The sequence below is a fragment of the Tachypleus tridentatus genome, chromosome 6, assembly GCF_004210375.1.
Source record: "Tachypleus tridentatus isolate NWPU-2018 chromosome 6, ASM421037v1, whole genome shotgun sequence".
Taxonomy (NCBI): Eukaryota; Metazoa; Arthropoda; class Merostomata; order Xiphosura; family Limulidae; genus Tachypleus; species Tachypleus tridentatus.
Genome location: NC_134830.1, coordinates 74,429,919 through 74,490,487, shown reverse-complemented (window position 1 = coordinate 74,490,487; position 60,569 = coordinate 74,429,919). Strand labels below are relative to the sequence as shown.

Below are 60,569 nucleotides of genomic sequence, written 5' to 3'. Positions count from 1 at the left end.
CATAAAGTTTTCGTCTACGTATATATGACTTCCATAGCTGTAGAAAAGAAAAAAAAATGCATTACAAAATTTTAACCACTAAATTGAGGAACACAGTTAAAAAAAAATCTAATTAATTAGGACACCTGATTCACCTGAAATTTTACATCACTGGATTTATTAAGATGTAATTCAGTAAATGTATGTGCATTTTAAAATATAAATCTCTGTGTGTGTTTCTGTTATTATTTTCATAGCAAATCCACACTGAGCTATCTGCTGCGTCCACCACGCGGAATCGAACCCCATATTTTAGTATCGTTAGTCATTATAGTTATCACTATACCATCGAGGTACTTAAAATAAGAAGATAGAGTTTTAATTTTGATTCTCAGAAGCACAACTACGGAGAATATACATGTGTATATATAGAGGGGTTGCAAAAAAAAAGTGATCCTCTTAAAATTATTGTTAATTTGTTATATTTTTTATTCGATAGCATAAAAATAAGTAAAACTATATGTTTTAGAAGCAATCGACGAGATCTGTTCTTATATGAACTCAAATCATAATTTTAACTCTGGTTTTCGTAAATACCTGCATTTTTAATGATTTTTAGTTACTTACTCTTATAAAAATTGTTGTTCACCTGCTATAGTTTCATAGATCATCTTATTTCACTCAGCCAACAAAATGATCAAACAAGTTTCTCTGCGATAATAGAACGTAAAAAATGAAACTCAAAATAACGCAAACCAGTTTCACAAGTTAATATTTAGTCTGCATCCTCTTGGATTTCTGTACTGCTTCATATTGACGTGGCATACTTTTAGTGAATTTGTACAGATATTCCTGAGTCACTGACTGCTTTGACTACAAAAAAATCATCTTCCGTATTTGGCTTGCGAGCTTTCGTTAATTGGTTTAACTCAGCCCATGAAATTTTAACCGGACTGATATCAGATGACTGATCTAGTCTTCCATAACATCAATTCTTTTATATATAAAATATCTTTTAACGACTCCCCAACTTGCAGATAAGCTTGTGGAATAATTTTGTAGGTTAATAGAAATAATAATATGAAAGATTTGTATATAAATATATATTAATTAACATTTATTTCGTTGATTCACGGGAATGACAGACAGCATGCGTGTCATTTGTCAAACAGATGATCAGTAAAAGTATCTGTCCTCGAAGTGCCATTGAATGACACTTTCATTTGGTGTCGATTTCACGTAGTAAACATTTAAATATCTGCCAAACCCGAACACTTCTTCCTGATGCGTATATTTAATTAAAGTTAACTCGATGTTTGAGATCTACCTGAATTACTCTGCTAAATTTCATCAGATTCGCTTCAGCCAGTTACTTTCAACAATTTGTGAAGTCAAGACACCAAGCAAAGAAGTGTACAGCTCTGATTTATGTATGAATTTTCGTGAATATTAACCCCAATTTAGGTTCACCACTGATTAAACTGAATGTACAGTGTTATTTCTATGTTTATTCTTATCTATTATGCAATATGAAACAGCAAGATAAAATTTAAAACTTAAAAAGCTAGTTTTAAGTGCGTTAACAGGCAATATGGCAAACATATACTTAACAGTACGAATAAATATGGATTTTTGGTACTTGTGTAATTTCGAAATAAAATATTTACAACACAACGTTTTACTGTATACAATTAAATTATACCTATTGGAATAAGTTTCTTACATTTGTTTTCACTTAAAAGGTTTAGCTTTTACGTTATGATTAGAGATTGTTTGGATCTGCGTATGTAACTTTAATACATTTATTTAATTTTAAATCAGAGAAATGTAAGAATATTATCCTAATAAAATTGTTCAATATGTATTAGTGTTTAAATACTGTTCTTCATTTTCGTACCCCGGTGGAAAATGTCGTTATTTACAGCCACAAGTAATCGGAGTTTAACATTACTGGGATTATGTGTCATTTGTTTTGAAGAACTGGAATGGCCAGATAGTTTGGGCGCTCGACTTGTAAACTTAGGTTAGGGTTTCAAATCCCCTTTCACCTGTAGGGTCGTTATTATGTGAAGGTCAGTCCTACTAATCGTTGGTAAAAGAGCAGCCCAAGAACTGGTGATGACCAGCTGCCTTTCTTTCAGTTTTACCCGCTTAACTTAAGAACAGCTAACGTAAGTAACCTTTGTGTGTCTTAGCGAGAAATTCCAAACAAACATTTGTTTCGAATGCGCGAAAATATTTGACTTACTTATCATTTTCATGGGGCCTGGCATGGCCTAGCGCGTTAAGACGTGCACTTCGTAATCTGAGGGTCGCGGGTTCGCGCCCGAGTCGCGCCAAACATGCTCGCCCTCCCAGCCGTGGGGGCGTTATAATGTGACGGTCAATCCCACTATTCGTTGGTAAAAGAGTAGCCCAAGAGTTGGCGGTGGGTGGTGATGACTAGCTGCCTTCCCTCTAGTCTTACACTGCTAAATTAGGGACGGCTAGCACAGATAGCCCTCGAGTAGCTTTATGCGAAATTCCAAAACAAACAAACAAATCATTTTCATAGGTGTACGAGTGAAAATAAGTTATTACTTACATAAGTTAATTTACTTTATGAGATACTGTTGTCATTAAAATTTTACAAATAACACATTTAAAATACCAAACATACGACTCAATATGTTGAGGATGGCAAAGTCCTAAGGCTGTTTGTTTACTTTTTTGGTGACTGAATTTTTACTTCAAGCTACCTACCTTGTTTCCGAAATGTCTTTGAAGACCCCTATTACATTTTATTAAATTAACAACTTTTAATAGTCTTGTTTCTGTAGTTTTTGTATCCATCATAGACATACAATCTGTATAACAGCAATACTGTCTTATTTAAAAGAGTTCAGTTTAAAAATATACGTAGTTGGTGACTCAGGAAAGAGTGACAACCTGTGGACTGGCTCATTGCAAATTGGATGACTGTTGATCTTGATATCATTGCCATAGTGTTATCGTTGATTGTGGTACTGCATATATGATCGTTGTTGCATAGTAGTAAACATACCACATATTATGTCTTTGCTTCTAAAATGTTCATAGCTACTATATTTATACCATGCAACTACATGGAGGGCCTGTAAACACTGGACTGGAGTGATAACTGAATGATGCTGAAATGATGCAAGGTTGTTCACTTTTTCAGTCACTGAAATTAAACCACTTCACTAACAATGTATTTTAATGAAATTATTATTATAAAGCACATTATGATTCAAAGTATTATATTATTTAAGTTTTATTCCTTTATTTCAAAATTAAGACTTTAAGTTGTAAAACCATATATATATAGCTATATGAATTTTTTACGTTGTGTAAAAGCATGCATAATATATTCAGTGCAGATACAACACATGTCATAGTAACATGTATACAAATATGTATATAAATGTTTTTGATATCCTTATAGTTATATTTTCCCTTCTCTATTGGTCATAGTAAGATCTATCATACGTTTGTTCCAAGTAGCCAGATTTCCTCTTAGAGTGATTCTGCATACTCTACAAGATCTAAAACATGTTAATTAATAATTACGAATTGATTATGTTTATATACCTCACCCCACTCCCATGTATGACTTTCTTCCACTGTGATAACCCTAAACTCTATTGGGCCATTGCTGCTGCATACTTTAACTGAAACTAAAATTTTCTAAATCAAATATATAGTTACAAAATATCTCACTTTCACCTAGAAATACTGTCTTGTTTGCCATCTCTTGTTTACACAATTCATCAGTCCTTATAATGAGATTCAAGGTTGGCTACTTTACCTTCAGCATCAGTAAAACTTGTAATCAGTAGTCTGGGCTATAATTTGACACTTATAGGGCTTAGCATGATCCTTCAGTTCAGGAGCTCAACTCATAATCTGAGAATTGCAGGTACGAATCCCCATCCCACCAAACATACTCTCCCTTTCAGCCATAATAATATTATAATGTGATGAACAATCCCACTATTTGCTGATAAAAAAGTAGTCCAAGAGTTGGAGGTGGGTGGTGATGACTAGCTGTCTTTCTCATAGTCTAACATTGCTAAATTAGGGATGACAAGTGCAGAGAGCCCTTATGTAACATTGTGCAAAATTCAAAGCAAACAAACAATAGATACTTACCTTCAGCCATAGTTGTGATTGCCTATCATATGCTTAAACTAAGCTTAGTGTATCTTTAAAACTATGACTTAAAGATTTCTGTTGTGAAAAATAACCTAAATATTTGTGTAACATGGTTAAAATGACCATGCAGTGGTAAAAATTGTTATTCTGCCAGCAGCATTATGTCTGTTAAGGAAGAAACCCTGTACATAGACAGTAACATCCAACATCAATACATCTGCAACAGTAATTTAATAATTGCTATGGTAAACATAACCAATATGCCATACTATGAGAAAGTATATATTATTGGTTTGCTATAGTTGGTATACACTCAACCTCAGAATCTAACTGTGATTAACACTTATTAATCAGGAACATCTGATATATTGACCAAGAATGTTTATGATTTCTAATGTTACAAACCATTTAACTTCAGTGGATTCATATGAGACATAAGTATTTTTACGAAAACATTATATAACTTCATTGGTGAAAAACTCAATGCAGAGTGAGCTAGCTCCTCATTAAGTGAACTGTACCTTATCAAATAAAAATTAGTTCACTCATTGTGAGCCCTCTAAGTTATTCATTTCCAGATGAGATAGAAGATTTAATATTGTATATAATTTGTAAAACTTTGGATATAAATCATTATTTGTAACAATCATGATTATAAGTTGTATTATTGTTTATATATTCAAATATATTTGTATTAAGAAAGAAAAATGTATGTATATCAATATTTTGGCAAGTATCACAAATTTGATAGATATTGACATTTAATTAATTTCTAAATTTAAATTATTATTTAACTCAGTTTTAGGCTATTTCAAGCTGTGTAGTACCAACATAATAAATTGGGGTCTTATCAGTATTAAATCGTAATATGTATAAAGTTAAAATCTATCTCCAAATAACTAACATCAATTCTTGTTTCAGTATAGTCAGACAGACTGGTAATGATGGCTATGAAACTTATATCTGCTGAGATCCTGTTTTATCAAACAGGTAAAAAAGGCAGTTCCCTAGAGTCAACTGAACCTTACGAGTATAATAATAAATACCAAATAATAAAATAATAATAAGAAACCCTTTTTAAATAAATGTGTGTGTGTGTGTGTGTGTGTGTAGAAGATTGATACTCAACGGTCAACTAAAACAAAAGCAAATAGAAAAGCTGCATTAAAAGCATAAAATTCAAGCCTATGGCTAATGGTATTATAATAAACAAATAAAAAACCAAAACAAAAAATCAAATCAAAGACACTACATAAATCAAAAGGATTCCCAGAGTATAGGATATAATGTGGGATGTAAAATGCATCTAAGGTTTTGGAGATGACTGAAGAAGTAAGACCCATATTACAATAGGGATACACTGCCTATTAGTCTTAAGATCCATTAGTAAGTGTCACATGAAGAAATTCACAAAAATAAATAGTTATTAATGTAATTGATTTAGAGAAGATCAATGTGGTATTATTCGCTATTTTAAGACATATTTGTGACAGCATGATGAAATTTAGTGAACTTTAGTGATCCATTTGCTCATTACAAGATGTTCAAATGTTATGGGCAAGTAGGCATACTGTGGGCTTAGTTGTTACCTTTTGTGTTACGATCATTATAAAATAATTTAATTGAATCTCAGGTCATGCTTTCATGAGTGTTTCGCACAGGCCACCAACTTGGTGAAGTTTACATGTGAAATAAATAACTCACACAGAGACAATTGAAGGCAAATCAAATAGTATTTTATTTATACAATGTTAAGCATTTCATTGATATCAAAACTCTAAAAGTTATCTTGAAACAACACTAAATCTAAGTCATTGAATTATTGATTTTGAATATATAGGTGTTCATTAATAAGGCCTTCTATTATGTTCAGTAACATAGACAGAACATTAATTAACAATTAAGTTGATATAAGAAATTCTCTCAGTCATGATCTGTATAACTGCATGAACAGTTCTTCTCTTAGTTAGTTCATTTAGTAAACTAATACTTAATGATTATTTAGTTTTCATACAAAGAATGTTAAAAGTAATTATTATATAAGGAATAGTTATGAAACATATTATGAAGTAACTAGATAAGAGTCATACATTATAAGTGCACTTCAGTTGTTGTAATTTGTCACCAAATTAGTAGAACTTTCTGTATTTTTCTCATTGCCTTAAGTGTGTATTTTTACATCATATCATCTCGTAGTTTGTAGCAGGTTCTAGATAACCAAGTTAGCACAACTTAATTTAAGTCAGAAAATGTTAAGTTAGTGAAAATGAAGTTAGACTATATGATTGGTAGTAGCTGGCAATGTATAAAGTGAGTTTCATAATGTTATTGTAATAACAGACATAAAGAAGGATAAATTGCCTTGTCGAATGGCGTTCTAAAGTAATTTAACCTGCCTAAGCAGATTTTTAACAAAAAGGAGACAGTTATTTGAAGTTCTGGATACAACTGTGGTAACCTATTGGGTAATATAAGTGAATCTATCACAGACATTGCAATTATAAAAAGAGTATAGAAACATAATTCATCATGTCAGTTGAGTTTTAAAGTATCTAAACTGTCTTTTATGGACTTTAGATAAAAAGGGATAATTATTTGAAGCTTTAGATGTAACTTTGATAAGAATAGTGAAATGAATTGTTGTGAATACATTTGACTTGTTTTGAACATATTATTTTAAAACATTGGATAGTTTATTGTTTGAATTTATCACCAACACTTCATAGATACTTACTATAAAAGTATCATTATCAGTTCTGTTATGTAACTAGGTAATATTTTCAACAATACAAAATAAATGCTCAATTTGTGCGACTTAATCACAAATAAGGAGATAGGAAATACACTGTTGGCCAAAATCTTAAGGCCAATAAACATAAAGAAAAAAATATGCATTTTGCGTTGTTATACTCAACCACTTATTTGAGTAGAGCTTCGAAAGATTAAAATAAGAAAATGGAAAAAAAAAAACTTTTAACATTTAATATGGAAAATGTGAACACTTTGAATTTAGCCTAAATACTAGCTGATCAAAAGATTAAGACCATCTCAAAAAGAAGTCCTAAACAGGGTAGGAAATACCAAACAAGAAGTCTCAGTAGTGAGTTGCACGGCCATCATTGCGAATAACTGCAAACATTCGTTTTAGCATGGTCGATATAAGTGTTTGCAGAAGGCTTGCTGAAATGTTATTCCAAGTGGTTAAGATGGCTTCACGAATGAATCATGCTATGTTTGGAATTCACGTCCATTTCTATAAACTTCCCTTGCCATCCACCCCCAAACATTTTCAATAAGGTTCAGTTCGGGCGAACACGCTGGATGGTCCAAAAGAATCACGTTATTTGCCATGAAAAATACTTTGTCTTGCAGGCATTGTGGATTGCAGCCGTTGTACTGCTGAAAGATCCAGTCATTTCCACACAAGCGAGGGCCTTCAGTCAATAAGGATGCTCTCTTTAACATGCCAATGTAGCCAGCTGCTGTTTGACGCCCCCTGTATAACCTGAAGCTCCATTGTTCCGTGGAAGGAGATTGCACCCCAGATCATGATGGAACCTCCTCCACTGTGTCGTGTACAAAATGTCTCCGGTGGGATATTCTTATCGTACCAGTAACGTTGGAAGCCATTTGAACCATCCAGGTTAATTTTTTTCTCATCAGAGAATAAAATCTTCTTCCTCTTTTCTATGTCCCATGTTTAGTGCTTCTCATCAAAGTTTAACCAAGCTGTTAAGTAGTGTGGCCTTTGAAGACGTTTACGGTTTTTTAAAGCCTTTCTCTCGTAGATGCCGTCTTATTGTTCTTGAGCTGCATTCTGCGTCCGTAAGGGCCTTAATCTGGTTCGATGATCGGCTGATGTCTTGCCGGACAACCCGTCGAATCCTCCTGCTTAACGCCGGCGAAATTTTCTTGGGCCGACCACTTGAACTTTTCGTTCCGTATCCCTAGAAAGTAGAATCAAGTAGATAGGACACAAAATATTCCAGTATGAACACCAAGTTTAAGATTTAAGTTTCAATACTAATATCTCTGGATCTTGATTTCATAAAAGTAGAGAAAGATATGAAGAACTTTCACTTTTCTGTGTCTTATTCTTGTATATGGTGGTTTTGGTAGCAAAAATGAAATGTGTGTGGTGTCTTTGTAACACCAAACAGATTCCACCAGTTCAAGGAGATGCCATTTGGGTTAACTAAGCATCAACATACAGCTGCAAGATGAGGAAGATGTTTCACAAAATCACCAACATTAAGCATAATGTGGATGACATTCAGACTCACATAACCAAATACAAAGACCACATAAATAAACTCAGAGTTTTTATGAAGAATTAGAGCAGCAGATCTGACTACCAAACCATCTAAGTGCTACATTGATCATTCTATGCTGAACTTTGTTGGATACAAGTTATACAAACTGCAGATGACTATGAAAGAGGAGAAGCTAACCCACAGACAAGATGCACCAGATCTAAGGGCTAAGCAGTAAGCAAGATTCTTCCTGGAGTTATGAGGATACTATAGAAAGTTCATCCCAAACTATGCTAAAGTCACTGTCCCACTACCGATCTGACCAAGAAAAATCAACCTAATAAGGTGAAGTGGGAACAACATGAGCAAATGACATCTGAGAAGTTGAAGAAAATGATAGAAAGCTCATCAATCTTGAGAATGGTTAACTTTAACATATTGTTTATTGTTCAGACCAATGAATCAGACATTGTAATTGCAGCAGTACTTCTAAGAATATGAAGATGGACTGTTTCCGATCTTTTATATCAGTAAAAAAAACTGTTGATTGGTGCAAATAACTACTCTCTGATTGAACAAGAGTGTTTGGCCATAATATTTGCAATTCATCAAAAATTCCAAAACTACTTTTAGAGGAAGGAGTTCATAATCCAAACAGACCACTAGTCTCTTGCATACATCCAGTGGTGTAAAATCGGCAATGCGATGAACACGAGGTGACCGGTAGTACTTCTAGAACTAGAGGCTATTAAAAGGACTGGATGTTTTGATACAGACTATGTGACTAGACTTAGTGCAGGAACTGCAAAATATTTGTATATAGTATAAATATAAATATAATATAAATATTTTTTTCTTAAAAATGGGCTTATTGTTAAATATACACGACTGTTTAAGTTAATATGAACGTTATAATTTAGATGGTTTAATTATGGTGTGAGTGCTGAATATAGTTGTTTTTGTAAACAATAGTGCCTTTGTAGGTGTGTTTACGTAAGTCTGTGCCAATCGTGTGTTGTGTGGTTCAGTTCTTGTGAATTGACAGTTGTATTGTTGCCATCATGTTGCTGGAACCTTCTGAGCTTTGCCATTGTTTTGATTGAGTATTGTTGCATCGTGGTGTCTTGTGGTGTGTGGAATCTTCTAAGCTTTGGTTGGGCCATGGGTGTACATATAAAAGTTAGTTTGAGTTAGTTACATTGATAAACAGAAATATAATTATATATGTAAACAAAGAGATAGTTAGATTAGATCTAGACTGTGTGAGTGTGAATTTTGCCATAAATAGCTTATAGTGGCAATTTCCAAAGTGAAGTTATCAGAGACTGTATTAATAACAGACTAAAAAAAATGACTGGTCTTCTCAGTTATGTTCTAAGGTAACCGAACCATTCTGTGTGGACTTTGATGAAAAAGAGACAGTTAGTTAAAGCTCTGAATACAACTATGATAACCAACAGTTTAACAAACACTTATATATACGTTTGACTTATTTTGATATATTATTTTAAAATAAATAGAGTATATGCTGTAACAAAAATAAAATTATTAGTCCCGCTAATTCAATTCACTTGGATCTAAAGTTGCTCAATACAAAAACCATAGCGCCTTATATACTTGTGTAGCTTTTCTGTAGTAAAGCTAATTGGATGTTTTCATTGATATACGTAATATCTTATATTTCAGATTCAAGATAATCTTAATACGTATTCTCAGTTATTTACCTTAACTCTAAAAGTTGTGTGTAGTAGTTGTTTTCCCGTTGTTAGTCTTTCGTATAATTGAATAGGTTATTTGCTCTTATATGACAAACATAATGAGAAAAAGTAATCGGAGAGGTCTAAAACTGTATGCCATCTTTTATAAAATTTTCAAAAAGTTGATCATAAAGATTTTCATTTTTTAAAGCAAGAGCTGGAACTTTTAAACGCAACATTCCTATGGAACAAGATACATTTATATATAGACTGACTCTGTGTTAAAGGATATATTTCGATAGTACCTGAATTTTATTCGTAGGTGAAATGCTTACGTAAAACTACATTAACTTTCTTGTTTTACCCAGTTATTCTAAAAACATTCATTTTAAGCTAGAATCCTAAAGGTATTTTAACTCTAAATCAGTTATTTCGCTAATATGATTTTTTCAAAATATACCAGTGAAATTCGAACATAAGAACTACTTGAAAAAGAAGGAGAAAAAGGAAGAATGTTTTCTTAATAATGTCAGTTAATTTGAATTTCGAAAGGTAGTAGTGAAATGGAAACAACACTTGATTTAGTTAAAGCTTTTTATGTAATTAGGATATAATGTAAGTCATTATAAAAATATAACACAAATTTCATGCGCAAGAGTCAGGAATTAAAATGAAGATAAATGCATACAACTAATTTTTGTTGTTGCGCAAAGAAAACGATTTGACAAATATTCTCGAATGATGTCACAAACGATATATTTTTGTCCTTATAACTTCTTTTGGATTTGTTTGAAGGTAGTTTAATTTTGCTTTGGTTCAGTAGTAAAGCAAATTCTTTAACTGTCAAGATTTGTGTTTTAACTACCTTCATAAAATTTCTAATAACATTTCAACCAGGATTATATCTCAGACCTTTGTCAAATGTTATAATGCACAGCAACCAGGAACACAGTAACTGCCGTTTAACACAGTTCTTGCTCGTTTATAGAATAATGGATATAATAATAAATCAAGACATACGTTGTAATGTTTAATACTTTTGATGTAAATATCCTCTTCTTAAGGTAACAAAAAATTACTTTCATTATTTTATCAAAACATCAAAAATTTCCAATCAGCGACACCAATGATTCAGCAAGAAATAATAATTTGTATTTTGTTTCACTGGCCATTATATAGGTCTGCAAGAGTTTTAACTTTAACAGTGTAATAGCTGATTTGGTAGGAACGTAGGTGCTTTTAACCCAGTAATAAACGAATAAAGGCTACTATAGGCAACAAGGCCTTTTATTTTTACCAGAACAGCATGTCAGTTCTTCTCACGTTAAAAGTGAGTCATAACTTAAATTTTTAGTTGCATATAAATAATACCAGGTACGTGATTAGAATGTTCTGGTTTGTGAGATAGAGAAAATATTTGGAAGTCCTGAAGGTGCTAACTCTGCTTCAGAAATATATGACGCTTGTTATTATCAGAAAGGTTGAGAGTGAAAGTTCTCTGTTTTTGTGGCTTTTTTCTTACATAAGCTGGATATTTGTAGATCTCCAGTTCAGTTTGTATTGTACTAAGATAGAATAAATTGTAAAATACTGTGTGATTTCTTACACTTTTGTCACCCAACTGCTAAAAAAATTCATCATTTTCATGAAATTATTGTAACTTTCATTCTGCTTTGTTCTTATCATATTTCTGTCTTCCAAATCAGAAACAGCCATAGTTTTTGCTCACACCTAGTGCGGTGTTACTTTGTTTGAGAAATAGTTTAATAATTAATTAAATTTACCAAAATAAATTTGCTGTATATTATTTTGGAAATTTCAGAAATATTACAATGAAAATCTATTTCGTTTATAAAATAATTTAATATTATGTTTTGTATGTAACTTCGAATTCTAATACTTTGATTTTCACTTCACCTTAATTGAATCACCTCTTTAGCGTTCGGTAGAAGTACATTTATCACCAGTACGTCGCTGGTTGCTATGAGACTGTCTTTAACGTGTATTTCCTTACTTCAAATCATTGTGTTGATAACAAACTTTTAGCTATTATTTGTTCTACTACCTTCTGATAGTGTGGCTTTACTTTGTTTGGGAAATAGTTTACTGTCCGCTTCTGATGCTTACGCTTTAGAAGATGATGTCAAAATGATTGACTTTTAACTTATAGTTTATAATGATTGACTGTCCTAAGAATCCGTAATTAAAACTGTCACAAATACACGTACCATGCTTTATTAGGAAAAACAATGCACATTAAAATTGGTGATGTTATAAATAAATAACTTCACACTACCTATTAGTTTGTGTTTTTTTTACATTTATACACTAATATATTGAAATGTTAAAAGGAGAATTATTGTTTCTCATCAAGAGAGGTACGGTAAGTCTAACTCGCAGCTCAGCTAATCTCATGGTTTTTATTATCATAGATACATTTCTTTTGTTTGATTGTTTGGAATTAAGTTACTTGCTGTCGGCCGCTGTTTCTAATTGAAACTGCTTACTGTTGGAAAATTAAAGCGATCGGTAACATTAGTTTTAATACGGTTGAAAGGACAAGCAATTTGACGACAGATATTGGTATCGCAACGTTGAAGAAAATCAAAGTAAAAAGACTAAGTTGTATGTTGCTAAATTCGTATCTCGCTAGGGCGCCTTGATATAGGATAATTCACTGCACAACAAAGTTTTTGCTTCTTGAACACTGTTGGGTGTTCCTTATAACTTTTTGGCTGCTGAAATAAATAACACTAAGCCCAGTTCACATAATAATAACGAATTATTTAATTTATTTGACGTTTGCTTGTTTTGTTTGTTTTTGGAATTTCGCACAAAGCTACTCGAGGGCTATCTGTGCTAGCCGTCCCTAATTTAGGAGTGTAAGACTAGAGGGAAGGCAGCTAGTCATCACCACCCACCGCCAACTCTTGGGCTACTCTTTTACCAACGAATAGTGGGATTGACCGTAACATTATAACGCCCCCACGGCTGGGAGGGCGAGCATGTTTGGCGAACCTCGGATTACGAGTCGCACGCCTTACGCGCTTGGCCATGCCGGGCCATTGACGTTTGCTACAGCCACGTTTACTTACAGGCCTAACTTCAAACACGTTTCAACAGATATTACTGCAAACAAAGTTTTTGCTTCTTGAATACTGTTAGGTGTTCCTTATAGATTTTTGGCCGCTGATCACGAAAATCACATCCAAATTTGCCCATTACGTACCGTTTCACCAAAATATTCAGTTTTTTCATGTTTTTTCTTATATTTGTTACCAGAAATTTTCGTTTCTGTAAGAGACCTATGAACAATGTTTTGAGCAGTCTGGGCATGAAATAAGGTCAGGTTGGAAACTGTTCTGTGGAAGTATGCAGCCTGCGCATGCCTAGGCAGACCAGACCCAGCTTGACACTGTCTATAAAAATGGCTTGCATACACAGATGCTGCTCATTGGATTAATATAGACCTTATAGTGTGTACGTATTATTTCAGAATATAGCCTTAGTAGCACTGTAAAAAGTAAGTTAGATGTTATAGACGTTTTACAGGACGATTGGTGTCGGTCAATATGTCTCGTCAATGTCGCAACAGCCGCGATACATTCTGCTATATTTGTGGCGAGTATACGTTTGTTCACGAGAGACGCTCAATGACTGCTCTTCTGAAGAAAGCATATCATCTGTACTTCGGCTGTAAAATTGTTGATCAAGAAAAGGAATGGGCAAATCTCATTTGTTGTGCGACATGTGCTGTCTGTCTGAGAGCTTGGCTCAGAGGCACTCGAAAGACAATGCCATGTGAGGGACTGTTACTTTTGTTTGACTAATGTGTCTGGTTTCTCTACCAAAAACAAGAAGTCAATTGAATACCGTAATCTGCCTACAGCAATGAGACCCGTACCACATGACGACAGTCTTCCAATTCCGAAACCACCAGCGGAATGGACCTTAGACGAACCAGATGAAGAAACTGCAATGCAGGGAACTAGCAGTGACGTTGATCCGGATTTTAAACCGTGCTCCTCAGGTGATCCACATCTCATAACACAGTCAGAATTATACGATCTGGTCAGAGATTTGGGTGAGTCAAAAGCAAAAGCCGAATTGCTGGGTTCGAGACTGCAGAAATGGTGTTTGCTGTCACCAGGTACGAAAATTTCTGTTTTTCGAAGCCGCCAAGATGATATAACCAAATTCTTTGTACAAGTTGACAGTCTCTGTTTCTGTGTTGACATCGAAGAATTGTTCTCTGCTTTGGATTGTGACCATGACCCGCAAGAGTGGCGTCTCTTTATTGATTCATCAATATTAAGCCTCAAAGCTGTTCTGTTACACATTGAAAACGTTCACCCTTCAATACCTGTTGGCTATTCAGCACACATAAAAGAAACCTACGAGAACATGGAAATGTTGCTAAAGCACATCCAGTACAGCAAGTACAACTAGAATATCTGTGGAGATCTGAAAGTCATTGCTCTGTTACTGGAACTGCAGCTCGGCTATACAAAGTACTGTTGTTTCATCTGTGAATGGGACAGTCGTGCCAAAGAGTCACATTATTCTAGACAGAGCTGGCCACTCCGTAAAAAGTTAGTCCCAGGACAGAAAAATGTGGCGCATGAACCGCTTGTCGACCCGGCAAAGGTTTTTTTGCCTCCTCTTTATATAAAATTGGGACTTATGAAGAACTTTGTGAATGCAATTAACAAAAAAGGCGAAGGTTTCGTTATTTAAAAATAACTGACGTTAAGATCAAAGAGGGCATTTTTGTTGACCCTCAGATCAGACACGTTATGAGCGACAAGCGGGTTCGAAGATCTGTTAGTTGGGCCGGAAAAGATTGCCTGGAAAGCCTTCAAAGATGTTGTTGACAATTTTCTTGGCAATTAAAGAGCCCTACACTACATTCAGCTGGAAGACAAACTTCTCAAAGCATACAAAATAATGAAGTGCAACAGTGACGAACACTATGAAAGCTTTCACCAGGACATTGCTACAATGAAAAAACGATATCAGAGCAATTGGAATCCGTCAATGCTTGCTGACTACTGTTTAACACTGCAACATGATGCACCGTACATTGAATACAAACGACAATCAGGAGCAAAACACTTTTAATTATGTTGAACTTAATAGCGTATTAGAAACATAAACGCAATTAAATACGTTATTGCCGGTAACTGTGTGTTTCTCAGAGTTCCGACGTGATGAAGCAAAACCAAAACTATATTTGTGCATATCCACCAGGTACCTGTAACAATCAGCAAAAACTTTTCAGGAAGCAAAACATTTAAAAAAATATTGTGCAGTGTATAATTTGGAAATGAAAGAGCAAAAATAAAACGTAACGACGAAGTTTTATCGGATTAAAGGTTGTGTAAAGTATAAGCTAATTTTATTCATAGTAAAGTACATATTAAGTATAGATATCCAATTAGAATGAATATGAATATTTTGTTATTTGTCCGTTAATTTGGATTTACTCAGAAGAAAGCACATTTCATAGTTATTTTGCGTGTTTTTAATACAACAATCTAATTCTGCGTGTCAGTAATGCGAAAATAGGCTTAGAAAAGAAGGAAGACAGTATTTTCACAGTTTTAAACTGGTTTTTAGAAACAAAGTGAAACAGCTGTATTACAGCACACTCATAGTTTCTTTCTTTTTGTTTTATTCTGGTTTAAAAAAGCAATGGATTGATTGAAACAAATTTACTAAAAACTTGATTGAATATACAACCAGAAATACAAAATACATACAAGTAATAAAAAATATCACATTTATACAAGCTGTACAACATTATAGTCTATTCATTGATATATAGTTAATAATAATAATGCACCAAAAAGGTTAATAACAAATACCTTTCTTGATTTTTATGAAGATCGTGCTATAAAGTTATTTCTCTTTCTCAGTTAACGTAGATAGCTTAGTTGCTGTGCTCCATAAAACACCACCAGACTCAGCTATATAGTTTACTCGACTTTATGTTTTCAATATTTTGACACATGAAAAATATTTATCTTAATACCATTATATCTAAAATATATATATTGAATTTGTTTATAATTATTTGGTTTACAATAAAATACTACTTATAGCTGGCGCCACCTGTGGCACAGCGGCATATCTACGGATTCGCATAGTTAGAAATCGGGTTTCGATACCTGTAAGGGGCAAAACACAGATAACCCTTTGTGTAGCTTTGAATTTAATTTCGAACAAACAGATTACAGGTGGCTAAAAAAATTAACTTACGTGAATATTTTTGTCAACATCTCTCATGAGGTGTATTGTATTATTATTCAACTATGATGATTAATAATTATTTACCAGAAATTTTGTCTCAGTACTCATTTCAGTTTAGTCACATTTGGACGCTTAGTGTCATAATGCATGGTAGGGTGCTGAATCAGTTAAAATAATTTATCATGTAATTTTGTTTTATGATTAACTATAAATAATATTATCTCTTTTATTCTCTTCAACTCAGACGCCTTTTAGGGCTTTGCCGGCTTTCTCAGAGGCCTAATAACTTTCGTTACCAGTAACGCAAGAGTAAATACTGTATAACACAACAACAGATATGCACATACTGTTATAATCTTCATTCAAATACTATTTTTGAGCTTTAATAATAATTGAATTCTTCAATAATGAAGATTAATCTAATTCTTACAGTAATAATTCTTCCTTTGTTAACGTAAAAAACTCACATATTCAAAACACGTGCTGTACAGTATATACATACAAACTTGATTTGTTACAACTACTTAAATTATCCAGTTTACTGTTTCTTCATAACAACTTGTCATAAATTTGTGTTGAGATTCCCTGAGGCTTTTGGTAAAGACTCACTGTTATCACTGTGTGACTTATCAGAGCCATAACACTGGCCTTGCCATTTGGCGTGTTTACTTTCGTGAGACTGAAAAGATGAAAAATAAATAGAATGAACGATAAGATTAATAATAATAATAATATATATATATATATACACTACATTTTAATCCAACTGCTTTTTTAAAAAGTGTGAAAATGAGATGTTTAATCCGTATAATCGTAATGCTGTTTAGTTTATTTGACTTTTTTTCATCAAACACAAGTTTATTGTAAAAATATTAAAAGCAAATATGAAAACTCAGTCTATCATATGGTTCACCACTTTTCACTGATTTTTATCGGTTTCTGAATATACTACCCTTTCATCAACAACCCTGGAAATATATAAATATAGGTTCTTTATGATCAGTGAAAGAAAGGTATAACACTATACATATAACAAGTCATGCAATCAGTAACTTAGAAATATATACATTATTATAAAATAATTTAAAATTTTGTTATAATGATGAAGTAATCAGTGCTTGTAATATAAATGTTACATCATTTTGGGGATATATTACGATTTTTCCAGTTTTAAACTTAGTGGTTAAACGAATACGTTTATGTTTGCACTAAAATTTACATAAATATTTAAATTACTAAAAGTCAATAACAAATTAATGTCTACACCCAATACTGACGTCATATAAGAACTCGCATATTCTTCAGATTGCTTCTAAAATACATTGTAATATGCATAGATCAATATTATCGTTTCATATATTCTAAATTATTTAATGGACACAAAAATATGTCTATAGTATTATTTACGAAACAAATACTTTCAATTGTTGTCTAAAAAGATTCAAATAACTTGTTTTTTTCCGAAAAATAACAAAATTAACTATGTTCACCACTGAAATAATATTTATCAACTCCACACACGCGAACCTTCTCATAATTCTTATTGCAATTTAGAGAATATACCCACAAGTAAGTCTTAAAACCTATTGTAATACTTATACATTTTTTGCGTTTTTATTTTGTTATGGATCATGTTTTATGATTTGTATATTATATGTTTGATAATCATGAACTCTATCTAAATATACTATAGTGTCTGTTAGTAATAAATAAAAGTTATGAAAAAAGTTTTTAGTAATTTTATGTTAGTTATTAAAACAAAGAAAGTGACTTGAATTTGTAAAGCTGATGTTTTATGATTATAAATAATATATAAACACAAAATAGCTTCCAATTCATTATTTTTTATGTTGCTTTAAATTAGTTATGAAATGTGTCAGCAAGTGACAGCATTAGCATTCAATATGTCCAGAGGAAAACAAAGTTTTGCAATGAAAAGGATAACGATAATCAATATGAATAATCTTATTTATTATACCAGAAGGGGACACAGACAGACGTTTCAGAATTCTACAGATTCCATCTTTAGTTTCTAAAGCACAATAAAATAATTACATCATTCTTAAATAACTAACTAAAATATGTTGCTGCAATAACGATAATTTAATCAAAACTAAGTGACATGAGTAACAAACAAAATACTGTACATATCAACAAACGTGCACTTTGACAGAAGATTGGATGTTATTCCGTTAGAGTATAGAGGAAGAACAGGAGTTACTCAACTATTTTATTTTCATGGAAATTCACATATGTTCATTGGTCCTAACTACTAGATGGCGTTTGGTTTTGCCATTATAGGAGGCATTACAGTCTCCACACGTGTAAGAAACTGGACACGAATTTATCAAATTTCAATATCCTTTGCGAGGCCAACACTGACCTGAAATTACTGATTAAAGAAACTCTCTACATCAAACAACTTTCATCAATACGTGCAGTCTTCAGTTAAATTGCACAATTATTGATGTGTACAGTATTTTTGTTTGTGGCTCATGTACTTTTCTATGTCATTTAGTTTTGATTAAATTGTCGTAATTACTTGTTTGTTTTTTGAATTTCGCACAAAGCTACCCGAGGGCTATCTGTGCTAGCCCTCCCTAATTTAGCAGTGTAAGACCAGAGGGAAGGCAGCTAGTCATCACCACCCACCGCCAACTCTTGGGCTACTCATTTACCAACGAATAGTGGGATTGACCGTAACATTATAACGCCCCCACGGCTGAAATGGCGAGCATGTTTGGCGCGACGGGGATGCGAACCCGCGACCCTCAGATTATGAGTCGCACGCCTTAACACGCTTGGCCATGCCGGGACATATCGTTATTGCAGCAACATATTTTTAGTTATTTATTTAAGAACGACGTAATTATTTTATTTTGGTTTACATACCTAAGATGGAATCTGTAGAATTCCAAAATGTCTGTGTCCCTTTCTGTTACAAATATACAAAGATGACAGAACTTATTCAACTTTCTTTATTGAACTTACAGCTGTCTTGTCTCTACTCCAAATACTCTTGCATTCTCCTTCACATTCAGGACAGGGACGTTGCAGAGCGTAACCACCACATTCCAAACAGTCCAGGGAAATGTGGTTATCCATCCAACTAACCCCACACCTGTAGAAATAACACATAAACTATATGAGCTAGTCTACACAATTAACATTTATTCACTTTCGTTGTTCTGTTTATTTTTAAGGTTAAACTTTTAATATTTATTTTAAAAATAAATATTCTCAAATATGTGGAGTGGTTCATTGTGTTATAAATGTAACGCTGTTTTCATCAAATTTAATTAAACTCTAGTAACCTGTAAAGTTATATGTTAAACAAAAAAGAAAACATTTCAGTAAAATTTCAGTTTTTCGTTCAACAAACTGGCCTGATAGTTTTCTATAGTCGTTTAATTATACACAAAGCACAAGTAATTTGGTCACATTGTCTAATCATATTTCTAACGTTAGTCGAGTTATTGCCAATAACGCCTGAGCATTTTTATTTTCCTTCCAACACAGTTTTTCTGTTTTGGTACACTGAAAGATAGTTAATATTATTTTAATTTTCGTTTTAATTTCGAACTTACGGCAAAGCTTCTAAAACTATCTATCGCCTACCCTGTTTCTGAGCTACTGATGTATTGACAGTCACTATTAAAGTGGTTAAAGTCTGGGAATATATTTTAATTTCATAAGCATTTGAACAGAGCTCGACATTTCCAAAATTTAAAGATTTCCAATGAGGGCAACCAACATCAATACCTTTAGCGTGTACACATATTATGTACAGTTTGAGTTTATACAAAGTTTCTTAATTTAACACTGCAGTCCTGCTGCACATCGCTTGTCAGTCTAATAAAATCATTGCTATCTTTACATATTTCTAAATGTTTAAGCCTTTTAATGCGCTTTTTAAAATAAACACTATTATCTCAAATTAGTTAATAATGTGAAATAACTCTTTCATATGAAACGACTTGGTTTAGAAAGGTTACAGATAATGTGAGCGAGAAAAGATCAATACTTTGTTAGGTTAACTTCGTACACTATCGTATCAAATACACGACATGAGTTACCTAAAAGTGTAGCTTACAGATCTACTTAGCATGCTCATGTGGAATGAATATTTATTTCACTCTTCTACTCCATACTAAGGGTTTCCGGTGTAAAAAATTCGTGCTTTTTGACTTTAGTCAAATATAGAAAAAAAATCTGGTGATTTGTTTCTTTTTTATTATTTGCTTGTCATTTTATACTAAGTATCGCTGTTACACAAACTTATATTTCTATGGCATCTAATATTTATGAAATGCGAAAATAAATGTGATGCAGTAAAAAAAAAACTGATATTTTTCTCTCTAAAACTACACACACACATATATTCATATATATGCTATACTACAGCGTCATCTATTGTTATAATGTGATAACGGTAAGTATGAAAATAAAAATATGTTTGTTTTCCTGTTAATTTTCTTCAAACCAAATATATATAGATTCAAAAACAATGTTTCTCATTTTCTTCTTCCAACATTAACACTTTCTATGTATAGTTTTAAGTAAATTGTGTTTGTTCAATAATGTCTGATATTTGTTAAAATACTTACGAGAAACAAGAGCTGTAGTGATTACGCAAGCTTTCTAATGTTAACATGTTGTTATCGTGGTGAGATTGAAATTTCAATAGATTTTCCAAACGGTGATAGGGGTTTGGGTCACAGATTCCTACTTGTTGGTTGCATTCTTGTAAGAATGCTGTTTTTTGAAACCTGACGTTGTAGATGTCGCTGTATTCACAGAGAACACATTTTGAGCTCGGCAGAAGTAAAGGATCAGACCTGGAGTGGCGAATGTAGGAACCTGTAAACGTGAACATTGAGTTATCGTATGTAATATATAAAATAAGCTGCAGATATTGTACAAATATATTGTACTAAAACCTTAGCTCCAGTAGAATTACGTTTTGTAGTAATTAAATTATTTTTTCCAGGAAAAATGGATGTTTTTATATTTAATACAGAAACTTTGGCTAAGAGTGAGCGAAGAGTCACTTTTATAGCGACTGCCAATAAAATTCAAATGCGTCATAAATAAACAACATATCATATGTTAAAAATATGTTCTGAATTCATGTTGAATGATACACTTCACACTGTATTATAAAAGCTGTAGTGATTACGCAAGCTTTCTAATGTTAACATGTTATCGTGGTGAGATTGAAACTTCAATGGATTTTCCAAACCGTGACAGGGTTAAATTATATTTACTCCTACAGAGAAATAGAGACGAGTTGTTTACAAATTTTCACCTTTTCGTAAAGTGGTATCTATCGTGAAAGCGCTGCTTAAGTATGCACATTGTACTAAAATTTCACTATACTTATAAAGAAGCAAAATAATTTTCGGTACACTAAAGTTACATTTTCAGTTTTTTCTAACCAAGGTTAGCACTAAGATAAATACATAGAAAAAATATAGAATTTTAACAAAAAGTTAATGTTGGTTCATTAAGTATCCCGAAAACAATACATTTTGCAATAAAAAGTACACAATCAAATAAAGCGATATTAATTGAATAGATTTTAAAACGATTTTCAAATGTATTTATTTTTAATGTTCTTGGTAGCTAGTCACTTCTCATCCGCATGGAACTGATTTATTTATTAATTCGGCAGTCAGACAATAGACACCCTTTACCAATTAGAACTCGTTTGTGCTTGTTTATGGTCGAATGTGTTCCGATTAAGTCATTTCTATAGCTCATAACCTCTTAGTGACGTAAGCACGAAAAAGTGTGAGTGAGGAACGTGCGTTATATTTCACAAATGTTTGTTTGTTTTTTAATTTTGCCTAAAGCTGAAAGAGGGCTATCTGCTCTAGCCGTCTCTGATTTAGCAGTGTAAGACTCGAGGAAAGATAGCTAGTCATCACCACACACCGCCAACTCTTTTACCTACGAACGGTGAGATTTACCGTCACGTTATAATGTTCCCACGACTGAAAAGTCAAACCTGTTTGGTATGAAGAGGATTCGAACCCGCGACCCTCGGATTACAAGTCGAGTGCCTTGCCGTGCCTGGCCTCCACAAATATATGTATTTTCCTAATACATCAAGCAGTTCAATAAAGTGATTTAATAGTCCAAAACAGGGAGTACTAACTTTGATGATTTGATGAAATTTTGAACATGACAATATTCAACAGCCATAACTATATTCAATTAGACTATAGACGAGGGAGAGACGAGGAACTAAAATGAAGCTGAGACAGGTAAATGAGAAAAATAAACAGCGCATTGATTAGCACGAACAAATTTGTTTGGTTTAGAACAAAATCACTCTGGGTTATCTGTTTTATTCACCGCAGTAAATTGAATCATGTATTCTAGCGTTGTAAGTTTATAAACTTGTCCTACCGGAGGACCAGTACAAATAAACATACACACGCAAATGTGTAGTACATGAAAAAACAGATAGTTGGATTAGTAAGGGCAGGCAAGTTAAATACACAGATAAACAAATACATATAAGAATTGTGTATTAAAAAAAATAAGTAGAAATCAATTGATATTTAGGGAGAAGCAAAAGACAGGTATGAATACAGCTGCATAAACAGAACCAGACATAGAACATTAAAGATAATGTTAAAGATACCAGAATTTCATAACGTAAAAACGTAAAGGCATGAACATTTAACGACATTAACGAAGCAGTTGGACACGAGCCAATAAAGTATCTGTCTAACGAATGATTTACCGTTTAACTAGATTTCCATTCTTCGCAGATGGTATGACGTCAAAGGAAAACATTCAGTGGTATATTTAGACAAGTACATCAGGTCGATAAAAGAAAGATTATTTTAGCCGCGATATAAATTCTCAGAGAGGGATTTTGACGTAGAGCGAAGGATAAAATTTGGTAAAATCCATTCTGTAGAAATTTATATTCATTCTCGCGATCTAATATTCTATGAATTTCTACACATATATAACATATTTCTTGACTATTTTTTAATCATTAATATGTTGAACAAATCTATATCTACTTTAATTCTGCTCTAATTTAATGATATATCTTCCTCTACGAACGTATAGACACAAAATAACATTGAAAAATCGTTTTCATGAAGCTAAACAACATGGCATAAAAGCCATTTTTGGAACGTAGTGTTACCCAAACGCACTGGCTTTTCTATACATCAGAAGTTGTTAATCTAACTGAATTTTACTAATAATTATTCCATAATATTACAAGAATTTATTTCATGAATTATCTTAATTTTGGTTAGCTCACAATAGAATTTGTGAACGTATGACTATCTCAACCACATTTTTCTGCCTGTTGTTGGTCAAGCTCGATTTCACAAATTTATTTATTTCAGCTAGTAATGAAATGTGAGGTTAGGATGTACTATAGGGTGGGGTGGTAGTACTTTTCCCCAATTTTTGACGGGGTATACGCTAGTAACATAATATTGCTGTTAATCTATGTACAGAAAGTATAAAGTAAAAATGTACAGAAAACATAATTGTAAAAATATTCATTGATTTCTCAAGTTAACGTGTCCGTTGTTTCGTATTGAAAAAAATAATTATATAACAGAAAACAGTTCATTCAGAAACGATTTACGTTTAAAACTGAATCGATATTTTTACTTTCATGACAGATGTATGTACTTGGCTATAGGCTAGATGATCTCATACTACATCTTTACTTCAGGCTTATTATACCAGCACTCCCTACATTTATGAGGATTCATGGCACCCCCTCACGTAATGAGCAGACGATAATTGAACTGTTATACTTGGATAAATGCATTTTGCCTTTTTTGACTCCTTTTATTTTGAGAAATCAAGTGTGAAGTGAGAAACACTGGCTTTTTTATAGGTTAGCTTCAAACATGTATAAAAATCTTTCTTTTTTTATGGAATAATTCATAAGCCAGTTTCGATACCAAAAATTGTTTGAAAGAACACATTAAAAATAAGCACGCTGCAGAAAATCTATATTAGTGTGTTGTGCAGTATATATTTTAAATTACTAAATTATATCTTGTTACATTAACATAATATAAAACACAGACGTAAAAGTAAATGAATAGTTATTTCGCACTTAACAACTCAATATTATTGGGTTTACAGAAAATTAACTAAAATTCGGACAACATAAATAGGCAAAAATAATAATTTTTCTTATTTTTCTGTCTCTTAAATTTAACAGAGATTTATTCTTATTTTCATATTTAGTTGAGGTCGTAATTTTAATAGAAAATAATATAGAAATATACATTAGAGTGTTTTCTCAAAAACAATAATTAATTAATCATGATATCCTTTCCAATTCTGAGGATTCACGACTATTCTTCTCCATTGTTCTCGATTCCTTCACCAACTTCTTAATTAATTTTTCATTTCCAATGCTTTTGTAACGTCACAGAGCAAAATTAATCATCTCTTGTCGTTTTCTTCCTCCATTTTTATAAAACAGGATATCTGGCAGTATCTTCTATTATTTAATTATATGCCCGAAGCAGCAAATTTTTCCATTTCCTACAACCATCCAGTTCATGTATTTTTTGTATTATGGTTTCTGGTATTTACTCTATAGTTTCTTTTTATTTGTATCTGATAGTTCTCATTTGCTTATAACCTCACTTTTCTAATGCTTTTTATCCAAATTTTAGTAGTTCCTTCTTGAATTATCACTTGAGCAATATGTTGAGATTGAAGAATGCTCTTTTTACCATTCCTATTCTTTGCTTGATCCGTTTACCACACTTGTCTATATAATACAGATAAATTTCTCTACTTGTCCAAACTCCTTATCTTCTACTTTGATATAATACTTGGAGCTTTCTTAGGTCTTAGAATTGCCGTTTTCTTAAATAAGGTTCAGATCGATTATTACAGAAAATTAAGTTTATGCTGATACAAGTTTCGAAGTAAAAGAACTTTTCTCTTCACTCCACTTCTGCTGGAATGTTAAAGTAGAAAACTTGGACTGGAGAGGATACATAAAATCGTCGAATTTTGAATTTACATAAACTTGTTCCGTAACAGTGGATTTAAGTTTTATTTTATATTACTTATCACTGTCGTAGTTTTGTTGACATTTATTATAAATCAAAATTATTCTCTTTTATTAAGAAACCTGTCAAGTAACTGCTGTATTTCTGTTTCAGATTCATCCACAAGTGCTGTATATTACGCATGTCTATTGTTACAGATTTTATTTTCCGCTCGCCTTGAGCGTTGTTTATCAATGATTACCTCTCTCGTCAACCATGCTGCATAAAAATTATATAACTTCAGTAACAGTACACATTCTTTCCGTATGACTCTCTTAACCACAAACTAAATATTTAATTCTTCATGAATTCGAACCACTGCTTCCTAACTCCAGAATAAATTATTCAGAATTCTAATTACATAATGATAAAAAATCCTATAACCCGAAGGCAGGCCTTTCCTCTTCATGGGCAAACTGTGAATTCTGATACCTGCTTCGTCGACACCATACTGATACATTATGGTTAACACATTAAAAGTCTTCCAAAGTCTGAGAAACATACATAAGTAGTTGTTCACACTTCTGTGGGTCTTTCACCAAAAATCCTAAGATTCATCATTCTCTCTTGCGGCCTCTGACCTCTTTTAAAACCATTCTGGTCTTTCGAGAGCTTATTTTCTACCTTATGTTTGATATAATTGTGGATTATCTTTAGCAGTACTTTGAAAGTGTTATTGACTACGCTGATAATCCTGCACTGGCTAAACTCCTTAGCTATGTTATTCTTGAGGATCAGCACAAAAACAAACCTTTTCAAGTCTTTTGACATTATCCTTCATCTACAAGTTGAATTACTAACTGTAATCTTTCATTTAATCTCTAAATTGTCCACCCTCTTTAAATATTCTGACTATATCTCGCTCATTCAGCCAGTGATTTCATTTTGATTTCTAATGGCTTCCTATACTTCTTTTTCCAAAATTACTGATTCATTGCTAATTTGATTCTCATTCTTCTTGGAATGTTATCGGTTATACAATTCTCAATAACATTTTCAATTGAAAAAAATTGCTTTCCCTCACAAACGCCTGGTTTTCACTTCTCTATATTTCTTAACTGTTGTCTTATTCTGTCTTCTTTTTTTATAATCTCATCATTCATCCAGGTTTTGTTTCTACTACTTATTCACTTCTTTTAAACAGTTTTCCTTCCTGCTTCATGTAACATGTAACTCACTGGTTCTCAGAATTCATATTTACCTCTTCTTTTTTTATTAATGTTTCAAACTGATTTTCAATCTATATCACAAAATCCTTGATTATATAAAACTTATTTCTAAAATTGTTCACACAAAAATACATGTTAGTCGTCCAGAAGTAAAAATTTAAATCAGAATTAGAATATTACTTCAGAAGTGAATTATTAATGTCGTTTAGCAGTATTCAAAATATACATTGTTCTTACAATTTACTGATGACTTCTGTTATGTCCAACTCATCAAACTTACTTCTTTCTTTTCCACACATTTTAACTTTTTACTTAAAGTTTGCCATTGTTTGTTTGTATTGTGCCATATTATCCTACACTATATTTTGTCTATTTCTCCCTTTAATTAGCGACTCGTAATCCGAGGGTCGCGGGTTCGCGCCCCCGTCGCGCTAAACATGCTCGCCCTCCCAGCCGTGGGGGTGTATAATGTGACGGTCAATCCCACTATTCGTTGGTAAAAGAGTAGCCCAAGAGTTGGAGGTGGGTGGTGATGACTAGCTGCCTTCCCTCTAGTCTTACACTGCTAAATTAGGGACGGCTAGCACAGATAGCCCTCGAGTAGCTTTGTGCGAAATTCCAAAACAAACAAACAAAACAAACCCTTTAATTAAGTCTTTAGATTTTTGTTTTCTATCTCTCTCTTTTTTTCACCTTCTGCAACTAATTTCCTGTTTTATTCTCTCTTTTAGATTTTCATTTTGCACTTTCTCTTTTCTCTTCATGTTTCTGTCCTTCAAGCTCATATAGTTTGTGTTTTATTTTTCTTAATATCTTTAAATGTTATTTACCTAGCTCCCATTAAGTTTGTCTCGATCATTCTGCATAATCCATGACTCATAATCTAGAATGTTATTATTCTATCTCATCTGTCGTTCTTTGTACACTTAACAAGCTAGAAAAGCAACTATTGTATATTTCATACTGTGATATTAAATCTATATGAACTAAAACAATACTTATCACTGCAAATTACCTTTATAAACAGATATTTTGGCTTTTTCGCAATCCATCTCTTTCTTGGTTATCTTTTTGCTTTGTATTTAGAGCTTCAACTGGCTAAATATTTGAACGCAGTAATTATTGCTAAATTTCTTCCGTGACCGAAACGAAGCTAAATCTTTTCATCTTAGCTGTATTTACGGGACTAGAGGCGTACGTTTCAGCAGTACACGCGCTTATACTCTTACGATGACGCAAATAACCGCGTGGCCGTTTTAGTTGATAAAAACATGCCCAACTCGTACAATGTTGCAAGAATGTAATGAAATACGAATGTAAGGATGCGTTTACAAATATATCACGTATGTAAATTGCTGGTTCACTGTGTGTATGCAAAATCTTACAACTGTGTGTACACAAAGATAGCTAGATATTACATGGTGCAGAAACTGTTATTTATTTTTACTAACACTGATAACGTGATCATACCCACACGAAAATATAGCCAGAAACATGGATTATACAGTTCTTTATTAGATCTTTGTTTCAAGCTCAATGAAAACTAGATATCGTGAACTGAGAATTTATTAATATACGTATTTAATAATCTGTCTACTTTTTTAGAATTATTTTACGAAAACTGTACGACACATGGTTAAAATGATTTACTGATCTAATATTTTAAATTTATAAAATATAAAACTGTTTCTGTTGTTTATTGTTTATGGGAGTAACAAGACAGAATTAAAATGTTATCTGTTACACACTTTTGATCTTGGGTAGCAATAAATAAATTAAACAGAATATGGAAAACAAATATCTGCAATTTATTTGTTTTTACAATATTTAATTTTCACTTGAATGTAATAGTGTTAGAATATAATCTCAATTAACCATATTTATGATATAACTACTCGGCTTGTTTCTCAATAGAAAGATTTTGATATTTAATTAACCTAAATAATGCGTATTCATGTGTAAATCAACAGTTAAAGTTCCTACAACAAGATGCTGCAATCCCTAATCGGTTCTAATATTTAATAAGAACTAAAATTGTTTAGTTCAGTTACTCAATAAGAATACAAAATTATGATATTCACTGAATGCATCTTATAGATAAAACCTGGTGAGTTTATACATAAGGTCTTGCCAAGAATTTTGAGAGAAAGAAAGGTATCAACGTAATTGAGACACATGGTGAAAAACAAATCTTAGTAGCTTAATTGTGATAACTGCAACACATTCTGTGGGAAACAAATTTTGTATCAGTTTTACTATGCTGGATGTACTGGGAAGATTGTTAATTACATCACATGCTTATTTTAAACCTCGTAATTGGACGGTCACGGGTTCGAATCCCCGTCACTCAAAAACATACTTGTCCTTTCAGCCCATTTCATTCTCAATCTGCTTCAGGTATAGGACAGTTGAACAAACATGTCATGGAAATAAATTGTGTACATGTGACTTGTGTCGCTTTACCAGAGTTAGATCCTTCTATTCGTGACGCGACATGGCCAGGTGGTTAAGTCGCTCGACTCGCAATCTGAGCGTCGCGGGTTCGAATCCCCCTCACACCCAATATACTCGCCCTTTCAGCTGTGGGGGCGTTACAATATAAAGGCCAATCCCACTGTTCATTAGTAAAAGAGTAGCTCAAAAGTTGGCGATGGTTGGAGCTGACTAGCCTTCTCTTTAGTCTTGCGCTGTTAATTTAGGGACGGATAGCGCAGATAGCCCTCGTGTAGCTTTGCACGAAATTAAAAAAAACAAACAAATTAGAAGTTGCGAAATAGTACTTTGAATGTCAGAGAACTTTTTTTTTAGAAATAATATTTAATATATTTTCTTTAAATCACATTTAAGTGTGTGTGTGTTTTCTTATAACAACGCCACAAGGGCTATTTGCTCAGCTTACCAAGGGGAATCGAACCCCTGATTTTAGCGTTATAAATCCGGACACATACCGCTGTACTAGCGGGGGGGGCAAATCATATTTAATATATCTTCTTTAAATAACATTTAATATATTTTCTTTAAATGGCATTTAATATATCTTCTTTAAAGTAAGCTAGCTTGTTTTATGCATAAGTATGTCTTCAATGAATAACCACAGACACTTTCAGAAAGAGATTTCTGAATGAAATGTGTAACCAGAGCATCAAGAATATGAAATAAAAATTTATATCCTGGACTTAGTTAACTACTTGGGGGCTATTAAAAGTGTCAACTTTGTTGAATGGCCTTACAAAGAGTCTTTTATCATCCTTTCAGAAAAGTTCCCAACCACTGACGTAAAAACAATAACAACAAAAAAAACAATGAAGCCTTGCGTACCAAAATCGTTCTCTTTGTAACAGCTCAAGGAAAGAGTTTATGTCACATTGTTTGAAACCGATTTAATCTAAAATAGTTTGGTTTGGTTTATTTTGAATTTCGCGCAAAGCTACATGAGGGCTACCCGTGCAGGCCGTCCCTAATTTAGTGGTGTAAGACTAGAGGGAAGGCAGCTGGTCATCACCAGCCACTGCCAAATCTTGGGCTACTCTTTTACCAACAAATATTGGGATTTTGACTGTAACATTATAACGCCTCCACGGCTGAAAGGGCGAGCATGTTTGGTGCGACGAGGATTCGAACCCTTAACGTCTGAAAAACAACAGCATTGCAGAGCATGTTTGTCGTTAGCTGTCAACCTCCTCTTAGCAGCTAATCTAGTACAATACAACTGTCGTATATGTCCAAAGGGCCCGCACATGGGTTCTTGTTTTAAAATATTTCGATGTTAAGTAAGTATTGTCTTAAATGATAATTATCTTTATATTTCAAATTTATTGATGATTTTAGAAAAAAAAAGTTTCGTTATTTTTAAAAAAATTTCCTGTCATATCAGTATTTCAAAACAGTTTAACTTATAACAAACAATTGCTACATAAAAACTAAGACTCACTATGAAACGCAAATATACATCCCCAATTTTTGAAATGCGTATTTACGAAAAAGAAGTGACGACCAGCTTCAAGTTAAAAACGATTGCATTTAGCATTACGAATTCGGCCTGACCATTTTAAAACTTTTATATCACATACTAGCTCTTTTTTTCTTCCAAGTACCCCAATTCAGCACAGCAGTATGTTTTTATTCATTCTTCTCCTGCAATTAAATACAAGGGCTGAAAAATATCAACCACCGAGTTTTGATTGACGAACTTTCTGGGTGTTTTAGATTTTTATTTTTTGGGTGAAACACATTTTGTTACATACGTTAGAACATTCTGTGCCGTTTAGTATGATTACGAAAATATTGTCTTAGAACATGTATCATGCCCTGTGAACAGTTAATTGCACAACAAGATGCAGACTGCCATCTAATCCAATGAAGGATGCAATGCCTAGAGTTAGACAGTAATAATTAAAACTTTACAATAAACTGTTCACTACAAATGGCTGTTTGGGCGCCATACTTTCCTTCATTACTGCAAGTTTTACTTTAATTAATATATAAAAAGTCAAAATTAACAAATAATGTAAAAATAATAAAAACGCATAAAAATACATGCCTTGAAAAGCAGTTATCTTCTCACAACTGTCTGCAGACAGTGAAGGGCGATATAGATATGGGACGTTATGGTCTTTAGCACCCATATCTCGGTCTCCTAATTTCTATTTCTGTTTATATTATTTTAATTTCTGTTGCTATTCCTTTAAAGTTAAAATTGATAGACGGTGTATTCCAACTGCAATGTGAAGCCTACTTCTTGAGTCACCTCTGAAACATAGGATACATTTTATATCGCACATTATAGCATATAACCTGGGTATCCTTTAAATTGGTCCAGCGTTTTTTTTATTTTTGTTTAGACTTGTTTTATGTTTATAACTAGCTATATGTATACACACACAAACATACATATAAATATTTGGAAGAATAGATACCTCATAAAAGTAGCCGTTAAATTTCATTATTTAATCTGACAAAATTAACTCAAGAATTAACAGTAAGCGGTGTAGATTAGCTGCCTTGCTTTTGGCATACTACTTTAAAATTAAGGACAAGTAGCACAGGTAAATCTCGTGTAGCTTTGCAGAAAACAAAGAAACAACCAAATACACGTTTTTCCTTTCATTGGAAAAGTTTTCCTTGTGGGTTAATTTTGTATACCATGTCTTACCTACCGAAATACGGGGCATTCCATTTATAAATCTAATCGAACAATATAATAAAGTTACGCAGAAGTAAAATGTTTGCCATGCACCAAACATTGTATGTTTATTTAAAAATCATTAATGAAAATATTGAATTGCTTTTGAATGCATAGTTACATAATTTTTTTTTCTGTCTCTCTGGGATATTACAGAATATGATTGTAAATACGTCATCATAAACCTCTTTAATCTTTAAGATTTGTTTGTTTGTTTTTGAATTTCGCACAAAGCTACTCGAGGGCTATCTGTGCTAGCCTTCCCTAATTTAGCAGTGTAAGACTAGAGGGAAGGCAGCTAGTCATCACCACCCACCGCTAACTCTTCGGCTACTCTTTTATCAACGAATAGTGGGATTGATCGTAACATTATAACGCCCCCACGGCTGAAAGGGCGAGCATGTTTGGCGCGACGGGGATGCGAACCCGCGACCCTCAGATTACGAGTCGCACGCTTTAACACGCTTGGCCATGCCGGGCTTAATCTTTAAGAACTAATCATGGAAAATTAGTAATCAGGAAAATATTTAAGTAAATGACAAACACACATTTGTTAATCTTTTTTTTCCGAAGAAAACTATTCTACTTTACTTAGCCTCCCTTTTAAAAATATATGATTTATTTCTCTAACAGGTACATATATTTTTAAAACTCAGTTAATAGTGTTACAAAATTCTAAATCAACTTACCGAGCACTTACTTTGTTTTCTCTATAATGAACAAGAAATAAGCTATATTGTTGATTTTGAGAAGCAATTTTTACTTAGATCACAAACTGATAAATAAAGTTTTAAACCTATTATTTAAAAATGAACACTGAATTACTAGAGAAATCGAAATATGTTGATTTACTTTTAACAGGACATGAAGTATTTGAAAAATTGTATGAAATAGTTTTCAGCGTGGACAGATATTTTTGTGATTATACGTTCAGTTTGTAAGAGAGAAAACAATTATTAGAAGCAACCCGAAAGCTTAAAACAGATCAGTTTTGTGACTTATTGATTGATTCTAATTTATGGACTTTCCAAAATATTTTATTTTATTACACTTAAATTTTGATTAAACCAATAAATATTTTAATTTTTGGTATTTTGCACAAAATATAGAAAATAGAAAGTATATCACTTTAATACACTTAAATAAATTTTATATTGGGTTTTATTATTATTTCTTTGTCAGATTTAAAAAACTGAGGGGTCAGTAAACACGCAAAAACCCTATTCATTTGTATACTTCAATAAAACAGAAAAATTTAGTATCGTGACTTTATTACTTAACATCGGTTTGATTGTCTTTTGAGCTTTGATACACGTGTATAATTACAAATCTCGTTCGTGCAACTCACTAGTACAAGTAACACGAGTCATGATACACAACGACACTTATTTTTTTTTTGTCAAAATAAAATTCCATAGTATACTAATCAGGTAGGCAGCACACATGCTACAATTAGGAAGCTGGGAGAGTCTTTGAGTTTATTGACCTGTATAAGATCGCGTGGATTACTTCATTCTTTATTACGAAATAGAAGTTGTGCACATGCATAAAGTGCGTTGTAAGTTTCATTGTTAATATTATGTCATGCACAAGAGTAAAGTATCTTTACATTTATTTTAATCATTGCTTAAATAATCAATTAATAAAAAGTAGAAAATGTAATAATACTTTTACTTAAATTAAAGTAGAGGAATGTAATTAGTTTAACGATGTCCAAGTGTGTCTTTTTAAATATTTCCTTCTGTGAGCTGTGTGCTCAATATCATTTGTTTATTAAGAGAACTCATGTGTAAAATGTTTTGTATGCGCAACTTGAATGTGTGTTAAGTAATACAGGTAAAGCTTAGAGCAAATGCTCCCAAACTAAACTTCTTTGTACATTCAACATTTTAAAAAACTAAAATCGTTCAGGGTCCTAATTCTTCTGGCCTTTAATATAGATTGCTTCTATTCCGGTTTATGACCTCAAGTAGTATTCATGTGTGAACCATGTTTTTTTTCTCTCCATTTTTTTTTTGGAGGCTTTGTCCCTTACCCCTTCAAAAAAAAAGTTGATAAAGATCCTTAATTTGATTCTGTTTTGGTTTTGATACTTTACAATCAACAAAGTGATGTGAAACTCACTTTGACAACAACCTAAGAGACGAAATGATGCACCATGTAGTATGTTGAGGTGTTCTTATGTTTTTTTATGATATATACAGATGACAATACATTTTGAACAATGCACATTTGTTTCACGTTTTCAAAATTAGAATTTAATAACGATACATGCTAAAATTTTTATATGTTGTAATTCGAACGAAAATATAGCAATAAAAAGCAAATCAGTTGAAATACAACGAATGCCTTTCGATATGAGTAAGAAAGTTTCCGTTAGATTGAGTGCAGGCTACTCGCGAACTAACTGTTTTAGCCATTTTTAATTTAGAATATATATCTATAACTCTTTGGTTATTCGTTACCAACGAGTAGTGGGATTTACCATTATATAATCACTTCTCTCGCGTTTTGTGAAGGAGTTTCAATTCGCAACCACCATGTTGAGATAATTTCGACCTATAGTTTCTTAGCTGTTATATTCTTTGATTTTATTAATCATTTGCATGTAAATATTACACAGTTAAGCTGAACAATTAACGCGGTTTAAAGTTTATTTCAACTAAGAAGTGTTAGGTGTGCTATCTAAAGTTAATAAGTATGCAACTATTATTCATGTGACCACATTCATAAACACACTAGCAGATCCTCCGCTGGTGCAGCAGTAAGCCTACGGATTTACAATGGTAAAATCAGGGGTTCTATTCCCCTCGGTGAACTCAGCAGATAGCCTGATGTGGCTTTGCTATAAGAAAACATACACGCACTCACATACACACACACTGGCGGCGGGACGTAAATGTGGATAATCAAAGCTCGATTTCACTTGTTGTTTTTTTTAACAGCTTTGATTATAGGTATGATTACAAAAGTAAGTGACCCGGCATGGCCAGGTGGTTAAGGCACTCTACTCGTAGAAGTTCGTTACTGGTGAAAACTGTATTCGGATTTAAGGTACTATTGTTGTCCCACCTTCTCTTACGAGTTAAAACTTAGTTTATCGTGTGACTTATTCCTTCTTTACCCTCTAGTAAGTAGCGATAAGTTTTCAGGCTTACCTCGTTTAAAGCTTAAAATTAGATTTCGATATCTGTGGTGAGCATATAAGTTCCTTTTTTTTTTGCCTGTTGTTGTTTTTAACTGTTTTTACTTTAATATGTTAGTTCCAGGTGAAACATGAACTAGGTAATGTTATACAAGTGTTTTTTATTAAGTCAGACAATACCATAATTTTAAGAGGCAGATTCTTTCACTAACTTGAAACAAATGTTTTTGCGTGACAAAGTAGAGAATGCGCTGTCTAATTTCATAACAATATTGCATCAATTCTATTTATTAACTGTGCATAAGGGTTCATATGATTTTACTTTACCTTCAATACAAACATGCGCTCTTATATGATTTACTTAGTTTGACATAATATGACACTTAGCAGTATTATTTTCAATAGTTAATTATTCTTATGGGACAGAATATTACATAATACATAATTTTATTTTGTTTTTTTATAAATTAACTAAGGAAAATCTGTTTCTACTATTCAAGAGTAAAGGACGTTTAGAGGTGTTATTTCTTTATGTGAATGTGTGTGTTTTTCTTATAGCAAAGTCACATCGATCCATCTGCTGTGTCCATCGAGGGGAATCGAATCACTGATTTTAGCGTTGTAAATTCGTGGAATTACCTCTGTCCCAACGGAGGACCTTCACATAAGTTAAAGATACTTATGTGATACATGTAAGAGAAATATGCTCTTTCTCAAAAATATTGACTCTATTCCATTTAAAATTTTAGATAGATGAGAACACAAGATAAAAATAAGCAGGTTTTATTTAATTTGAATAAATAAATATACATATACAACTTTTTTATATAAACAAAGACGCTCTGAAATGCGTTTTAACGTTTCTGTGTTAACTTTGCAAATATAGTACGAAAACAACGCTAATATATAGTTGGCAGACTCCTTATATGAGTTCTCAGGTCTTATTGCTTTTGTTAACAAAATAGTGGTAAATGTTCTGATGTTTTTCTCTAAGGAACTTTATTGAGTTCATGTAAAATCAAATTGTTATAATTATCATCCATCGATATTTTAATCCGTATCTAAACATATATATAAGTAGTATGGTTTATAAAGAAATGAACTTATTATCTGAAACATACATAAGTTACATTTTCATTGGTAGAACGTAGTTTGGTCTTTACATACCAGAATTGTTATCCAAGTATCCAGGAGTAAAATCTGAATCATCGGGATCTAAGAACATTTCTACGTGGTCCATATCGTATTCATAGTAATCGTTGAGGTCTACGGATGAGTTATTCATCTTGTTTATGTGCTTTGCAACTAGTTTTGATAACAATAGTCAGATAGGAAATAGGTTACCCTGAGAAAAAGCATGATATTAATATTTTATTTTGTACGTTATCATTTACCGATAATTTTTTGAATCTGTAGTGGTATGAACAGAACTGAATGTTTGCTAATTTCTTTTCACCATTACAATTAATGATTTACTTTTCTGAATTTAATATTTAATATATACTTGTTTGTGTACAAATAATTAAAACAGAACGAAACAGTAATGCGAACAAAGAATCCAACTTATAACCTCTTCACTCACCCTGTTGATATCTAGGAAAGAATATCTGTCGGTTTTTGGGTAAGAAAAGTTCATACCCTGGAGGGTCAGGTTCTCTATGACCTCTTCCTCCTCTCCGTACTTATGTTCTTGACGGATTGGTATTTATAATTGTAGAACTGAATATTATTTTGATCCTTTTCAGGGCAATGTTCATGTATTGCGGCTCATATATAGTGATTATTTTATTCTATCAGCAGAATGTCAAGTTTGTTGGTGGCATTTTTTTTATTATTATTTAATACATATATATATATATGTATATATATTTATATTTATTATTTTTATTGTTTAATATATATATATATTTATTTATTTTTATATTTAAAATATAAGTTAACTGGGGAGAGATATTTAGGACTAGCTTCATCATGTATGAGGTACCTGCCTAGTTCGCATAGTAATTCGTTTTTCATCCAAATTCTTATTAAAGTACATTATTGTACTATGTAGGAGTCCATCTGGTATGATTGGTATGTTCGAGTATTTGTGAATGAGCTGAGATGATATAGTTCTTGAAACTCTGTATGCAGTTGTGAGGAGTGTGTTTTGGATTGTTTGTAGTTTGGTTTTAATTATTTTATTGCTTACAGTTATCCATGCTGGAGCTGCATAATCCATTACAGGTCTAATATATGTTTTATAGATTTTTAATATGTTATCTGTAGATGCTCCACTGTTTTACCAGTTAGACTCCTAGCATAGTTAGTTCTTCGCCAGACTTTATTTTTAATTTTGTTCACATGATTGATCCAAGTTAGTTTTGAATCATAGGTCAGACCTACAAATTTTGCGGATGGGGCAAACTGGAGTAGTGTGCCATTCATATATAATTCTGGCTGTTGTTTTTTGTGTTTTGTCAATTTCGTAAAGATTATGAGTTGTGTTTTTGCTGTGTTTATTTTTATTCTATATTTTTGACAGTATTCACTTATTCTATTTATTTGCGGTTGTATGTTAATTGCTGCTATCGTGGGTGTTGCAGCACTTTTCCAGACTGCCACATCGTCTACGAACTGTGAAGAGAATCCTTGATTCGGATCCCTCAGTGGCATATTGTTTACATACATGATGAAGAGTATCGGGCTAACCACCCCTCCCTGAGGGACACCAGCTTCAGGAGTAAAGTATTCAGAAAATGTTCCTTCAACATTTACTCTACACTTTCTATTTTACAAAAAGTTAGATAACCAGCGAATAATTCCTCGCGGTAGTTCCATTTCATTCATTCGGAACCTTAGACCATCGTGCCATACAGTGTCGAATGCTTTCTCGATGTCAAGGAAGCGAGCGACAATACATTCTTTTTTATTGAAGTTATCTATTATGGTTTCGGTTAATCTGATTAGGTGGTCTGTCGTTTGTCTAAATTTCCTGAATCCATTTTGTTCTTTTGATAATTTTGATGTTATCTCCAAGAATGTGGAGAGTCTATTACTGATTATTCTTTCAAGAATTTTGCCTACACAGCTGGTCAGGCTGATTGGTCGGTAGCTATTAGGTTTATTTTCTGGCTTTCCTTCCTTATGGAACATTAATATATTTGCAAGCTTCCAAGAAACTGGGATGTATCCTGAGGATAGAGATAGGTTGAAAAGTGAATTTAGGTAGTCAAACAATTTCGGAGTGCTCTTTTTTAGAAGGATAGCTTGTATTTCATCTTCACCTGGTGCTTTGTTTTTGTGTTTTTTATTGCTTCGAGTAGTCCTTGAAGGGATATTTCATTTGTTAATAACGTGTTTGCACAATCTGTGTCGAAACTTGTATTTGTATCAGTTATGTTTATTGGAAAAATTGGTTCAAATTGATGTTTATTGTTTAATATGTGATTAGTAACTTTATTGTAGAAATATGTATCCATATCTGGATCAGTGTGAGTTTTAAAAGTATTTTGAAGTTGATCTTTGAAAGCTTCGGCTATTTCTTTATTTGTGTGTGCTATAGTATTATTATATTCAAGTGAAGGATATTTCTTTGTGTCTGTATTTTCATTGGTAAGTCTTTCAAGTGTCTGCCTTATCAACTGCATTTATTAGACCAAGACCAATCGGACCTCGGTCCGCAAATGATGGTAACTTTGGATAATTTTTGGCTGATCGCACGGCCTAGCACCGGCGACGCATCTAGGAAAGACAAATCAGATATACGCAGGATTCGAAGGTAGGTAAGATCGCGTAATCTCGTTATATACGTGAACCTACGTGAATAGACAAATAAAAAACTCGTGTTAATCGCAAGAATTAGGATAGGTTTAATGTTATTTCAACATTTCATTATCTCTTTATAATAATTTCCCCTTCTGTTTAAATGTACAGAAAACACATTAACTAGTTTAGATTAGAATTTGGCTATTCACAGTTCATTCTTTATTCATTCAGTTTATATGTATTACGTTACTCTAGGGTACAGACCTACTCAGAGAAGTTTTTGTGGACGCCCATGCCTGCGATTCCTTTCAAGCTACTAACTGTGCTTTTTATTAGTGCGTAAAGATATAAACGTCTAGGCCACTTAGTAGAATTCAGAATACTTCGATAAAGTTTTAACACTTCAAATAATTATTTAGTTTAACGTCAAGTGTAAACAGTACTTTGATAATTTTTATTATCAGAAAACCTCAGTCAGTATGTACAGGAAACACACCTAAGAACATTGACATTATTTAGACCACTGAAGATATGAAGTTGGGAGAGTAAAACAGGATACTCCAAAGCAGGTTAGACAAGTTTTATATTTGTTTCTTTCTTTCGGAACTTTCAAAGACTTTTAACGATTGCTTTTTTTAAATATTGTTCCAGATATTATCAGTTACTTACGCATCTTTTTTAAATATTTTAAACACTTTAGTTACTACGCTCATTCATTTTTGTCTTAGTTGTCACTAGGTTGAAAGGTGAAAATATCTATATAACTTTAATATTACAACTATTTTAAGGTTTCGAAAGAAATAAGTTAGTGAAAAATTACGAAATTCGCATTGTATGTGTATTTATTTTGTACAGACGTATCTTTAAACATGCAAAAGCAGTATTTAAAAATGAAAATCAAGATAAACTTAATCAATCAACTTAAAAACTGAAAGACGACAGAAGTGTGAGCGTAAACAAATTTTTATTTAAAATATTCCCCATATCAAAAGATGGAGAATGTTCTTTTTAGCTTAAATATTTCAGTCATTGATAAATCTGAACAGATATGTGCAAATACTTATATCTCGAAACTGTAGTACTCATTTAATAAAGATGTGAATTTGTTACGACAAGAAACCCACTTGAAGTAAAAATATATTTCAGAACAGTTGGTATGGATATTAACACTTTTACTAAAATAAAGCAGAGAACAACGTTACGAGCTTCTTAGGTCATCTTCAGGTTAATAAGGTCGAAACGTTGTTCTCTGCTTTATTTTGGTAAAAGTGTTAATACCCATACCAGCCGTCCTGAGATATATATATTTACAAAGATTTGAATTATGCTATAAAATATAATAAACTATATTTAATGTATCGATTAATGTTAAGAGTGTGAAACATTATCAAATCATCACTCATGTGACTGTGACACTAACCTCATGTCATTATTTCTTCTCTTTTTCTTAACTTATCATGCTAATTATTTTTATGTAAAAATTTATTTTCCTATAAATATATATATATATTCATATCCAAGTTGTTAATTAATAACAGAACAAATAATGATAGAAAGGCCTTTAAAGATGAAAGTATTGTTAGATTCAAACTAGGACATTACTTATTTTCAAACGATAGTTTAAATCAGCATTTATTTATTTTGTCGCTTCTCCATTTATTTTTGTACTTAAACAACATAAGCATTTGCTTATATTATTTACCTTTAACAAAACAAGTGATCAATCGTGGAATTTAAACTTGATAATAAATCATGGATGCAAAATATAACCATTTTTGTAGATTAGATGTGTGTGTGTGTGTTTTTATTATAGCAAAGCCACATCGGACTATTTGCTATGTCCAACGAGGGGAATCAAATCCCTAAATTTAGCGTCGTAAATCCGTAGACTTGTAGATTGAAATAATTTAGCATGTGTATCTACAGGTTATTTTACTTATGCAAGACATTTTTAAAAACTATAAGGGATACCGACATATCATGTTCTTGTTTAATCATGAAATGAGATAAGAATTTTCTTTTTTAAAGTTTCTAAAGTATATTATGATTACTAGGTTTTATGATTACTGTTTCATCAAAAATAACTGAAATTTTTAACAAAATTACAATCTTCTTTCAATGAAAAACTTATGCTGCAGATGGATGTTTTGATGGTAAATTATATATATTGTGAGAATGTATAAAAATCATAAGTAATAGATTCTTCTTTTTTAGTATTAAAACTCTCTGGTCATTTCAAACAAGATTCTATAAAACCAGGTCTTAAAATCACTTCTTTCTGTAAAGGCTAAGCATAACCAGGTGGACAGGAGGGCTTGACTCACAACCTGAGATGCGTGAATTCAAATCCCCATTCTACTAAACAGCCTTGTTTTTTCATCCACTTTATAAGGTGACGGACACTCCTACTATTCGTTGGTAATAGACTAGACCAAGGGGTGCTGATAACTAGCTGTTTTTCTTCTAGTTTTTTACTGCTAAATTCGGGAGCTATCGCTGGTGTCCATGGAGTAGCTTTACGAGAAATTCCAGATAATTCAATTTTCCTTGAAAGGTTGTTTATAATGCTTGGTTAACTTAGTGAAGTATTTGTGTATCCTTGTCAATCCTGGAGATTAATACATACTTTTATAATTTTTTTTAATGTGGTGTGAAATGTATGCATAAGATGGAAGCAGGTACGGAACATTTTGCTACCCACAATTTAGCTTGTGGTGAATTTTACTTTATGTAATGTTTGATTTCATATTTAAAATTCTCTAATTTGTTATAGTTTTTATAAGCTCAATTTTTAATTATTTTTACGAAGTTTTTATTTTCTAATGAAATTTTCAGCAAGTAATTTGTTTTTATATTTACTGTATTAAGAAAAAAGTAAGCTGTGAATAAGGGTTGACAATCGCGCTCAAAATCAGTATACTATAGTATTTAGAATTGGTATTTTGAACCTGATAACGAATTGTGTAACTTTGCGCTTAACAAGAATAAAATATTTTACTCTCTATTAAAATGTGTCAAGTAAGTTATTTGATGATGTATTATAATATTATTTAATGATATAATATGTGGTTATAAAATTATTTTCCAATTTTGCTAAAGATGGAAATGCACGAAACTTTTGTAAATAACAATATTTTTCGCCTTCTCGACCATCTTTTGCGTCTGCTACGCTTGATAAAAGGAAATATTAGAAGTGTTATTTTTTATTTTTAAAGTTCGGGATTTCTAAATATTTCAATTCTAAACAAGTGTAAAGGTTAATCCAAAATTATGAACACTTGTAATATTTATTTTCTTGACTACAGATTCGATAATATTGCTAAACGATCACTTACGTCTAAGAGTGGGTCAAGGAGCTCCTGATTCAATTATAAATTTTTAAAATCATTATTTGTATTATACCTTACATTCTTGTCTGTTTGGATGCTTTACTATTTAATAAAAGTGTTTTCAATAGGAACGATGAAAAAATATATCACTCAGGAACTTGTGGATGTTTAAATAACAAAACAGCAAGATAGTTCTCCTCAGATACGTGTGCGACGCGTTTGCGCTGATTAAGTGTACAATATTGGTATTGTACATGATAACCGAACGGTGGTATTAGCGAGTAGAAATGAATTTCAAACAAGTGTTAGTATGTGTTGTATTTTTGGCTTGTGGAAATATTGCAATTGTTTTATTTTAGGAAATGAGAGGTCTAAAAGTATTCCTGCTTAGGTACCCAGTCGAATAGCACCGACTAGACCTACGTTTTCAAAATTATTTGTAGTCGTATATAATTAAAAACAAGATAATAGCATATATATATACAAAGTATATAATTTAATATGGATTTACAAGGTCGTGAAACATGCATAAACATTTAGTTATTGAGGAAACAAATGTTTTAATTCATTTTTAGACGTTCTGGAATGTTTAAGATCATTACATACTAGTATCTAAAAGTTATTTTTAACCTGAATGTCACGTCATAAACCTCGAGGTTCAGGTATCATCATAACAAAGATCAGAAATGCTTACCATGGGAAAGTCAACCAGCCTACAATGTGCGCCATCTACACGGCTACTATCAAATAAATAGCAGAACAGAATATCACATTTATGACACCTACGAAGCTAAAACTTTGAGCGTGAACAATGGCATATCGCGAATCGAACCGTGATCTTGCGATCCGCAGCGTGGAATAATAACCACTTTATTTCATGCCTAAATTCCATATACTTTTGCTTGATAAAAATTCTCATAAACAACTCTCAAATGTTCACCAAGAAAAAAATCAATTTAGTATTATAAATTAACGAGATGTTTTATCTACGGTTTAGTTTTAAGATTAAGTAATTCAGAAATAACATATCAATATTTATGAATAAATTAGAGGAATATAGTTCCAATTTCACATATAACAAATTAGAAAATGATAAAAAAAGAAACTTTAACGAAAATAGGGATCATTAATTATTCGTATAATATATCCTAACAAATAATTTGAATGGCCGGTGGTTTTACGTTGCGTGAATTATTTGAAAACCTTGTCAATCCCAACTATTAAGTAGTACTGTACTTAATTATACATATACAGTGCAAGATTAGAGCAAAACGAATCTGGAATTATTATTTTTTGCTTATGTGTTTATCTTAGCTCAAAACTAAACAATAGGCTATCTGCGTTTTGCCCACAATGAACTTGATGCTATTGTTTAGTTTTGTATAACAGTATTTCTAATGTATATATTAAATAAAGAAGTATTGTTCGAAAGCATACACAAAATTTTCTTTTTCCTGTTAATGAGAGGTGTGATAGTGATAGAATAAACAGTTGGAACATACGATACGAGGCAAAATTCTATTTATTACGGTAAAGAGAGACTACAGTGCATGATTAACTAGAAAACAACACATATTGTAGGAAAGGAACAGTTTATATGTCAACACGTCATTTTATATAACGTATAATGTTTCTATTTACCCGCTACGTAATGTTATTGTACGCCAAATAATTGCATTACATCAAACACTTGAAATTCGTGTATATGTATAAAGAAGCAAAACTTGTGCTTATAACGTAAAGTAAAATGCTATGTTTGTGACGGCCTCCTGCTGAAACCAAAACGTGAGGTATCCAGCTCTTTTCAACGCAGCTTCCTGATGGTGAGCCTGGATAATAGCTTCTACAGCGCAGCTCTGGACAACAGGAGCGAGAGTTTGACCGTCCATCAACTTGGCACTATTATCAAATAAAAAGAGGTAAAAATGTCTCTCAACAAAATATTTATATACATGTATATATTGGAAACTTTATTTATATTTTTATGCATATGTTATTAAAAATAAAAACAGCAAGTATTTGTTGAGCTCTTACAACAGTCTATTAACGATTATAATACTTTTGTAAAATACACGAACGAACACCAAGGCTGATTAGTTTATAATGTAATTAGATATACATACATACTCTCGGAGTTTATGTTGATAGTGAATATGTATTAATAATCTCTGTTATACACATATTTAGAGATTAAAACTATTCATAAAAGTTGGTAAGAGTGTCTAACTCACCAAACATACTCGTCTTTTCAGCGTGTGGGCGTTATAATATTAAAGTCAATCCCACTATTCGTTAGTAAAAGAGTAGTCCAAGAGTTGGCGGTGGGTGGTGATGACTATCTGCCTTCCCTCTAGTCTTACACTGCTAAATTAGGGACGGCTAGCGCAGATAGACCTCGAGTAGCTTTGCGCGAAATTGAAAACAAACCAAACTAACTCACCTCTGAGTGCATTTGTAAGCAGCTGGAATGAGATGATCCCTGTACATCTGCACTCACCATAAAAATACAACAAATCACGACAAGTTTGGATATCCAGATCATGATATCACTTTTATTTTCTCGTCTTCAAAAAAAAGAAAAGAAAAAAGAAAATATACATACGAATTCCTAGAAAGTTTGTTCACATGTGTTATCAGTATGTAAATTAACTATCTTTAACACCAGACTGAAAAATTAATGCCAAAGTAATTTGATTTTTTACTCCCACATTTCTTTCAGAGTTTTTATTGTCAAACATAATAAATATGTTCTTTTACTACATCTCCGCTAAAAGCAACAAAATACTTCAAGTCCATAAAATAATAAAAATAAGTGAAAATTAAGATACACATTAGAAGAATTATTGTAAAGACTGACTGAGATATGGTTTTATAATTTCGTCTAGGCAAAGAAAAATGAAACAATACATTATTATCTTTATAAGTAGAAGGTTATACTACTGTATATTTTAATAGCTTTTGCCATTACTCGTTTATTAATTTATTTATTTTTCGATGTGATTAGAGTAGAGGAACATATTAATATCCAGATAATACTTCTAAGTAACACATAATATTCCAGTTTGCTTAACCAACCAAACCTCAACTGTTTTTGATTTCAGTAAATCAGAATGCAATTACGCATAGTAATCAAAAGTAACGTTATTTTTTAAGCTACATTTTGCCATCTTAATATTCTTGTTAATAATCCAGTTCATTTTTGTTACCTTTTGTGTTTTCAGATTGAAAAGAAGATAATTATATGAAAACGTTTACTTACTGTGTTTCAAAGAACTGCAGAGCATGAATCTAGGGAACATTTAACATTGGAATTTGATACCTAACATCTAAAACTTATGGATCCGCAACAAACATCCTTTTCCTATTATATTTCCGGTAAGATAAGCGTTGTTCATCCGCTTAATATCCATTTACTTGACGCCTTTCTCAGAAGTAATAATCAATGTGAAGAATGTACAGGATGTAACCTGCTATGTGGTTCGTGAGAAACGACTACCTCTCAGTTTTCTTTTGATAAAAAAAATCAATATACCGTGTAAAATTTGTAAATAAATGTAAAAGTAATTCGATCCGTTTTATAATTTTACTTGTTGTTATTTTATTGAGAGACGACATTTGTAATTTACTTATTTTATAGAGGCAACCTCTTTAGATTTCCTTTGATTATACAAATATTGATTATCTTTGATTTTGCCCCAAACATTTCATTTGAGAACGTTTAGACTGTTTCACATGTTGAAGAGCTACAATACTTTATTTGTAGATAATGTTTGAAAAACTTTAAAATCAGCTGTTGGATTTACTGCATCATTATATGTTGGTTAGAAACGGCTTATTTATTTCGGTTTTTAGCGAAAAATCACCTTCATGTCCATAACATGATCTCCCGTTACTATTTAATATTAACAATCAAAGTTCTGAAATTCCGGCTCGGCATAACCAAGCGTGTTAAGGCGTGCGACTCGTAATCTGAGGGTCGCGGGTTCGCATCCCCGTCGCGCCAAACATGCTTGCCCTTTTAACCGTGGGGGCGTTATAATGTAACGGTCAATCCCACTATTCGTTGGTAAAAGAGTAGCCCAAGAGTTGGCGGTAGATGGTGATGAATAGCTGCCTTCTTTCTACTCCTATACTACTAAATTAGAAACGGCTAGCACAGATAGCTCTCTAGTAACTTTGTGCGAAATTCAACAACAAGCAAACAAAACAAGTTCTGAAAAACCAATCATATTTCTTGAACAATTTAATACTTTCTTACATTTATTAATTTTCATGATTATTGACCTTAGTAACGGAGCAATGTAATCGCTATAAAGATTTTCTACAAAAACAAGATTTTAGAATAATAAGCATCAATATGCTTGTACTTTGTATATGGTGGATTATTTATGAATTCGATTTTAGTATACAGGTTTCATGTGAAATTGTCCCCAGGTGAAAAAGAGATAAGTTTCTGGACTTACAACGCTAAAATCAGGGGTTCGGTTCCTCTCAGTGGACACAGCAGACAGCTTGATGTAGCTTTGGTATATGAAAAAAGTACACACACAAAAACGTAAATGAAGTTTAGTATTCAGATATCATTAAAAAAACGCTGTTGTTATGAGGAATAATTCTTCGACCCTTGTCATCGAATCCCTGTCACATAAAACATACTTGCCTTTTCAATCGAGGGAACGTTATAAAGTAACGATCAATCCCACTATTCGTTGGTAAAAGAGTAGCCCAAAAGTTGGCGATGGGTGGTAATGACTAGCTGCCTTCTTTCTACTCTTACACTGTTAAAATAGCGCAGATAGCCCTTGTGTAGTTTTACGCAGAATTCCAAAAACAAACAAACTAATGTTTAGCGTAACCCAATGTGAATGATCACCATACAATCTGTTATACTTTTATACGTTGACAAGGTTTAGATATACAAAGTATACAGCACATTTAAGGATTAGCGTCATTTACTTTGAGATTGCGCTCATCAAAACTAATTTGCCAATTTGTTGCTAATTCTGAGGAGTGATTAAAGTGACTTTACCCGCTTTCCAAGAAGTGATAGCCAAATATGGATTTTGAGCCTGACAGGTGAAACATTTGACCTAGATCATGTTGTGCATGCTGTGAACTGAGCGTGAAATTTTTTCACGTTTTAATTTGACATCAAGCTCAGACCAGTAACGAGTGAACTTTAAATTCAGTTAAAACTACTGTAGTATACCCTTCTATAACTATAAAAATATTTATCTCGGGCGTATTCAATAATAGTTTTAAACTTTTCATGTAGATATTTCGTACTTGGTTAATAATGTAGTAAATATAATATGAATAATTGTAAACGTGAATTAAACATCTATCCATGTTCAGGTCTCATACTCCAGCAATAATTCCAAAACAACTTTCACTTGCTTGGTTATGGTTCTATATCGGTACTCGTAGTGGACAGAGCAGAGATAGCCCATTCATTAACTTCAACCAAATAAACCTTTGTACATTATCTTTAATGAAGCATAGTTCGTATCCAAGTCAAGCGAAATGAGCGATTTGCACAAGTTAGTTTGAGTTAAAAGTTAATCTTCTCTTTTTTAATATGTGTAATGAGAAGAACTAATAACATAGGTAATAATCTAGGATCAAGGAATATCATATTAAGGGTTTAGCCTGATTTCACATCGTGGTATAGACACAATCTTGGCTTTTCTGATCTTATGAAAATAAGTTCTTCCTTAGTTTCAACAGCTATATTTAGTTCTAATCAGAACCTGAAAGCCAACCAGTTAAAACCGTATATACTCCAACATTTCTTAATTTTTCAAATATGTAAAAAATATTTTTTTTGTTGTTACTTGTTTTGTACTCGTGTTTTAGTCTTTTCTCTGTTTGTTTGTTTTTTAAATTTTGCTGAAAGCTACACGATGGCTATAGGCGCTAGCCATCCTTAATTTAGCAATCTATCTCTAGAGGAAAGGCAGCTAGTCATCACCATCCACTGCTAACTCTTGAGCTACTCTTTTACCGATGAATAGTGGGACTGACCTTCATATTATAACGCTCCCACAGCTGAAAGGGCGAGAATGTTTGGTGTGAGGGGGATTCGAACCCGCGACGCTCAGATTACGCGTCGAGCGCCTTAACCAACTAGCCTTCCCGGGCCCGTTTTTCCTTTGACGTCCGTATTTGGTTTATTCTCATACAAACTAGTTTTTCCAAATCTCGTAATCTGAGCGTCGCGGGTTTCAATCCTTCTCACTTCAAACATACTTGCCCTTTCAGTCGTGGGGACATTATAATGTGACAGTCAATCCCTCTATTCGTTGGTAAAAGAGTAGCCCAAGAGTTGGCGGTAGGTGGTTATGACTAGCTGCTTTCTTTCTAGTCTTACACTGCTAAATTAGGACAGCTAACGCAGAGAGCTCTTGTATAGCTTTGCGCGAAATTAGAAAAACGAACAAATTTTTTGTATCGCGGACTTAATAATTACCTTTTTGCATGTGAAAATCTCACCTCTACCCCTCAGAGCTAGTGCTACGATTTTGGGATTTTTTCAATTTTCTTTCATTAGCATTCAAACATTTTCTGTAGTTTTTAAACAATTAACCTAAGATTTCAGTATTATATTTTTGCCACAAAGATTATAGTGGCGAATATACCTCATAAAATACGAAAAACTTTGGGTAATTTGTTGTTTTGGATTTCTTTCACTAACAACCTTTAAATTACACGACACATATTTTTAGTATTTTAACACTGCATAAAGTGTTGTATTGGTAATATTAGGCTTATTGCTGATAAAGGCATTAATTCTATTTTTCATACAAATTAAATGGGTTGAATAAGACACATATTTATGACATTTAACGAATTTTAGAGCATAACTGGTTGGCAATGATTACCTTATAAACGTCTTCTGGTTGGTTTCGTATGTTTCCGAACATACAACGCCATAATTTCGGATTCGATTTCCTGTGGGAAACAGAGCGCGGATAGCCTATTGTGATGCTTTGAACTAAAAGAACAGCAACATGATAAATATCTGCAGTTTAAGATTTATATAATTGAAAGAATTACAAACTTTTTTAACATCTGCTTCACTCTATTCTAACAACGATACATATGCGAATGAAACTAAATATGAACTGTTTATCACTCTTACGTGTCTCTTTCGAACATATCACTCATTTTTTCTAAGAAGACAAGATAGCAGCAAACCACAATTAAGTATTATAATTTATCCCAGACGAGTTTCAGAGTTATTATGCTTCGTACGTTTCGTATTATAATTTAAAATAGCCAGAAATATTAATTTTAACCTAGAAGTTAATTGAATGTCATTATGTAACAAATTTATGATATTTGCCAGCATGATTGATACACACAAGTTTCTTTCATAAAACAAATGTATTTTAATATACAAACGACAATAAAATTTATAATAATGGTTATTACAAATAACAGTTTATATATAGTAATTTTACAGGCTTACAAATTGTCTTCTATCTGGTCTAGAACTGAATATTTTTCAACTAGATCCACGACGAGTGATTGAATTCTGGAATATTATAATATTTTAACTATTTTGAGATGTTATAGTGTTTATCTTTAACTTTTATGGGATGTTATAGGGTAGTTTTAATTATTATTGGATATGAGAGTGCTTTAATAGTTTTTCTTTCACTATTATAAAATGTAATAGTTGTTTTTAAATTATTATGGGATTTTATAGAGTAGTTTAACTTTTATAGGATGTTTGATACAAGTAAAAACATGTGTTTCTAATATTTTAACTTATAACAATGATTTTAACTCGAATTAAATAGTTTAGGCAATCATAAAATTAGGCAAATGTTCATTACTATTACATTTCTTTTTTGGAATTATTACATAGTTTACAAGGTGCTTTGTTTTGAGGTGAACTGGGACTTATGAGTGCGAACTGGGTGTTTAGGGCACCAAAAATGAGAAATTTTTGAAATAATTTGATATTTCAGAAACAGAATGAAGTATTCTTTATGGGAAGAATCAAACGTTTGTTAGACTTCCTTATATTCCATTACACACTCTTCTCTCATTTTTGTTCTCTTTTTATTACTTATCCTCACCTAAACCAGGTCTGCATTGATCAATATAAAATCTATGAAGCTGTATGTGTGTTTCGAATGTACGTTTTGTACAGTTCTGAAATTTAGTACCACTCGTGTCAGTGGAATCATTTCAGTGATGTATATATTTTAAATTACATACATATGTATATGGGTCACCATGATATTTTCAGTACTTAAGGCCTATGAAGAAGGTTTTAATCCGGCTCAGACTGTGACATTAAGATACAAATTTCATGAAACCTGATTACTCCAAACACATGTATATGTAATCATATTGGATTTACTGTTTATTTTTCAACGTATATTTTCTGAAAGGAACAAGGAATTCTCATGTAATTTTGTCATTAGGCGGAATGTAAATAGGTTTGACATAAGACATGTCCTAATAAATAATTTTAACTAAACTTAACTAAATTGAAATTTAGGGAACAGCTTAATTTTACGTATATAAAGTAAATGGATTTTTCGTCACTGAGACTTGTTAGTAACATACAGGGAAAAATTATCAAATCTAAGTCTGAGTAAGTAATCCAAGACAATGTCTGTTACATAAAATGATCAAAAGTCTCCTTAACTTTTTCATATATAATTTAAAATTATCTGTACCACAAAATATAAAGCTGCAATATAACATTTTATATTATATTTTCATATCATTAAACATTTCAATAAAAATAACTTTGTGAAGATGCTTGTCAATTGCAGCAACTTTTCTTACTTTCAACGAACAAAGTTTCCAAAACTGACTTGAAATTGCAGTTCATTTCGTGTACGGACAGTTGTACCTTTGGCCACTGGTTTTTGGCATGACTAGTTTGATTTGGTCTTTCTTGATTGTTGCCTTAACATGAACTCTAAGATTTAAAAACTTCGTTGTTACCTTTGATGTTTTCTTAAGAATTCTACCTCAAAATTACCATCTTTATCAAATTCTGACAGCACTTTGTTCAATAATTAATTGGTTTACTCCTTTTCTGTGTTTCCATTTCAACCAGCACTTAGCTGTGAATAGTAATGCTATTGTAATCAACATTTCATAAGTGTAATCTTGCTGTTTGTTCTGTCTCCTCATCACTGTTATTTGGCGTATCATCACAATTCACAAAAGAGGTATTGTTATCATCGTCTTCAGAGGATGAACTATCTTTCCTTGGCTCTACTGCAAGGTGTCTTACCTTTTTTTGTTACTCAAGACTGAGCTTCGTCTTTTATACATTTCTTTTCTGGTGGTGATGTAGCTATCATTGTCTTATCTTTTTCGATCAGACTTCGATAAAGATGTTCTCTGAACTCCTTGAAAAAGTTATCAAAATGTGAAATAATACTAAAATTATTTTGGATTATCTTTTTGAAATCAGATTCGAACTGTTAAATAAATAGCAACATGTTATCTTTAGCAATTTTCATACTTGTTTAGGTGTAATAAAGCAGCAGAATCTGAAGTGGGGTCTGACTGTACAGATGAAGATATTTGTGCATGGACTTCATCATTTTTGGCATGACTGGGACCTGGTGATGACTGGTCCTGTCACATATTGTGCATTGTTACTGGAACATTGATTAGTGATAGATGATGCAAGGAAATTCTAAAAAAAGACGTGTATATCATGTGACCAAATCCCAAAAGCTTTGAAGTCAGCAGTAATGTTAGCTGGAGTAGAGATTTTATCCATACAATACTTATCAGCTGTGGCATTTGATGTATTATAATGCATTTGTTAGGGATACTTGTCATCCAGCTGTTTGCCTCAGCATTAAAGTTGGTCTTCATCAGACCAAAAATGTACTTATCTAATGGCGAGCTCTTTCTGACTTGTGTATGGATGGTAGTGTGATAACATTACTTCATGATTCTTTGCATAATCCAAATCTTTCCAGTAATGTTCTTGTCATTTATAACTTTTTCCAAAAGACTGAAGAATTCATTTACTGTATGTTTGCTGAAAAGAGATGCATGCATTTATGATATTTCCTCAGGAGAATGAATCGAGAGAGTTGAATGTTTGTGTATAAAGACAATAAGCCAATACCTTCCGGCCATTTTTGTCTTATTCCAGTTTGTTAGTATTCTAAGTTAGTTCTTCAAAGCCAGTTCAAATTAAAGTTGTATCACTCTGATAGAAATAAGACCACGAAACATCTTTGATGCAGTTGTTAAGTATTCTGCAATGTTTTTTTGTTGTTGTTTTTCATTTTCATTAAACACTTGCCTGTGAGTTTAATTAGGTGCCAGTGCGGTATTTGGATTACTATTGTATTTCTTTACATATCTGCAAGTACATTTTTTGACACTCCTTTATCTTTTGCTGCTTGTCGTATTGGTTTGCCTTTTTGAACAGCCTTCGTTGTTTCTAACACGATATAATGCGGCTCAAGTCCCATGACAGGTTTTTCTTTTATGATATCTTGGCATTTTCAAGATTTTCTGAAATAATGAATAAATTGTACGAGATAGAACTTGGACAATGTGTTCCAGTTCTCTCCCAACTGGCCCGACATGGCCAAGCGCGTTAAGGCGTGCGACTCGTAATCTGAGGGTCGCGGGTTCGCATCCGCGTCGCGCCAAACATGCTCGCTCCCCAGCCGTGGGGGCGTTATAATGTGACGGTCAATCCCACTATTCGTTGGTAAAAGAGTAGCCCAAGAGTCGGCGGTGGGTGGTGATGACTAGCTGCCTTCCCTCTAGTCTTACACTGCTAAATTAGGGACGGTTAGCACAGATAGCCCTCGAGTAGCTTTGTGCGAAATTCCAAAACAAACTCTCCCAACTATAATCTCTCGCAAAATGTTTAGCAGTATTTTTTACTTGCAAACTATTTACAAGAGATTCAAGTGTTTTATCAACGTCTGATATGTAACTAGCTTAATTAATATATAACAATAGTCATTTAATTATCTTAGTCACAATAAAACATAGTATTCCCCTTTAAAATTAACTTTTAGCAGGTGAATAATAATGTTTTGATTGCAACACTTACCTTAAGCATGTGATTGTCACATTACTTTTGTAAAATGGACGACCTAGAAACCACACAGTCATATCTTTTGTAATTGGTCAAGAAACATTAGAATTAAAGGTGTCCCAGTTCTTCCCTACTTAGAACATATTTCCTAAAGATTGTATATTTTTCTCAATATCGCCTTTGCTGTAAGTGTGTGTGTTTTCTTATAGCAAAGCCACATCGGCATATCTGTTAAGCCCACCGAGTGAAATCGAACACCTCATATTAGCGTTATAAATCCGGAGACATATCGCTGTACTAGCAGGGGAATGCCTATATTATAACTAATTGTTTCTTACATACATATTCTTAGATTCTGCAAAAAAATTAAGTTGAATAGGATTAGTTTTTTATTGGCGCTAAACAACTAGGCTATCTGTCCCATAATTTATGGAGTTCCACTTCCTATCAGTAATATTAAGAATAAAAAACTAAAGATGAGTTTGCTTCCAAATTATATGCTTTTAGACTGCAATGTTTAATATGCTTCATTTGAATTTAAGGCCCATAAATATTATAAGTACAGCTATGTTTAACGGTGTTATTACAGAAATCTCTGGCCCGCTATCGCCAAGTGGTTAGGGTCGCTAGACTCCCAATTTGAGGATTGCGGTTTTGACTCCCCATTACACCAAACGTACTCGCCCTTTCAGCCATGGGGCACTATAATATGAGTCAATCCTATTATTTGTTGGCAAAAGAGTGACCCAGGAGTTGGCAGTGGGTGGTGATGACTAGCTACTTTCCCTTTAGTCTTACACTGCTAAATTGAGGACAGCTAGTGTAGATAGCCCTCGAGTAATTTTGCGCGAAAATTCAAAACAAACAAAATCCCCTAACCATTCGACATTATTCCTTTATGTAGCGAAGATGCATAAGAGACCTGTCTTTTTCAAATAATGAAAAGCTCCTTCTCCTAAAGTTGAAGTCAAAGTTTTTCATCTCATTCACCATGAAAGATATTTGGGACCTGAAAAACTTGGGTGCTTAGAAATTGGCTAATTTCCCTTCGCTTTGATCGTGGTGTAAGTTGTATAGGAAGAGTATTTTGCTATGGATAAATATATATCTAGGGATCATTAGATGCAAAATAATAATAAAAAAAAAGATATGAGACTAGAATCGATGGATCTATTGCCTAAAATTTGTTGTATGGACGATGTGGGAAGGAGTTCCTGCGGAAAAAAAATAACATTTTAAGTAGACGGATCTTGAAAATTCTTTCTAAGCTGAAGCTAAAACGGAGTAAGGAACAGTTAGTAAATACAAATCATTATTACTGTCACACACTACGTTTGGGAAACATTTTCTCCTATAGTTGTACAATGTTAAGAGGAATTATGTTTTGTGTTTATTGCTTTACTATCATAAAAGTATTGGTTAATAAGAACTAAGCTATGCAAAGGACTATCTGTGTTCTATCCACCACGGATATTGAAACCCTATTTCGAACATTATGAGCACGTATGTGGCAATAGTGAAAACAAACGGAAATTGAGTTTATAAAAGGTTACCTTTGGAAGTTTTTGTAAGAATAGATGGATAATATGAAAACGTGCTTTTAATTCAAAGTTATTAATTGTGTAATGTATTTTCGTTGGTCAGCATGGTCCTGTAACAGAGTTTCGTTTTGCATATTTCTTTCTCAATGAGAGTAAGCGTGTATGTGATATAATATCACCATTCATTTTGAGTTTAGTAAAAAGAAGATGCTGACGTCAAAGCCATGCCTTCAATTATAATGAAACTTAGTGCAGTTTGTTGTAGGGACAAATATTCAAAATAAATAATGTACATGTTCCAGTCAGATAAACAGTAAATGTCATAAATTCATTTTACCTCTGAACAACACGATTCCTAGCTACAACTTTCACAATTAACCAAGCTCACTTTCTGATTAGCTTTTAACTTACCAGTGTTTCCCAACATTCTTGTGAATCTAGTTTTTTTATAACTCAAAACAATTAAGTAGCAGATCTCTATTTACATCAAAGAAATATCAACGTAACTATTACAACGGAATTTTTAAAAATTAAATACTGTACGAAGTTTACCTACTTTCAGTTCCAAAATGGATTACTTAAACGAATATATAGTTTGCTGGTGGTATCACTACTCTTCAACAGCAGTTACATAGATGAATTTGAAATTGCAGCTCTACAGAGAAGTACTTTAATATTCAAGATAAGGAAATCGCTATTGGAATATCAACTCTTTCAGACTTCTCCCAATATCTAAATAGTTACTTCACCACTATAGTATACATACAAACATGTATTTGCATTACAAATTCAACCATTCGCAGGATGTTTTTAATTAGAAAATTACTGTGAATATACTTTAAAACACCAAAATAAATGCACTGAATACCAGTTTGAAAACCACCAACATTATCTCAGCCTCCGAAAGAAATAAAACTCCTCAGACCCAACACAAAACCAAAATTACTTTATCATTCATCCTTATATTAGGTTAGACTCTCAAATGGTTGTGTAACAAATTCAACAATTCTGACATCCAAAAAAAAAAAAAAAACTCTCAGAGTGAAACAACATAGTGAATCAGGATAAATTTAAATATGAAACATAACTTGATAATTCTAAAGAAAAAGAACATAAGTTGCTTTCTGTCACTTTTCAAGATGTTGTGAAGTGTTGAGCTATGTCCAACTAAAGTATCTTGAAATCCTCTACACTTAAGATGATGCTCTTTTTAACCAACACCTTGGGGTCATCTAAGTATACCTTGTAACATTTAAGGTGTCAAAGCCATCATGACAATTCTCTAATGTCCTATCTACAATTTATGGAAAATGACCATTGGAGACTTTTGTAACACAGGCAGTACAAAAAAAAAAAGTGAGAGATGCCTATCAATCTCGTAGGCCTTAGAACTCAGTCATTACTCTCATCACTTCCTATGAAAGCTCTAAGTCCAAGACAATGCTTTTTTCTAGTTCTTGTCTCATTTTCATTACCCACACTTCAGCTGTGGTGTCTTCGTCTATGCCATAAGTTTAGAAAGTGCCCTTCCGTGATAATGATTATTGAATATTAAGAGGTACCAAAATGTTAACCAGAAAACGAAAAGAAGCAAGTTCGAATTAAACCACACAATAACAAATACCTCAGTTTGGCACTAAAATGTTGCTTTTTAACTAGTTTGTACTATTAAAGTTCACCGATAACCAGCAGATAAATTTAAAAGTATCCACATAAAACAGATTCATAAATTGTTCTGTAGAGAATAAGCTAAACTTGGAGAACGAGATTAAAAAAAAGAAAAAGAGAGACAAAAGTGAACAAACTCTTTATTCATAGTGGTTGTGTTTATACATGTTTTTAGTGTGTGTGTTTTCTTATAGCAAAGCCACCTCGGGCTATCTGCTGAGCCCACCGAGGGGAATCGAACCGCTGATCTTAGCGTTGTAAATACGGAGGCATACCGCTGTACTAGCGGGGGGCGAAGTTTTTAGTAAATGGTTGTCTAACAACTTTCCTTTGGATATTAGAGTCGGATAGAGTGAGAGGCAGTATAAATGCGTCTCCAAATGTAAACTGCAATACATTAAAAGGAAGTGTTGCATACATTATTTTTCCAAATAACATTTTGGGAAAAAAACCCTCTAACTCATACCAATTTGCACAAGTACCCATACCAGCCTTTTTAAAGGTTGCTCCTATGAAGAAAGGGCAGCCATGGGGTAAAAGAGAAAGTATTTTCAAGCCATTGATGTATGTAACATTTAACAAATAAAAGGCATGGTATATGTTTACAACCTTCAACATTTGGTTATCAAAAATATTATACAACATGCAGAACATCTGCACAAAAATGTAGAAATATTTTGTGATGTTTGTTTCTGAATTTCGCATAAAGCTACACGAGGGCTATCTGCCCTCGCCATCCGTAACTTAGCAAAGACTAATGGGAAGACAGCTAGTCATTACCATCAACTACCAATTCTTGGGGTACTCGTTTACCAACGAATAATTGAATTGACGGTCACCTAATTATGGCCCCACGGCTGAAAGACCGAACATTTATGGTGTGACGGAAATTTGAACCCACGACCCTCAAATTTCGAGTCGAGCGTCCTAACCACCTGGCCAAATATTTTCTGAAGATACAGAGATGCCAACCATTACGATTTTGGTGTATACATTACGACTATACGCTCATACAGACAAATATTACTTGTTGCAACTCCCAAATTATTATATATTATATAGGCCTACACAATAAAGTGATAAATTGTTCCCCCTGGGCTTGAAAGGGGTGAAAAGAAAATTTCTAGTGAGATACAAATAAATTTTTTATAATAAATAAAAGTCATAGTCCAAATGGATACTTACGATAATCATGTTTGTGCTTGAAATAATAAAAAAAAAGTGTATCTCCGACGTCTACCAATAGTTTGAGTGCGGTGCTTCTACATACTGGCTACGTGGGGGAACCCATAGTTACGTCATCAGTGCTTGTCAGCCAATCAGCTCTCGCGTAGATGGAAATTTCTCGTTTTCTAAGCGGCATAGAAACACCAATGCGATCGTTCACAAGTGGAGAAAAAGAGGCCTCGTTCACTAGATTGTCTTGTTTTTGGCAAAGCTAAAAGGACTAAAACTGTGAATCAAAAATTTAGGAAAGAGTATAGTGCAAAATATCCGGTCATTGCATCAAAAGTCATTGACAGTCATGCGTTTTGTACAGTTTGTCACATCGACTTTTCTGTGGCGCATGGCAAGATAAACGATTGTTTCAGACATACAAAATCGGCATCTCACCAACAAAAGGCTGAAGCGAAGACAAAAACGATGCAGATAACGACATTTGTGAGTAAGAATTCAGAATATGAAACCATAAATGCAGAAGTGTGTGTTCACGCAATTCGTCATTGCTCATAATTTATCCCTAGCTGTAGCCGATCATGCAGGACATCTATTCAGAAAAATGTTCCCAGATTCTGATATAGCAAAAAATATGGCTGTGCTAGAACCAAAAGTATAGCCATTGTACAAATGTTGGGTTGTGAAGATGACAAAACGATTTCAAGAATACTTACTAATAATGTTTACAGTTTAGCCACGGATGAATCCACATACATAGATGACTCAAAACTATATCCAGTGGTTGTACGATATCTTGACCCTTTGTGCTTGAAAAAAATTGTTCTCTTTTGACAATGGTGGAATGGAAAGAAGCTTCAACGGGAAAGAATATTTTCAAGCTTTTGGACCACAAACTGACAAAGAGGAAAATACCATGGGAAAACTGTCTCAATTTTCCTTCAGACAATGCTTCAGTTATACAGGTAAAGGTGTAATGGGACACATCTCAAGACGACGGCCTAGCATTTACTTCATGAGCTGTGCCTGTCACCTCATGAATATTGCTGCCCAAAAGCTTCCAGAGAACTGCCCTGCCCAATTTCTGATATATTGATAGATATCTATTATTTTCTGGACAAAAGTGCTAGCAAAAAACATTTCAAAGAGTTTCAAGGATTGTATGACAAAGAAACAAGAAAAATTCTACAACTTGTTAACACAAGATGGCTATCACTTGGGGTGTGCCTCAACAGAATATTGGACATGTGGGAGCCACTGAAGAAGTATTTTCACTGTGAAAACTAGAGTCAAAAGGATCTAAATATGCAGCTCAGTCAAGCAGCAAGACTTTAACAGTCAGGATATCCTCTCAGCCACACAGGAACACAAGACAACAGTCTCCAAAAGCAGACAAAGAAACATTTGATATAATTCAATATCTGTTTAGGCAGTCTGACCTTGAAGAGACAATCAATGAAAAAAGAGAAGAAAACGAAAGCTAGCAAGGAAGTAACCAAGAAAAGTTATGCACAGAGCAAGTTAGATAAGTTAATAGTTTTCTTGGACAACGAAATTAACTTGTTATTTTGTCTATTTCTTCAGTCTGCAATTCCTCTATTTGAGCAAGCCAATTTGATATTGCAAAGAGAAGAACCTTGCATACACATTATGCATAGAACTCTGATTACACAAGTTAAAAATATACTTGTCAGATACTTCAAGCCAGTATATGTTGAAGGCAACATTACTGAACTTGACTACAACAATGAATCCTTACACAAATTTGATGAAGCAGTTTCTATTGGAAATGCCGCCAAGGAATACATTGTTAAATATGAAAAGGACCTGGACCTGATCAGCTTCTACACCAGTGCCAAGAAATACTATATTGCAGCTACAAATTACATGATGAAACATTTTCCTCTGAATGATGAATTTCTGATTCATGCAGCAGTTGCTGATCCAACAATGAGTCATCAAAGATTTCTCTTCTCTACGCTTTTTGACAGACATGTATCCTGTCCTTGTCGATACACATGAGCACGACACTATTGACAAATTGGAAGGGCAATATTTGAACTATCAAATTGATACTTTCTCAGAAACTGTCCTTCAGTTGAATGTTGACAAGTTTGGGGTTCAGCTGTCTACAGTTAAGGATGAAAATAGCAACCAGAAGTACGACTTTCTATGTAGGGTTATGCTTGGAATTCTTACAATCTTCCATTCTAATGCTGACAGTGAAAGGATATTTAGTTTAGTGACTAAAAACAAAAGCAAATTCAGACCAAATTTGAGCACCTCAGTTTTGAGCAGTATTATAACACACAAGATGTGTATGCAGTCAAATGGACAATGTTATTATAACTCCCAACCATCCAGAGACATTCTTATGAAAGCAAAGGCTGCAACAGCTGCAAAACTATTACAATTAGTGTCATAAACATGACATAAACTAGTCCTTACACAAAGACTTTTTCTGCTTACTGTTTGTGCATGTTCAATGTTGCTTTACCAGTATGTGTTACTCTGAACTAAATAAGACATAATTTCAAAATAATTTTTTTTAAATTTATTTATTAAATACAAAAAACACAGTCATAAATGAGCAATCTATAGCTGTAACAAATAATAATAGTTATAATAATAATAACATAATAAACAGCTTAGAGACATTGGTCAGGCCTAGTAGCCACAAATGATAAAGAGCTGTCTACAATCATTATGCTCAGTCATTTAAAATAGTTGGCATCTCTGAATATACCTGAAAGTATGTTCTGCAGTAGTCATAACTTTGGTGCTTGTCTCCACTGAAATTACCTTTCTGACAATACATGAATAGTTGCACTTTAATAATGTTTTGTTCATTTATTAAGCACAAAACTATATGATGGGATATCTGTGCTGTTCCAATCATGAGTATTGAAACCCAATTTTTAGTGATGTAAGCCATTAGTTATTGCTGAGACACTTTTTTATTTTTTTTATTAATGAAGTTACAGAGATGGGAAATTGTTTTTCCATGATTCTCATATGGTAGAAACATATCTTTATACTTCAGTGAGAATTATAATGCATGCATATGCTCGTAAGTTATTCTGGAATGCCTTATTTACCAATGAGTTAAAATGTTACCTTGGAGAGACTCCCATCAAAACAAAGATCCAACAATTATC

General features: G+C 32.8%; 1 protein-coding gene and 2 long non-coding RNA genes across 3 annotated transcripts; 1 reads left to right on the top strand and 2 right to left on the bottom strand.

Annotated features, from left to right (window-relative positions):
* Positions 1-15,675: 15,675 nt before the first annotated feature.
* Positions 15,676-27,820, bottom strand: LOC143254584 (uncharacterized). The gene is made up of 4 exons (XM_076509739.1): positions 27,586-27,820; positions 20,944-21,196; positions 19,328-19,457; positions 15,676-17,015 (listed from the first exon to the last, which is right to left on the bottom strand). Exons 1-4 carry the CDS (start codon positions 27,620-27,622, stop codon positions 16,899-16,901), a joined length of 537 nt encoding a protein of 178 aa, XP_076365854.1. The 5' UTR covers positions 27,623-27,820; the 3' UTR covers positions 15,676-16,898.
* Positions 27,821-38,703: 10,883 nt separating this feature from the next.
* LOC143252815 (uncharacterized) lies at positions 38,704-44,755 on the top strand. Its single transcript, XR_013029161.1, has 2 exons — positions 38,704-39,213; positions 40,931-44,755. It is a non-coding gene; the product is annotated as an uncharacterized LOC143252815 (long non-coding RNA).
* Positions 43,478-44,537, bottom strand: LOC143252814 (uncharacterized). Its single transcript, XR_013029160.1, has 2 exons — positions 44,414-44,537; positions 43,478-43,872 (listed from the first exon to the last, which is right to left on the bottom strand). It is a non-coding gene; the product is annotated as an uncharacterized LOC143252814 (long non-coding RNA).
* Positions 44,756-60,569: the final 15,814 nt, after the last annotated feature.

Excerpts from the sequence above, each read along its gene's own strand:
- LOC143254584 (XM_076509739.1), bottom strand. The coding sequence starts at position 27,622 with ATGGATTGCGAAAAAGCCAAAATATCTGTTTATAAAG. Across the intron at positions 19,458-20,943 it reads CACTACAGCTCTTGTTTCTC|GTGTGGGGTTAGTTGGATGG; the intron begins GTAAGTATTTTA and ends TTATTTCTACAG. Across the intron at positions 17,016-19,327 it reads GGAGTAGAGACAAGACAGCT|TCTCACGAAAGTAAACACGC; the intron begins GTAAGTTCAATA and ends TCATCTTTTCAG.